General features: G+C 45.7%; 1 protein-coding gene, 2 long non-coding RNA genes and 1 pseudogene across 3 annotated transcripts; 2 read left to right on the plus strand and 2 right to left on the minus strand.

The window, feature by feature from the left end:
- The first annotated feature begins 22,335 nt into the window (after positions 1–22,335).
- On the plus strand, positions 22,336–38,854 carry LOC126541258 (sodium-dependent low-affinity dicarboxylate transporter 1-like). Its single transcript, XM_055075796.2, has 4 exons — positions 22,336–22,691; positions 28,342–28,422; positions 30,147–30,254; positions 38,441–38,854. Exons 1-4 carry the CDS (start codon positions 22,600–22,602, stop codon positions 38,631–38,633), a joined length of 474 nt encoding a protein of 157 aa, XP_054931771.2. The 5' UTR covers positions 22,336–22,599; the 3' UTR covers positions 38,634–38,854.
- LOC126541250 (uncharacterized) lies at positions 35,366–36,059 on the minus strand (annotated as a pseudogene).
- An 18,900-nt stretch (positions 38,855–57,754) lies between the features above and the next one.
- On the plus strand, positions 57,755–71,376 carry LOC129387070 (uncharacterized). Its single transcript, XR_011893034.1, has 3 exons — positions 57,755–57,818; positions 60,424–60,466; positions 69,582–71,376. It is a non-coding gene; the product is annotated as an uncharacterized lncRNA (long non-coding RNA).
- Positions 68,815–69,445, minus strand: LOC140216382 (uncharacterized). The gene is made up of 2 exons (XR_011893033.1): positions 69,092–69,445; positions 68,815–69,054 (listed from the first exon to the last, which is right to left on the minus strand). It is a non-coding gene; the product is annotated as an uncharacterized lncRNA (long non-coding RNA).
- Positions 71,377–72,089: the final 713 nt, after the last annotated feature.

Genomic DNA, 72,089 nt, shown 5'->3' on the forward strand with positions numbered 1-72,089 from the left:
TCATAGTTGGAATGTTAGTTACTTTGTTTTTGTAAAAAGAAAATAACTTAAAGAGAATACACAAGAATAGTTTTTTAGTACACTTGAGCACTTCCGGCACACAGCAAGTGTCGTCTGCTTGTGTTACAACGTGTGCAGTCTTTGACGAGAGCTCCGCCGTCAGTGTCGATCAGTCTTTTCGTGAGCACGATGAATCACCCTTGTTGCGTTGTGGGCTGCAGACGTAGCGACTGGAAAGATGTGAAGTTGCGAAATCGTGTCCCTCTGCAAGGCAGCATACGAGCGAACTGGCTGCTGCGCATCGGACTGCGGCTATCCGATAGGCGCCAGGGTTTGCGCGTTTGTGGCCGTCACTTTACAGCGGAAGATTACTAACGCAATAGCGTTTCGCAAGTCCGGTATTAGGGCAAACACAAGCGCAAGGGGACAGGGTCTGGCCGCTTGACTGTGCCGGAATGAGCCATGAGATGAGCAGAAAGGTAAATGTGAATGGTCTGCACGGTGCAGCCACCTGGTGGCACAGAGCTCAACCATACACAGTAGCAGCAACGAAGTGCATTCTTCTTTGCTGCTGGTGTGTATTTTTCGCAGGAGTGTAATCATCAACACGTTGTTCTTATAAATGTTTAAAATGTTTTACACTTGGTTAGAGCAATATTAGCGCTTCGTTTGACTGGTTAAGCGCTGCGCCAACAAGTGTCTGGACCGTGCAGACCGATCAGGCTGCTCACGTACGTCTACTCTGAAGTTCCTTCATCAGCTTGAGTTTATGCCTCCAGTCATTTGCCGAAATGACCAGCTTGCCTGTGGTTACCGGAATACCGGCCACCTTCGGCGCTACGACAGAATGCTCGCAACGCACGCTGCTTCGATGGCTCTCGGTCGACGGCCAAGCGGCCAGCGGAGAGGTCTCGCGCGGGAGGAGGCGTGCTCCAACAACCGGAAGTGGACGATGTGACGTTGCATCGTGACGCAGGACCAGTGAAGGCGGAGCTTAGCGCCGCTCGCTCGGCGAGCGAGTTGAGGAGGAAAGGCATGGCTAGGGAGGAGGGTAACATCTAATCGCTTGTAACTCTATTAATACGTAACGCTTCACTTAAATTGTGGTGCGAATGTTCTACTTAAGCTGTACCCTATGCGCCTACAAAATTTGTCCGAACCGTTTCAGGGGCCCTTTAAGGTAGCGGAACATGCGGTCCACAATAGACTTTCCCGGTTTTGGGAGAATAATGACATTTACCCCCATAGTATGATATCATTAAGAGCGGGCCTATCCACACAGGATACTGTGAAACTGATTGAGCATCAAATCATAGACAACGACCCTAGCGACACTCGGGCCGTTTTGCGACTTGATCTTGAGAAGGCCTTCGATAACGTTCTACATTCGCATATTCTAGCCTCGATATATCGGCTCAATCTGGGTGAGAGATTTTAGAAGTACGTCACATCGGTCCTTGCGGATAGGGAGGTTAGCCTCCAGGTGGCCGATCTCGAATTAGAACTGCTGTAACTTGGAGAGAAGGGCACGCCACAGGGGGCGGTCATTTCCCCCCATTATTCAATATAGCCATGGTCGGCCTTAGCAGAATGCTTATCGAGATTGAAGGCAACAAACACACCATTTATGCTCAAGATATCCCTATATGCTACAGAGGAGGCAATGATGGTCAGGTTGGGGGAGCCCCACAGGAGGCCATAGACACGATTAAAACCTATCTTGAGCCTACTGGTCTCAGTTGCTCCCCTTTGAAGTCGGAACTCTTCCCATATAGTCCGAAGAAAAGTGGTCCAAGGCCCAAGGGTTGGACGTTGTTACGAGGCAGAGACGTGAACCTATATACTAGAAATGGTTGCCGCATACCCAGAATCGATTCAATCAAAATCTTGGGCCTGATCGTCGAGTCTGATGGTACAAATGGCAAGACTATAGGCAAGGTAATTGCTAAAACTGAAAGTGCCGTTCGTTTAGTTGGGAGGGTATCAAATCGGCATCATGGACCTTGGATAAATTCGTTCGACTAATGCCTGACTTCGTTCTTTGCCACTTTACATACGTGCCTGCTATGCATCGAAGGAAACGGGCAGAGTGGGATAAATTGAATGCACAACTTAGGAACCATACTAGGTGGGTTCTCGGTTTACCCGTATACACCTGTAGAGCGCGCTTAATGCAGCTTAGCATTAACAATACTTGGGAAGAGACTGCAGAGGACCAGGAGCTTGCGCAGCTTACTACAACTAACGCAGGGAGATCTATCTTGAAGGAACTAGGACATCACCCCGATAAAATACTGGAAGAGTTTTCTGACGTTCCTCTGTCGATTCGTGAGAACATTACGGTCGCGCCCATACCTTGGAACATGCACCCCGATAATAATCGCGGTAGAAGGAGGGCAAGGGCGGCCAACAGCTTAGGCAAATACAGTGATCAGCGCCAGGTCAGCTTTGTGGATGCCGCCTCTTGTAAGGGACTTCGGGAGTTCACCATCGTCACTGTCGATAGTCGGCAAGGAATCACCAATGCTGCCTAGGTTCGAACCAGGCGATCGGAATTGCTGAACAAATGGCTATTGTACGAGCCCTGCTTAATAGCTCACGGGATGATATCTATAGAAATTCAAGGTCTGTAGTTAGAGCATTTGAAAAGGCACCGCTTCTAAAGAGGCCATTAGAGTTGCTGGGGGCAAGGAAATCACGCACCACTTCATTTATTGGTTTCTCTTACATGAGAGCCAAATACAGCGTGCTTCTGCCAACCCGGTTCACGGAGCTGCGCTCGAACTCGCCCACCGCGCTACCCCCGACCAGTCAGAAGACGACTCGCCAGAGGACAGGGACATGCCCTCCACCTACAACGAGATTACTAAACAGTAATATTGTTACGTAGGAAGACGTAGACGAAAAGTTATGTACAAGTATATTTACAAGAGAATACGCTGCGCTTGGCCAAGAGGCAAGAGCCCGCGCTAGCTTCTCATCGTCGTCGTCGTCTTCGCACTGCTCGCCTTTTCGTGATCGCACATATTGTTCCGTAGCAATATCTCAGCCGTAGAGCCTGCTTCGTTCCTCATCCACGGCTCAATAGAGCTCAAGCACACGCTCCGTCTACTACAAAGGAATACGTATACCAATCCATCGTTGTTACATACAATCTATCCGGATACTTACACCCATGGCCCTTGCCACGATTGCGGAGAAATGGCCACGTTAGAACACATGCTCTGTCGGGGCGCCCGGTCCCGCTCTATCATCGATAGCAGCTCAGAGAGATGGGAGGCGGTTATCCGGTTATCCTCCGCTGCCCTCTTGTGGCTGACAAACTCTGGGGTGACCAGCAGGCCCAAGATGCGGCCGGGCGGCTTAGGCTTCCGGTTCCCACCTGGGAGCGGCCCGCTTCGTGATGACTCACAATCTGCAGGACCTCAACAAAGCTATACAATACCATGCCATCCGATTCTCGCCCAGTCCCTCCGTAGTGGGTATGACCCACGAGATGGAAAGAAAACGAACGCTCGCGACGTGGCTCGATGCACGTGCGAACCGTCTTCGCTTAGCTCGTGGTTTCGTGGGCGCGACCGTCTCTTCTGTGCGATCGCTTCGACGCAACGTCGTACTCAAGACCAGACACTGCACTGGGTAGACAAATGCTGTCTCTCATGAAGGGAAGTAAGTATCGCTCGAGCTATACGAAAGGTTCGAGTTTCTTCATTTAGTTCCTACGGTGCATTGTTTCTTTTTCTCTTACTACATCCGCCGTGGTGATCAAGTGGTTGTGGCGTTCCAGTGCAAAACGTAAGGTCGCGCGTTGCCGACACGGTGGCCACATTTCGATGACCTACGGGGATGTTAAACAATCCGAAGCTGTAAATAATGTTCAACCTTCCACCCCCTTCCCCTGCGCGCTATGTCGTCCCTCACAGAGAGCGCGACGATTTGGGATGTTGAGTCGCATATTTCAATTAATTTTCGCGCTACTTCGTTTCATTCGTGGAGGTTGTGGGTGGCACGCGACAGTAGAAGACCCACGTGACTCGTAGCGGGGGCTTCGTACCAACAGTTGCGTGCAGGTGTTGTCATCGTTCGTAGAGATAAGTAAACGGTTTGGTAGAAAAAAAATATTGATTTTTTTTTTCTCCCCAGGTTGCATGTGATAACAGTTTTCATGACCACGCAAGCAATGTCACTGCCCTACAGACTCGCTAGGCTACGTCTATCTGAGTCTACAAGATAGCGTGGCTGTATGTACAACATAAAAGAGCGCTCCTGCTGTGACAGCGATTTGCTAACGCAACCTGTTTGCGTTCGAGCTGCAGGCGTAGGCGTGGCAAAATAAAGCCACAACGCAAATAGCGACGCCATATGCTTCTCTGGCGGAGACTCCGTTTCTGCTCCCTCTTGAGGCTGCTAATGCGTACATGAGAGGGGAAAGCATTCAGTGACAGCAGATCATCCGCCTGACTAATTTAGTTTTCCATTTTATATGAATGAACCTTGCCTAACGTATTTTTCGCCTTCATGTATAGCGTTAAAGAAATGCTGCCGGTCAAAGTTACAATCGTTAACGAAAGTTAGGAGACGAACAGTAGGTCGAAAGTTTTTTGTTTCTTTTTCGCAGCATGCGCATGCTGATTAAGTCAAGCGGCACAGCCTAGTGCGCATGTTATAAAAAATGCATGATATAAAAAACAATCTAACGTTGCGGAGCAGAGAATGTTTTGCTGACGCCGGGGTGCCGAAACTTTGTCTCGTGAGCATGGAAGCCTTTCGCCCGAATCCCCGATCCCCGATATAGTACAAAAGCGTGCGAGTTCGCCTCATAGGTTCGCGCTGTGTTATACTTACTTGACAAAATATTTTTTTTTCCTGAAAAACAGAAGCGGAAGAAATTGAGAGAGGGAAAGTGGGGATAAGAACAGAAACGACGGCTGTGAATTTGAGAAAAATGGGGACATTTATTACAGTCGCCTGGTCAGGGTCTAGTCTGTCTTTAGGCGTTGTTTCTTCATCTAGTTGAATGTCTGCTCAAATTTCAGAACACTTAGTCTATATAAGATGTGCGCTGTCGTTCGTACACTACTATAAAGAAAGCTATTCGAAAAAAAAGATATTAATAAAGAAAGAACTCTCTCGGGTCTCTGAACACCTGTCCGATCTCATATTGTATGTTGTGAAAAAATAATATACTCAAACCCGTTCTTCCGAATTTGCGGTAACTCATAGCCGAAGCCCTGCATTGGAATGTTAAACCGAATAAATCAAACCACTCCTTCAATCTGTTCAAAATGTTTATTGAAGCAAATTTATATATCACCCTTATTATAATGATCATTCATGCAAGTATGCGTAATGCTCCAGTCTCTTTTACTTGGGGGGCTCTTTTCTGCGCCATTTTTCGCAGTGCACGCCTTTGTGGCGTCGAGACAGCGATGGTTCAATGGCACGCAGATGCTGGTGGCGTACTTGGCACCTATTTACCTGGCGCCCCTACTCACACGTGGAACCATGGTACGTAACCATGTTAATTGTATTTGTTTTTCCTTTCTATTGAATATGTGCTTACGCGATGTTACTATTAGCTCGAAAACAGCTGCGGCATTTCCAATTTGTTTCACGCTGCCATGGTAACTAGTAGATTGAACATAAAATGTAATAAAACCTGCGCATTGTAGAACGCCACAGGTGTGCGTGAACGGGCCATCTAACGTTTCTACGACAGTAGCTCACCTCACCGTCACGGTCAAATCAGCTATAGTTGGAGCGAGTGCCAAAACACATATTTGACATGGCAGTTTGACGCTATTTTAATACAAAGAAGAAGTAACTGAGCACAGAAACAAAAGGAGACACCTCCCCCCCCCCTTCCTTACCCTTCTCCCTCCCTTTCTTTTTTTTATGCGTCGATGTGCAACACATTCCCAGGCTGCCCTTTATCTGCCTGTTCCATCTGACGCTGTAGAGAAAAAAAAAAACGACCCCCCCCCCCTTTGTTCCCGAAGTGAACCCGTATTTCACGTAAGCGCACTTTCCTTTCTGCCGTCATTGTTTGTGTAATAATTCTCTTATTGTTTATCTTATTGTGCATCTTATTGTTTGTCTAAATATTTATTATTTTTTAGCCCGCTTCAAGAGAGCACAATTACGTACATTATTAACTGACTTGTGTTGCGGTTACGGTACAGGCTAGTGTCCTTGAGATATTCCAACCACGGAATCAGCCCGTTTATGGAAACCCGTGCTTATGGAGCATTCTATGCTTCAAGTATACTTGGATCGCCTTGTCATTTTAAATTAGTTAACTTAGGCCGTTTTTTACGTGCCAAAACCATGAATTATGAGGCAGACTGTAGTGTGGAACTGCGAAATAATTTGGACCACCTGTGGTTGTTTAACCTGCACCTAAATCTAAGCACCCGGGTGTCTTCGCATTTCGTCCCCATCGAAATGCGACCGCCGTGACCGGGATTTCATCCCGCGACCTCATTCTTAGCAGCCCTACACCATAGCCCGGAAGCAACCACGGCGGGTCTTTGTTATTTTTGATGTTGCGGGGAAGAGTCGAAAGCATAGTGTCTGTCTCGACGGGAACGTTCACCACCGGTCTCCTTATACTATGCTGTCGTCAGTTGTACATCAAACCACGTATCTGCATGAAAGAGATCCGCGGGGAAATTAAACTCTCGGCCACCACATTCAACTAGGGCATATGGCTAGGCTTGGGCGTGTAAACGCAGCCTTCATGTTTTCGAGGGAGCCCTTGCACGTGTTGTAAACCACGAAAGTACTCCCGTCGCAGTCGGTGAATCACCGTTCCAACACTTTCACCCAGTCCTCGGAAATTAAACCACGTGGCACTTATGCAACAAGCGGGAACACACGGACCAAGCGGTCGCAGAAGCCATCCTTTCCGCGTCGATCGGCCGGGCTGCCTTTGCCAGTTGGAACTGCGCCAGCTGTGCCGATGACACCATCCACAGCGCCGCCGCTTCCTTTTCTTTATCTGCCTCAACCATCATCCGCCGTGACAACTGCGCCGCTGACCTCATTCTTGGCGCTGTGCCAACTTTTACCGCCGAGCTTCATACACCCACATCGCGAATCTTCACAGTGGGCGTACACGCACACGCGTAATATTATACTGCTTTCAGGCCTACGGAGAGACTGACGTGTAAGAAAATGGGCGCAAGTTGAACTCGTACTCGTTGTAGCTGTGTACGCACTTTTGCACCTACTTTTCTCTGCTATGGATCTCAACCAAGGTGCCCAACAAAATCGTTTCATACTTCTTCGTTAGGATCGTTCCATAAAAAGAAGTGAACAATTGGTGTCGTCACAGAGATACGCGCGGATGCCAAGATATAGTAAAGAAAGAAAACAAATTACGCCACATAAGAGAGCGGTCGTGACCTCTCATCATGGCAACAGTGAGGTCGCGACATGCTTTGGGATTGTCAGTCTTTTCGCAGTTTGACTCTATACAAATTGTAAGCAAACAAAAATTGCACCGGACGCGCTCTGATTGCATTGTCGCAGCTTCAGCCTAATGAGGGCTGACTGATAGAAGGCTGCTTTGTTTTGTCTTGCGTATATTATATTTTGTAGCGTGGATTCTGTGTTGTACTGCTGCAGCGGACGCCTTCTTTGCTTTCGCAATGTATTTTTTCACATTCCGTTCACAGGAAGGTCGCTGTGCCTACTGCATACTTCTCGTGTTCGAGTTCTGGGCGCTGAACGTGATCCCAGCGCCCGTGGCGTCGTCGGTGCCCTGCGTGCTCCTCCCGCTTCTGGGCGTCATGGACCCAGACCTCGTGGCCGCACATTACATGAACGTGAGCAAGTCGCGTTTTCAAAGCAAGCGCGTTTTGTCACTATGCAGTCCAGTGCTGATGGCCGTTAACCGCACAGTCTCGGAACACGGCTTCAAAGCACTACGGGGGCTTCGCTGCAGTCGTTCAGAAAAATCTGCTCCTTTCGGAGATTACCTTCAAGTAGAACATTAATTGTCGTTTATCTAAATGGGTGCACTTCCCTTTCGTTAACGATGCGATTGTAATATATTGGGTCACAAATGGCAAACGTGTATCATTGTGACTCATCGTCTCTTACAGTAAAGCTGCGAGCGGTTAGTGTGAAATAAAGGAGGTGCCCACAAAACTGACAATTTTCGTTGAGGGTTGCAGATCAGACACAAAGTACGTGTATGTCTATTGAAATGAAGGCGAAGAAAAGCTGTGCAGAAGCGGCGGCATTAAGAGCGCATCGCACGCAGCAGGTTCTCAAGATCCGGGTTTGCTCTTGATGAAATGTTTACATGTATAGCTGTCGTCGGTTTCACGTCTATATAAAGGGTGTCAACTATCTTTCACCAAGATTTAAAAAAATATGCAAATGTCACGTAGCTGGACAGAACCAAGGTAAGCTTGTTTGCCGTCGGTTGGAGAAACACAGATTATTTTTGCATTCCGCCTATTGACATAATTAGTTTTATTTATAATTAAACTTATCACATATTTCAGTTAGATCAAAAGTGCCAGTTAGAAAATTGGGGAGCAACATGAAAAACTCCCGATACAGCTTTCTGTTACTCGATACGTGCTACATTACATTGCTTTTGCACGCGTGAAAGAAGCCCGCACATACACGTAAAGTCCCTCGAGCGGCCAGTAGCTCGGCCGTTTTGAATGTCTTCGCGGGCTGCTTTGACGCTCAGAAAACACTCTTATTGAGTTCGTATTGAGCATGAGTAAGCTGTATCGGCAGCTTTTCATGTTGCTCTACAATTTTCTCACTTAAAGGTTTCATCTAATTATAATGGCAGAGAAGTTGATTAATTAAGACCCGTTATCCTAGCAGTTGTTTCGAACCCATTTCCTAGGATAATGGCAGAGAAGTTGATTAATTAAGACCCGTTATCCTAGCAGTTGTTTCGAACCCATTTCCTAGGGTCAGGATTTCGATGCGATTGTGGAACTTGGGGAAGTATCACTGCCTATGCACATCTGAGAGTTTTCGCTCACATTCAGAATCATATTGTATCATTTTTTTGATGCACTTAAACTTATGCAACTCCTACTATGGTGTGGAGCACCTGTTTGTAACACGTGTGTAATCTATGTCGCATAATGCAGTTGAACAAAGAAGCCCGCCACCTATATCGAGCGTTATCTGACACAAATGTTGCCCGCGAAATTGCGTTTAGGGATGTCAACTTGAGAAGTGACCAACCTGGGGCCCTATAACGTAAAACTATTCCAATATGTTTTTATTCCCATCTCCTGACGTCAAATTTGCGTAACCACAGACGCAAGCATCGGGCAGTGACCCGCAGGGTTGCCTGAACAGACCAATCAAATGCTCTCATCTTTTGTAGGAAGTCACTTTTTTTTGCTTTCAAAACGAATAACATTGCCTACAGTGAGCGGCTTGTCTTATCTAATTGGCTGGCAAGAGGCAAGGAGCACGCTCAAGTGGAGAGGGATTCGATGGGGCCAAGTCAGCACACTGAAAGTAGATAACCGGATGAAAAGGGCGGTGCCGGCGTCTGCAATTGGTCCGCTTTCCCTTAGTTAGCTTGCGGTGGCTTGTCGACAATCGCGGCGGCATGCAACGGAAGCTTAAGAATGACGCTAAAACAGATCCTCAGCAAAGAAGAGTGGGCAGAACGAGATCGTAAACGTGCCGAAAGTGCTTGAAAACGTTACACGGCCACGCAAGAAGTTTTATTACACGCAAATAAAGTCATGCTCTCCAGCAGGTGTGAGTAGCCAGGGCCTGAGCGATTGGTGGAAGCCATGTTTTATTCCTTTCGGAACGGGGCAGCCTGCGGCTATTCAGAAGAAAATTCAGTTTTGTTCGGCATATTAAAGCATCTTGAACGCATACGCTGTGAGTTTTTGTGGTTTTGTGACGTCGATTGAGAGGCAGGTGAAGTGGGTACAGCTCGAAAACTTTTGACCAATAGCCGAGGGCTAATGGCGAAAAGGGGTCGAATGAGAAATACTTTCTTTTCTTTTGTTCGGTCAAATCATGCATAATCAGTGTGTGCACGTTGTATCAGATGAGGTGCTATCGCGGTTTTCGTGACGTCGTGTGGCAGACAAGTGAAGTGGGGGTGGTCCAAAAAATTTTTGACCAATTGTGGAGGACTTATTGCAGAATTGGAATAGAAAAGTTTGGAATAGTTTTACGTTATAGCGCCCTTGAATACCATTAACAATGACTCATGGGTAGTAAACACTAATACAATTAGCTTTTCAGCTTACATCCGCCACTTACGCTTTGTATCGTATTTCTAGCCGCTTTTCTCCTACGGTTTATCTAATAAAAAAAAAACGATAGAACTAATCTCACGATGAGTGCCGACGGTTATGCGATCATCATTGAAACAAAGTAGCGACACACCGTATTGCAACACCGAAATGGGTCTGCAGACGGGCTGGTCTCTTTCGCTTCCTACTGCAGACGGTGCATGATCTCGAAACGCCGCTGTAGGAACCGCCCACTGCGCGGGTTCAATTGCGCTGAGCATCGGATAAATTTAAATGATCATTTGGGGGCGATTACCATTGTTAGAGTACGCATTCCTGGATCAATCAATCAATCTATCTATCTATCTATCTATCTATCTATCTATCTATCTATCTATCTATCTATCTATCTATCTATCTATCTATCTATCTATCTATCTATCTATCTATCTATCTATCTATCTATCTATCTATCTATCTATCTATCTATCTATCTATCTATCTATCTATCTATCTATCTATCTATCTATCTATCTATCTATCTATCTATCTATCTATCTATCTATCTATCTATCTATCTATCTATCTATCTATCTATCTATCTATCTATCTATCTATCTATCTATCTATCTATCTATCTATCTATCTATCTATCTATCTATCTATCTATCTATCTATCTATCTATCTATCTATCTATCTATCTATCTATCTATCTATCTATCTATCTATCTATCTATCTATCTATCTATCTATCTATCTATCTATCTATCTATCTATCTATCTATCTATCTATCTATCTATCTATCTATCTATCTATCTATCTATCTATCTATCTATCTATCTATCTATCTATCTATCTATCTATCTATCTATCTATCTATCTATCTATCTATCTATCTATCTATCTATCTATCTATCTATCTATCTATCTATCTATCTATCTATCTATCTATCTATCTATCTATCTATCTATCTATCTATCTATCTATCTATCTATCTATCTATCTATCTATCTATCTATCTATCTATCTATCTATCTATCTATCTATCTATCTATCTATCTATCTATCTATCTATCTATCTATCTATCTATCTATCTATCTATCTATCTATCTATCTATCTATCTATCTATCTATCTATCTATCTATCTATCTATCTATCTATCTATCTATCTATCTATCTATCTATCTATCTATCTATCTATCTATCTATCTATCTATCTATCTATCTATCTATCTATCTATCTATCTATCTATCTATCTATCTATCTATCTATCTATCTATCTATCTATCTATCTATCTATCTATCTATCTATCTATCTATCTATCTATCTATCTATCTATCTATCTATCTATCTATCTATCTATCTATCTATCTATCTATCTATCTATCTATCTATCTATCTATCTATCTATCTATCTATCTATCTATCTATCTATCTATCTATCTATCTATCTATCTATCTATCTATCTATCTATCTATCTATCTATCTATCTATCTATCTATCTATCTATCTATCTATCTATCTATCTATCTATCTATCTATCTATCTATCTATCTATCTATCTATCTATCTATCTATCTATCTATCTATCTATCTATCTATCTATCTATCTATCTATCTATCTATCTATCTATCTATCTATCTATCTATCTATCTATCTATCTATCTATCTATCTATCTATCTATCTATCTATCTATCTATCTATCTATCTATCTATCTATCTATCTATCTATCTATCTATCTATCTATCTATCTATCTATCTATCTATCTATCTATCTATCTATCTATCTATCTATCTATCTATCTATCTATATCTATCTATATCTATCTATATCTATCTATATCTATCTATATCTATCTATCTATCTGTATCTATCTGTATCTATCTATCTATCTATCTATCTATCTATCTATCTATCTATCTATCTATCTATCTATCAATCTATCAATCAATCAATCAATCAATCAATCTTCCCGCAAACCTGGGTCTCTAGGTTGTCCGTGGTCGAATTGGTAGCGTGTCGCGCTGCTGTGATTAAGGAAGAGCACTGGAAACCGCCTGTCACACCACCTTGGGTCCCTCGGTATGTGACACTGTGCATCTATGTGCCGCTATTCAACGAACCTCTTTGACACCGACACGGGTCAATAGAAATGCGGCTCTGCACGGGTATGTGGCATGAGTGTGTATTGCTCTTCAATGAGCAATACACACTCATGCCACATACCCGTCTCTTTCACGCCGACTTGGAGCGCCGTGAATACGCAACTAGGTCTATGTTGCTCTTCCATGAACCTCTTTGACGCCATCTTAAGTCACTGGCTATGTGCCAGTAGGTGTGCGCAGCTCTTGAATGAACGGCTTTGGCGCCAACTCCGGTAACTAGGTAATTGCCACTGGAAATGCGCCGCTCTATAATGGCGAGAAAGATCCTTTTAATTTCTACGATCCTTTGAAATCGAACTGCTGCCGAGTGCAGACATGACACCGGTGCCGATAGATGGCGCAGCGTGTGCTGTGGAAAGCAGCTTGTAGAAGCAGCAATGCAGTGGCAGAGGAACTGGGCAGCATCTCGACCAACGGATCTCGCGATGTACTATTTCGACCAGCAGAATGTACCATTAGAAAACCTTTGAAATGTATTGCGTGCTTAGCAGAATCGAACCTAGTTAACACGGGTTCCTGAAGAACAGCAGTTCGATGCCTTAGCGAGATGCGCCATGAATGCACTGGCTATGTGGCGCTTTTCCATTAACTCACCGTCAATTTATGTCACTGAGTATGTGCCTTTGGCTGTGCAGTGCAAGAGAACTCGCAGCGTTCGCGCGCAGTGGTGCCCCACGCATCTAGGAGGCCACGTACGGACTTCTCAGCAGCGCTACTAGGTGGGGTAGCGTTCCCAGAAATAAGCACGAGGGAGGAGCCCGGCTTCCACATGACGCGTTTTTCAGCGCATGCGCCAGCGCGCCATGCATTTCGGAGGCCACGCGTAGGCTTCGCGGTGGCGTCGCTAGATGTCGCAGAAGGCAAAACCGAGAAGGAGTTCCATTGAGAGGAAGCCCGAGAGAGAGTTGCACAATAGTACACGCCTCATGCATTAGAAGTTTCGACGATGACAATACGTCGTGTCCCTATTGTGTTTGAATGCTAAACGCTTTGCCATCGACAGTCATGCTGGCATGGGTTCTGCCGAAATTTTCTTTTTCATTGTACAGCCGCACATAATCAGTGGCACAAACCTAGTTAGCCAAGTTGCCATCAAAGAGGTTCATTGAAGTGTGGCACATACAGAGTGGATCACATACCCAGAGCGCCATGTCGGTGTCAAATAAGTAAATTGAAGAGCTGTGCATACCCAGTACCAGATATCCAGTATCCCACCCCTAGTCAAACATGTAGGCGTCAAAGATGTTCGTTGAAGAGTGGCACTTAGGTACACAGTGCCGGACACACAATAATTCATTTTGGTCCCACGGTTGGTTTCGAATCCTCATCCCTCAGCGCAACAGCCCGATGCGCTACCCATTCGACCATTGGCTACCCGGGACGCAGTATGGCGGGAAAATGGTTAGAGGCATAGCTGGTGAGTCTCCAAAAAGTGCGATAAGTTCCGAAATAATGCTAATCGGTTAAAAACAAAGGCATGCAAGAACTTCGGTACTGGTCGGTATTGAGGATGGATCCGCGAGGAATGCAACATGATGTTGTATTCGCTCGGCGATCACGGGTTGGGCAAGGAACCATTAATGCTCAGCTTTGGCACGCACCAGCACGCGCACTGGTGCAGTGCTGGGGCTACGTAAAACAAGGGAGACGAGGGGGCCAGAGAGCGGCACGAGAGAGGAGTCCAGCTGCAGTACACGGCCCATGAATGACGCGTTTTTGTGGTCGCTCTTTCAGTTATCGCTATTTACCTTTACATTGAATCACGCGGTAAGAAAATCACAGTTTTACCCAATTATTTACAAATCCGTACAAAATACGTATGTTTTTATATGCTTCGAACCTTAAGATTCTTAGGAATTTCCTCGGAAAAAATGAAAGGGATCATGACACGGTCGTCCAGCAGTTCTCATTTTATATTTGCGACAGAAAGTAGGTGGCCCGATATGATTATGCTTAGAAACTGGGCTCTTATCGGGCATTTTAACAAGAAATTTCAATTTGAAGTTGTTTTCCCTCAATTCCTCCCAGCGACAGTAACCGCCGTTTTGACAAAGATGTGCGTAGTCGGGAACTTAGGTGCCACCTCGGTGTCGTCAGCTTTGGAACAATTCGAGACCGCATCGGACGTCTTTCTCCGCAGATTACAGCACCCAACGACGTAGCAACGCCGTCATTGCTGAACTGTGGCCGCATTTCCTTCACTTGCGCTATAAAAAGCAGTAGCAAACCTCAGAAATGCGTCGAGACCTACATGCAAAAACGAAACGAGACATGACGTTCATGACGTATTTTCAGCTCCTGTGTGTGCAGCAAACAAAAGCATGGCCTTTGAGACAGGCATATGTTACCTAAGGAAGCCGTTTCCGGGGGGGAACCTTCATTTCGTCACCACGCAGTGTCGCCAGACTGCTTTACAGCTCAACTGCTACATTATAAAATTCAGTTACAAATCTTCAACTGCACTGAATGCGCTCAAACTTTGCAAGCTAGCGCTGGGACACGTACGGTTTAACATGCAATGCATCATTGAAGCTCAAAAATTTGTTGCCATGGCTCCTTTAATCTTGTTTCACTACTAATTCCATGTGCCCTCATCGCTCCACATCCAACCACATCCAAAGGTTGGGTTCTGCATGAAACATTGTCGCTATGGCGGTATCCTTACGAAACAGTCACCATACTTATACCTAATTGCAGTCCGACATTACGCCTCGTAGCAAACCAGGCTAATAAAAGAAATTCCATTACGAGCTTTTTGTTTGCGTAGCCTTATTAAATTGCTTCACTCAAAGGGTCTCAAGCAAAGCAGTACGAGGGTAGGTACGGCCAGGGACGGGTACATTTAGGACGCAGAAAAATAAAGGTATGGAAGGTATTTAGGGATTTAGGTATTATGATTTAGGGATTTTAGGATTAGATTTAGGAATTAGCTGGTTACTGTGTTATTAACCGCAGGAGACGATGCTGTTCATCGTGGGCGTGGTCCTCCTCGCGCTGGCCATGGAAGGGACCAACATATACAGCCGCGTGGCGCTCGCCATCCTGGGCGCGTGCGGCGCCGGCGTCAAGGCCGTCTTCACGGCACTCATGGCGCTCGCGTTCTGCGCCACGCTGCTCTTCGAGAACGTCCTCTCGACGCTCATCGTGATGCCCGTCGTCGAGTGCACCATGGTGGAGATCGAGAACGACGCGCTGACCAGCGCCACGCGTCGGCGCATGCTGCGCAGGGCCTCGGTCATGGCACGCCTCACGAACCAGCAGCCCGAGCCGTGCGACCAGCCGCCGCTACAGGCGCTCGCGGCCTCGGCGTCACAGCCCATCGGCCCCGGGCCGATGACCCAGATGTCTCGCCGCAGCAGTCGCGGCAGTCGCGGCAGTCGCGACATCATGTGGACACCCGATTCGGGCATGTCGTCCGCCTACGCCAGGGGAGCGTTGGGTGCGTTGAAACGGCGCGTAGAGAGAGAGAGCGAGGAACATTAAATATATAATATGCTAATGCGCTATACTTTAGAGGCCAACAGCACCGAAATTTTGGACTGTGTAAAAAGCTCAGTTTCATTTGTTGTACACAATTGCGCGATTTTCCCATTCGAAGTACGAGTGAATGGTTAACGAAACTCTCGCAAAAAATAAATCAAGAAGTAGATGAAAAGACCGCCATAACCCCACACCGAAAGTGGCCCTGTGCCTATAACGTTGAGGATCAGCGCGTGTCCTCGGCATCGCTTCGGACGTAGTACATACTAAACTCAATAATGACATATTTTGGTAGCGTAATTTGGGAAACGTGTTGCTGGGGAAGCCAGAGACCAGGTTAAAGAAAGACAAAGTTTGATGCGTTGGCGGTGGCGACGATCATAGTTGCTGCACAGTCGGTTTCCACGCAACGCGTACACGTGCTCGCTTCATGACATAGCCACTGTGGCGTAAAGGTGTCGAGGCAACGTAGCTAGAAGATCGTCTGTAGCATTCGTGATCTGTACTTTTGTTCTCGTAACAGACTCACTGAGCGAGGAAGCCGCAACCTTCGCAGGCATCAATTATAACGTTTCTGGTAGGTACCAGTGGAGAGACTGGTGCTACTGCGCTTTTGTACGTATGGGAATATACTATGCTTTGGATTGACATCTTTCTCGGACAGCCAGCACACTTTGAAGACGCGTCAGGCGAACAGCGCTCCCTCTGTCACAATGCTAAGCTCTCTGCTCTGACAACGTATGCGGTGCTGTTTCTTTCTTTTCTTTTCTATGTAATACGCAAGAACGCGTGCTTCGTTTCACAGTTATATTGGACGTCAACAGCGCGGGTGAACCGCCATGGAAAGTCGGAATAAACACTACAAGTTGCGCGCTCGCAGTGTGCCAGATTTAGTCGTTTGCTTTTTTTTTATTCTTCGCTTAGTTACCGTATACTGTTATATAGCTAACTATATGGGGAGATCTTGAACGAGTGAGTCAAAATGTCTCATCACGACTTAATTTTAGGGAAAGTGGTATTTGTGCAGCTATATAGATTTTAGGCCAATCCACGTTCAGGATAAGCCTCGAACATTCACATCCCGGCATATCTATGAAGAAATGCACAAAGCCCGTTTCGAAAACGCGTAATTTAGGTGCCGTATCTAATTCTTGACAATAATTTAAGAAGCTCTATGCATTAACCGCGACCTCCTAGGTCGCAACGGTGGGCCGGTGCGATATGAGAGGCCAGCGAAATTGGCGGTAACCGGTGATAATCTTCTATATGGTGGCTATGAGATGACCACGAGCTCTTAAAGGGGTTCTGAACCACCCTCCCCGAGGTTGGTGAAAACAATTTTGGTAGACGCTTAAGCCTCGCCTTTAAGAGTGGAACGCGACAGCATTCAAAACTCCCCGATTGCTGCTCGCGCTTGCCGGCAACTGCAGCTTATGGAACCGCAATGTTTACCGGGAAACCCTAGCGGGGAGCGCTATAAGGTGGTTTCTTCCAAATTTTCATGATTCAAAGCTTCTCAAAGATAATCCAATGGCCCACGATAAAGACAATGTAAATTAGCCTAAAGAGGTGCCATCTGCTGCCCGGCCTCCCCGCATGGTAGGGCTATCCGGTTCAGTCAGCTCAACTGGCCAGGATCGGGTAACATCGCCACGAACTAGCGGCGGTGAAAATTGTGAATTAGCTCCGAAGCGCAGGCCGTAAGATAGTGCATGTCGCCTCTCTAGCACGGCCGTGGGCTTTTTTGACTTTTCCCACGTGTTTAGCCTAGGGGCCTCCTATAGGAATGTGGCGGAGGTAAACGATTACGTAAATTCAGACAATCACACGCATTGCGTCTATTTTTGCATAGCATTTATTCGGAAAAATTAAAAGAATGTTCGCGTAACGCAGACTCTAAGAAGAAAGCTGGCTCTGCCATGATCTCTTGCGTTGCCGTTGCCTGCAGGTTGCCGCAAAAGGAGCAGCGTTATAAGCCTGGAATTCGCCGCCAAGTTCGAGCAGGAGGCCCAGTGAGTGGCTTATTGCAGCGTGCGTTGTGTGCGAGGAAACCGGCAGGATTACTACACATGTGCGGCGTGTTCGCTACTTCGCTCCTACTTTCCGCGGCGGTCGCCTGTAGTGTGAACGGGCTTGTTACACATGAAACCGACGTGAGGGTGGTCGGAAGTCGGGCCGAGATCGCATTCTACAACTTTTACGCATTGTTCTTTTGTTGGCTACGATAAAGTCACTGGGACCTGGAAAGTGGCGAGAACCTTTTAAGAATGGAATGCGTTTAGCTCCCGCTGTCGGCGGCCTTCAAGGGACCTTGAGCCAAAGGCCAAGGCTGTTATTCGGTCACTCAGACGATAACATCCCCATGTTCACAATATCCCTCAAGCTGTAACTTCTAGTACGTTAAAGCTTTATTTTTTCATTTCCAATATCAACGTTCAAAAGGAAGATACAGTGCACCATGCAATTTATTTTCATCTTTTGGCGATGGGACTGGGTTGCCTGGGCTCTTTTCAACGCCAGTGGTCCGTGAGTTCAACGGCGCATGTTTTGCGCCACCTGCTTCGATAGATGGCGGCGCGCTACGTCACTAGGCCGGCAGCGTCAGGTGCGTTGCGGATGGTTTTGAGTAATGGTCGTAATTCCTTCACCCAACATGCTTTGCCCGTAGCCATTTCATGCATACATCTACTCTCGATTACGGGAGTGCCCGCAATTTTTATTTTAATGCAATACCGCGTGTCGCGAAAAATCCGATGTCGGCGTTGCATGTCGTCTGGCACAAAATCATTCCGAACCACAAGCACGCAGGCCCTCCGCGTGGCGCAGAGGTGTTACTGAACTAATTAAATTCCTTATAATGGGATGCATCAGAACAATTGTAAATCTCAACCTAACCACAACGTACACATATGATAGCGTGTATATAGCGTATGAATATACCAAAAAACATAATTCTGTTAAGTGGAAACTGATACATATACCCCGTTTGCAGCGTTATGAGCATTCATAGAGCACTGAATTGCTTGCAACAAAACCATCAAGATGGCACTCTCCTCCGCGGCCCAGGCAAGAGGCCGCGTTTCTACGAGAAAGATCGCCTGCTCTCCTTCGTGCATAGCGCTCACCGCTAGCGTTTCCCACTAAACATTACGTTTACAGAAGCTGCAGTTGCCGGGAAGCGTGAGTAGTAGTCAGGGATTTTTGAATGCTATAGGCGTTCCAGTTTTAATTAGCGCCCTCCAAATTTTTTTCGCCACATCGCCGCTAGTTGGCCTGTCATCATCATGTCATCGATTCGCGCCATATAGGTCCACGACCCGACATGGCGGACGAGCAGACGATGCGATTGCTCGCAAGCGCCGCGCCACGTTTGCCAGCGAGGAGATGTTTTGTATATTGTGTCGTTTGTGGCATCGAAACATTTTTTTTACAATTCGAAATGGCTAAATGAAATGCCCGAGGGCTGGGCTTTCGGGTTGAAAGGAACTAAGCGAAAGAAATAGTCACGGAAAAGATTGAGCTTTGTGGACGGGGAAAAAAAAATGAGAAAGGCTTGTAGAATCCTAACCAAATTTTCAGTGAAGATGCTTTCTCTGAATATTTGTAGTTATACTGCACTAACTTCACTTTTTTTCAAATTCGCGCTCAGTGTCATGTTTTGTTTCTGCAGGACATTGAGAAACATTGCGTATATTGGCTTCATAACGCTCTGCAGCACTGCCATAACTACTTTACTGCAAACGCCACTTTTGAACCACACAATTTAAACATTGCATACGCACTACCTGTAACATAACAGTATTACCACTGTATATAAACAAGTTCCGGATAGTTCACCGACGACACCGGCGAAAAGTGCTAGAAGCCTTTTATCACCCATGGTATCAGGCAGAAATTGCGAGTTCAGTAACTACCTGCAAAACTCATAATTAACCGAGAAACTTTACGAACACACGTTACTCTAACTGTGTCACCCATTTCAAGCACCTGAGAAATCTGTGCCAGCTGCAGCTTTCCTAGGACACTGAGAAACAATTGATATAACGCATTCGAGCATTCTGTGCATAGCAAACTTGAACTCAGTGGCGCCTTGAATTCCTTGTGAACGCTTGGTCAACTTTCTACGCCAATCTCAAAACAAGCTTTTGACGCGGTACGCGGCCGTCCTCTATCCCCATAACACACGATTCTAGTCAAAATTAAATATGGGTGCCCCGTTTCGCTGTCCCGTTACTAGGCAATGTACCTCAGATAAGGAACCTAAATAGGGAGAAAACGACCATTTATTAAGCTTTTACAAACCTCTAGTCGAATAGCACGCTTAGAACGTTCAGTGCACATCACACATGACGCGGCCCACACGCTGTCCAGTTAAAATCTTAGGCATATTCAACGCTCTCTTGGAATCCGTGTGGAGCGAAGCTTTCGTGTAACGAATAATCGAGTGCTTTCAATTTGCCCATTTCATTCTCGCGTCGTGTGCTCTTGCGCACTCGTGCTACAAAGGAAATGGGGCTTACGTGGCGATCAGCTCAAAGCTAGTTTGCGCTGGCACAACAGTAGTGTACGCGCGATGATGACCCAATGGTTATAGCATTTCGCTGCCGAGCTGGGGGACCGCAGTTCGATCGGACACGTAATTCAATTTTTTCTTTAAGCATCAGCGATACGGCAAGACAGTAGCCACGATCAGAAGAGTTCGGGAGGTGTGCCAAAAGAAAGCTTAGCTTTAATATTACAGTCAGATTTAGTCCTGGAAGGTGAGTTTGTCCTCATTCCATGTAACGTCTCTTAACAGGCGGAGAACGAGCATTAAGCAATCTTAATTTCGCCTCATAATTAACCCACACACTCCCCACTTACATATGCCCACACTACGATCAATGCGCAACGATTTACCACATGGTATGGGCTTGTGCAAGCACACCACACCTCGCACCCATAGCACACCCCATCACGCGGAAATGGTGAAGCAGCGCTGTCCATCTCCAACTCGACGGACCCCCTCAACCTGGTCAACCAAGCGAGAAGGGCAGCTAAGGCCCCTGCACTGAGGGCACCACCCACTGCACAGCGGAGGAGCATCCTACGATCGTGTGTTCTTTTGCATAAAGTTTATTTTCTCTCTCTCCCTCAATCTTTTCCCACCCATCACCCCAAATATGCGTCTCCCTCTTTTCCCATGCTAATTTAATAGAACACTGAAGAGGAACATCAGGGCAGTTTAGACCGAGGATGTATTCTTTGAAAACTCTATCGTTATATTAACGATAACAGGTTGTATATTAGAATACAAAATAAAGGTCGTAGTTCCATTTTATTTAGACTGCACCGGCACTCCAATGTCTTTACGTCAGTGTGACTTCACTGATACGAAAGTATTATTTCATATGTGGGCCCCGCTTGCTCGCCAAGAGTTCGCGAAACTTGCCATGTTCCGCCCTTAGCACCTTTAGACCGCCTTTAGTTAATTTTTACCGTTAAGTAATTAACTAGGCCCTAGCAGATTCCGTCAAAAGCTATGACGTCATTGCGACCTGGTGCGGAAACTTCAAGGCGGCCTCGCCATTCGTCTTCCCTTTTTGCGGCTTATCTGGCTCCAAGCGTCTTCTCACGTTAAGCTTGATTATTTCGTATTGCAGAAGGATAATTTACACTAATACAGGAGAAATCATATTTCTCTTTGGTGTCCCTTTACATTTCGTGTATACGTTCTTAAGCTGACACTGAGAGAACACAGAAAACGTTTTCGAGCTTTTTTGAATGCCTTAACATCCTCGCAGTAGAAGGGCCATTAAGGTTCGTTCGATATTAACAGGAAGACGGGTAAGCGGGAAATGTGAAGAGATCGATGAAACAACGAAAAAAAATAGTTCCATTGCTGCGTTTACTTGTTCCCTTGTATTTGAAAAATTGCACCATAGGGAACACATCATGGTTTTTTCTTATAGACAAACGGCCACCATAGTCACGCGGAGTTTCAGGCGCCGGTACACACCCATTATAACCGCAGGAAGTACCTGCTGATCCGGCGAGTCCTGCTCCTGTCCGTCGCCTACTCCGCAACTCTTGGCGCCGTCGGCTCGGTCTTTGGCAACCCGGCGTCTCGGGTCCTGCGCATGGTGCTTGAAGAGTAAGAGATCGGCGCCCACGGCTGGCACTTTGTATTAGTTAATTTTTTTTTCTCGTTTGTACTATATTGGCTAACGTAACACAAAGACAGGAATGAGTAAAGAAAAACGAAATGCTGAGAAAGTAAAAAAAAAAGGATATGCAGGTTTCTTTATTTCAATTACATCCTATTATAATTATTTGATTGTTTAGTTTCCGTGCCCCCAAGAAAGAACAAACTTAACTGTGGAGTATGCTCTTGTGTAAAGCACTGAAATATATTTACCCCCCCTCCCCCCCTGCCCGGGGGGGGGGGGGGGGCTCGTTTAACGTGAACAGAAAGAACGCCATAGCTAACACCTGTTAGGAGCTTAGTACGTTCTAGTCTACGAACACTGGCTTTGATGAGACTCTGCGGTGAAATAACGGCACCAGAGAGCCCTCTTCTCTGGGGTTATTGCGGCCTAGAAAAAAAAAAAAAATAGAATCAAACGTCATCTCATGCCTAAAAAAAATGCGCCCAATGCCTGTTCCAGCTTTTTCTTTCTTTCGTTGGCAGGCGGTACTCGTACGACCGGCTTACCATGATGTCATGGCTCGTCATCTGCCTGCCTATCTCGGCCGCCGGCATCCTGGCCTGCTGGATGGTCGTGTTTGTGGTCTTCCTCAAGGAATAGTGAGGGCGTTTGGTTTTATTTTAGTAACAACTGTACTCGCTGAAAACCTACAAATGCAGTACAAGGGCCGCTTTGGAAGGATCGCTACATTTGTTGTTCATGTATGGATCTACGTTCTAAGTCGTATAGTTCCCGAGAACCAGCTATATGAAAGGCGTTCGCCACCAAAGTGACGTGAAATCATGCGAGCTCAATTAGCTGGAACATTTATACCAGTTGCCGGAGTTGGACAGCGGTGTATTTCATTGCATCCTTCGCTTTCACCGATTAAATAGTTGCTCGTAAGGGTGCAAGAAAGCCTACATACAAGGGTTCCCGATTAATTTCTCGTTTAATTTGCGCATACTGCACGGAAGTGTAGACAAACTTGAGATCACCACGTTACAAGGATGCTGATGTGCTCTCCACACTTAGAGCATAGGAAAAAGAAAAAAAAAAGAAAAGGAAGCCGGCAGCAAAAACTAAAGATGATGGTGAAAATCAGCGGAGCTTTTTAATTAAACCTGCTTTATTTCTCAAATGGAGAGGACGCATGCGGCCTTCCGCGCTCCTTCCTCGCATTTCTGCACCTCCTACCTACTTGACCTCGTCGTCTGCGCCCCTCAATGATACGTTTTGTTCTCTCGTCTTTCTCCTCTTCTTACTTGAGAGAGATATATAGAGATATTCTTAGACACAGAAAGTAAAAGCCTGGGATGACCGCACCGCAACTGTCTAGCGCGTGGCAGCCACCTGAACGCAGCCTCCTACAACTGAGAGGAAAGAGCAGGATGGATTGAAAGAGGACAGAGATAGGAAGGAAGATAGTGTTCGGAGCTGATAGCTCTGCTGGCATAAGATGCTCTGCGAACGCTAGACGCGCCCCGAACACGTGGTTCCCTCTCCGCCATTTAGTCTTCTCGTTCTCGTTACATCTTACTGTGTTAGATCGCTATACGCCAACCTGGAGAGCTCGTAGTAGCTTTAATAAAAAAAAAAAAAAAAAAAAAAAACATCGCTTTAACAAACGCAGTGCGCACTGGTGAACACAGGGGACGTATTCTCGAACGGTCACTGTCGGAGATACCATTTTCAGTATGCACTGCTTGGCTAGTTTAGCAAAACCGGTTGAGCTGATTCGCTGGTCAAGCAATAACGCTCGAGTCATCCAACGTACCGTGTAGTACGTCACGCGAACGTGATAGCTACACCGAAAGTTATCGCCCGAGAATATACCCCTGTGCTATGTAGACCACGGGCGTTCTAACGTAAAGCCATTGCAAACTTTTCTATTACAATTCTGCAATCAGCCCTCCGGGATCGGTCAAAAACTTTTTTTTTGGACCACCCCCACTTCGCCTTTCTGTCACGCAACGCCACGAAAACCGCGATAGCTCCCCATCTGATATGACGGGTACACACTGAGTATGCATGATTGGACCGAAGAAACGAAAAATAGTTATTTCTGATTCGACGCCTTAATCGTCATTAGCCCTCGGCTATTGATCAAAAGTTCTCGCGCTACACGCACTTCACCTGCCTGTCACGCGACGTCACAAAACCGCGAAAGCTCACCGCGTGAAAGTGACGTGTACGCGTAAAAGAGGCATTAATATTCCGAACAAAACTGAATTTCCTTCTGAATAGCCGCATGCCGCCATGTTCCTAAAGGAATAAAAGATGGCTACCGCTGATCGCTCAGGCACTGGCTGCTCGCACCTGCAGGAGCGCTTGGGTTTATTTGCATACAATAAAGCTTTTTGCGTGGCAGTGTAATGTTATTGATCCATTTTATCGCGATTCTTAATCCTTCTCTTGCATGCCGCCACGATTTTCGGCCTGTAATTGAAAGCTAAGTAAGGGAAAGCGGACCAGTCGGAGACGCCGGGAACACCCTCTTCATCCGGTTATCGATATTCAGTGCACTGGCTCGGCCCCATCGAATCCCTCTCCACTTGAGCGTGCTCCTCGCCTCTTGTCAGCCAGTTACATAAGACAAGCCGCTCATTGTAGGCAATATTATTCGCTTTTAAAGGAAACAAGAGTTACCTCCTATAAACGAGGAGAGCGTTTGATTGGACTGTCCAGACTACCGTGTGGGCCACCGCCCTATGCTTGCGTCCACGGTTACGCAAATCTGACGTCAGGAGAGTGGAATAAGAACACATTGGAATAGTTTTACGTTACAGCGCCGCAGGGGCGCGAAAGAAGTAACGCTATATTCCAATCTGTTTCTTTTCCGCTTTTGCCACTAGCCCTTCACGATTGGTGAACATATTTTCAGGCTACCCCTACACTTCACCTGTCAGTCGAGCCATGCCACGAAAACTGCGATGACTGATATCATCTGATACAACGTGTGCACAATGATTATGCATGATTAGGCCGAAGAAAAGAAAACAAATCTTTACACGATTCCCTACGCTTTTTTCGCCACGAGCCCTCCATGCACTACTGGTCAAAAATTTTCGGGCTGCGCCTTCTTCACCTCTCTGTCAGCGCTGCCACAATACCGAGAAAACTCACTTCAAGGGTACAAGTGCCCACTGAAGATGTATTAATATGCAAAACAGAACTGATTTTTTTTATGGAATAGCCAGAAACTTTCTCATTCTGAAAAAAAAAATGAATAAACGGCTGCCAATCCATCGCATCACTTTGACATTGGTTACTCGAAGCTGCCGGTGAGAATAGATTTCTTTGTACATAATATATTTTCTTTGGTGGCAGTACAACGCTGTCGAGCCATTTCGGCACATATTCAACAGCGCTATGACAACTCTTCTTCGCTGAGGATGCGTTTTGCATTGTTTCTTCCTTCCGTTGCACGCCGCTGCAATTTTCGACAATGGGAAGCGGACCAATCGCCGACGCCGGCACCGCTCTCCTCATCCTGTTATCTACTTTCACTGTGCTAGGTCGGACCAAACCTGTTTCACTTGAGCGGGCTCTTCGCTTGTTGTCAGCCAATTAGATAAGAAAAACCTTTCAGGGTCGGCAACGCTGTTTGCTTTCAAAGCAAAAAAAAGGGACCTCCTATAAAGGAGGAGAACGTTTGATTGGGCTGTTCCAACAACGCGGCGGGTAATCGCCCGACGTTGCGTCCGGTGTACCGTAAATGCGACGTCAGGATGTTGGATTAATGTCAGAATGGAATAGGTTTAATTACACGAGCCCAGCGTAGACGCTATTCCGATGGCCGTTTTGAAGCGGAGGTCCATCCGGTCATACACCTCTGGGCTTTGGCAAGAGTACATGTCTCGCCGAATAGACAACTTGTATAGTACACTGAATGTTGATCGAGAAAATAGTACCGGTAAGCGCATTTCTGCTTTTTTAATCAAATAATATACCCGCCGCAGTTGCTCAGTGGCTATGGTGTTGGGCTGCTGAGCACCAGGTCCCGGGATCGAATCCCGGCCACGGTGGCCTCATTTAGATGGGGGCGATATGCGAAAACACCCTGACCCCAGGTGGTTAAAATTTTCGGAGTCCTCCACTATGGCGTGCCTCATAATCAGGAAGCGGTTTGGGGACGTAAAACCTCATAATTATTAATTCAAACAATACTTCACGAATTAAAATCTGCCCACGTAATGTCAGCTGATGAGTACCTCGGAAAATACACGGACCTCTCGGCGGAATGCGTACTGTAACCAAAGCCTTCTTTGATCTCTTTTTCATTAAAAAAATAATTTGGTTACTGCATTCTCAGCAAAACACGTATGCGCCAATGTATGACTTGGCTTATGTAGCCTGCAATTTTGGCATACAAAGTAGTGGCGGTCAGCTTACCTCTGTTTTGCGGAAAAACTGACGACATACGTTCTTTACATATAATGGCATCTTATAGCTGTTTGAAGATGGCGTAGGTCTCGTCCTTAAAAAGTGCGTAATGTTCAACGGTTTCTTTTCTGAAGTGCTACTTAAGTATTAGGGCACTGGATATGTTACGATTGGTGAATCCTCCGGAATGGTATGTACCACTGTGACCCGAAGTGCTTATATCGGGTGTCCCATGTAATACTACACCAAGTATTCTTTCTAAAAAAAAAGAGTAAAAACGGAGGCCTTTTATACGGATGGAACTAATTGCATGTCGTTAGCAGCAACCTGAAGAAGCATCTCGTATTCTTTGTGCGATTTTTTATTAATTTGTAAAGACTAATAACTAACGTATTCATTACTATATTTACGACAGACATATCAACATTAGGCGCTGCAGCAACTTCTAAAGCACCAATTTCAATCGTTTACAACACGCTATATTTTGCGCGGCTCTTTTTTCCGTGTGATAAAGACAGCCAACTAAACATAACAACATACCACGTGACAAGCTCTACACTCGGAAGAAAGAGCCTTCTGTTGTTTCATCGAAATAGAACGCTGCCGTTTTTTCTATTTTTTTTTTACTACTTGGTGCATGCTATCTGGGACACATGGCAAGGAAACATTCCCTAAGTATATTGAGGAGCATGTCGTAGAGCTCGTACATATATGTGCCCGTAAACCCCTCATAGCAATTCTTCCCGCGCTGAGCATGATTGATCATCTTCGTCCTGGTAAAATGTCTGAATCGATGTCTGACACTGCATCTGCCCGATATGGAGTTCGATTTTTGGAGTAGCTTGTAATCAGTGCACGGCGTAAACACAAATATTGCATGATATGGTGCGGTGCATTATACATAAACATTGTATCAGATTACGCGCTTCACAATATGAAGAACATACAGTTATACAGATCGCATTTAGTTGCACGATTTATTTAGGCAATACTAGGAGAGTGATCGCAAACTTCAAAAAAGAAAAAAATCGAGAAGCGGACATGGACAAAGGAAGGTGGCTGGAGTCCAGCCACCTTCCTGTTGTTTTGTCTAGATCTGCCTCTCGATTTTTTCCCTTTTTCAAGTTTGCTGTCATTCTCCTAATATAACCATGTACCAAGCAGCCCAACAAGCCACTCTTATGAATTTATTTAGGCACTTCAAGAAAGCTTCACTTCACATAGATTCGAACCGGGGCGGGGGTTCTGCAATATTTGTTTTATGCTCCTTTATAAAGATACCTCTGCAATACTTATCTGCGTGTTTGCTGCGTAACTAGCATAGATGCTTCACATGGCTAGTTGGAAAGCGCGAATGCTGACTTGAGTGCGAACAAAAAAAGCAGTTTGAGTTGGACGCATAAAGTCTAATTTTCCGGAAGAGTAACTCTTAATTGTATCAGCAAATGCGCCCGGTCAAGACGCGTTTGCCTCTTGTCGCCGTTACGGAATGCAGCCACCGCGCCAGAGATTCAAGCCTGTGATCTCGCGCTGAATATAAGAGCAGTAGAAGGATATACATAGATAGTCCTCACAGAAAGGTTCATTATGGCCATACAACGCAGGCGACGGGACAACTGAAAAATGGACAGGACAGTCAGTCCTGCAAAGCATTCGTCTCACAGTGCAGTACTTATTGGAATGATGATGATGACGAGCTGACTCTTGCTATTGTGACAAAACGGCTGAAGCAATGACGTTGAGTTTTCACAGAATGCCAAGTTGGCCTTACGGCTGCCTTCGCCAGGCTTATGAGGAAATCATTCCTACCACGATTTAGTTACTTTAGATAGATGTTTATGAGGAAATCTCGCTGTCCACGCTTTTATTTTTCTTTTCCCGCAGCGACTGCGAAGAGGACGACGAGACGAAGGAAAGCATAGCGAAGATCCTGGAAGAAAAATACCACGCTCTCGGGAGATTCAGGTAAAAAACGCGGTGCGGCACCTGTGTTGCAAAACAATGTCGTTTTGAAGCTTTGTGACTCTGCACTACCAGGCAGTGAAGTTAAACTGCGGAGGTCGACCTGACCACGTTTTCGATTAGGAATAGCCGAGTGCGTGTTTCGCAGGGTCCATTTTCGACGAACTTCCTCTACGCCTGACGTGCCACAGCCTCAAAAATCCTGCCACCGTCAAAACATGTATTCGATCGAGACATCACATAGAAGGCGTCACGTTAGTTCTGCGGTAGGCGCGTGACATTTTCCCGCAGGGATACGTCGTCAGAATATGCCTTCTCTAGGCACATTTAGTGTCGGTGTTCATACATGGCAGACAGTCCCGAGTACATGACTGGGAGCTTGCCGCTCTCGTTGAAACAAAAAGTGTACAATAATAGCTTTCTGGTTGTCAAAGTCGATCATTTTAGCACACACCAAAGAGGATGAAGGTGAAAGCCTGCGCTCTCAGGAGACATTGATTCCATTACTTTACATATTTATTCTTATGGGTTGTTACTACCTATTACTTGATTTCTGCCACCGAAGGTCGCGGGTTTGAGTGCCTTAATTGCTGCTACCTTAATTAAAGCGTATCTTAATCAGCTTAACCATAATTAACTCCGAAGGTGTCGGGTTCAACTCCAAATAAAGATTGTGGGCACGAGTGCCCTAATTAACTTTATCTTAATTAACTATACCTTAGTAACCTTGCCTTAATTAACAGCACAGGTCGTGGGTTCTACTCGCAACACAGGTCGCGGATTACAGTGCCATAAGTAAATATATGATAATTAGCTGTCCGGTAATTATCGTCGCCTCATTTAGCACAACATGTCGTGGGTTCGACTTCCATCAAAGGGTGTGGGTTCGACTTCCTTAATTAACTATATCTTAAGGAAATGTACCTTAATTCTCTTTGCCGTAATTAACACCCAACGTCGTGGGTTCGACTCCCACAGAAAGTCTAGGGTTCTACCGCCAATTTTGGTGCCATTGAATTTTCTGCCGCAACGACGGATGGTGAATTTTCCTCCCGCGAGCCGTCTTAGGCTGTCGCCTTAACAGCATATGAGGCAGGGGCACGAAGGATAAAAAAAACCGAAAGCTTGAGAAGCAGTTAACGATCCTAGTGATGCAAGGACAAATCACAGGAGTATCGGTATTTGATAGGAATAATTTGAAAAGTTCAAAAGTAAGACGAGAGGGACAAGCAAGACAAGACTATTTGGATGTAGATTCGTCCAGCAGTTTACATTCAATGCGACGATGGCGGTGACGATGTTTAATTGGTCAGCGAAATCTGAGCGTGCTCCCAGCGCAGCTCACTCTAGGATCCAGATAGCTCCTCCGGAGGGAAGAGCGTGATCGGCCACGTGACTCGTTTTTATCCACAGGTTCCTGTACGAGAACGCATCTGGCCAACCACGAACCACATGATACAACGCGCTATGGCGACAACAAGTTCAAATCAGTTCCTACACTAATACGAGGCCCAAGACAAGCGTGCCTCCTTCAACCATTTAACTCACTGGCAATAACAAGAGCGCAGACATAAGCTCACTAATTTTAAGTTAGGTTAGGTTGCAAGTTAGGTTAGACAAACCGCAGGTTGGAGTAGGCTTACGTGGCGATGGTTTTAGACGAGTCAAATTAAGCGTATTGGAGCGCAGTACTGCATCTCGATCCATGCACCGTTTGTTCTGTGCAGTAAGCTGGAGTACTTCGTCATGGCCTGCATTCTTGGGCTTTTCCTCGTGCTTCTGCTCCGCTCCGAGTTTGCCACTCCGTTCGCGGTGCCAGAAGAATTTGGACTGTTGTAAGTTCAGTTATTTTTTTTCTAAACTATAGCTGGGTAAATAATTAGTCCGGGTATACATGGTTCTTTAGTCTTAATAGTTATTTGTTGGAGGTAATGTACTTCTGTAAAATTTGTCGAATAACACTTTTCGACACAGTATGATATATTCGATAAAAGTACGACCTCCCGTTCCATCCTGTCCCGTGCTGGCAGCTTATAAAGGGTTCTCCAACAATCAAGCACTTTTTAAAGAAAAGGATGCTTTCTGCTCGAACTGTAAGGAACCTTGTGTTGTTATCAGCAACATGAACAGTTTTTTGTTGCTCCTAATCGATAGGTTCGTCAAAATTGTTTGCTTGCTTTTTTTTAGTTATCACACGTACCACAGTTCCACGCTGTCTCAAGACATATGCGAAAATACCAATTTAAATTAGTTTCGGGCACACTATTTCTTGCGTGGCTCCTTTTTTTTTACGTTCAAAAGAAAGCCCCCCCCCCCCTTCCCTCCCCCTCTTAAAGAAAAAAGTCGAGACGCCCTTTTGATTTGCTACAGCAGCAGTGCTCCTCTGAAATCCGCGGCGAACGAACTCATTCCACCTTTACAAAATGCACTATTTTGGTCGTAGGCATAACACTTTCGGTTTCTTGGACGCGGTGGCTACCTTCATCCTGATATTGGGGTTGGCCTTACGGAGCAAAGTGATGGCTTGCTCAACGATTTTTTATTACTTTGCATTGGCAGTCTAATTACCGTTGGCACCAGCGGTCGCTCGCTGAAACACAAGCCTCATCACTATGGCAGGCCATAACAGAATAAATTCTCCCTCTAAACGGTGCAGCCGCATAGCCAGGCATGTCGTCCAAATAGTTCCTTTGTAGCGAGCAGAGAAATAAGTGAGAAAAAGACGGCGCTTAGAATATTGAATGGAATGCAGAATGCATCTAAGGTAAGGAAATAAGGCGATAGAAAAAAACAATAAAGATCTGACTACAGTTCGCGAGAGCCCTGCATCCTGTTTGCAGGTGCGTTCAACCAGGTAAAGTAAGATAAACCAGCGGCGTTGAAGCGCGGCCTTCCTTGTCAAAGTGCCAGAAACACCATGGAACCAGATGCACGTATAGAGCGGCTTCATGTTAATGTTACGCTAGGTTGGGGGTTTGTATTTTGTTAAAAACTCTATGTGACAACATCATAAATCTTGTTATAGTACCAGAAACATAGTGATCTGCACCAATACTTATAATGACGAGCATTCATCAAGAAAATAACCACACAGAAAGGTAAAAATACGGAGACTGCTTTTGTGATGGCCGTAAGCTATCACTTTTTTTCACTGATGCTTGTAAACTTAGTAGGCGCAAATTCTGCACGCTACGATGTCTTCGGCGTCAGATAATCTTGGAGTAAAATATATTTTGCTGAAACAGGTGACTGGTCCCTCGAAGCGGCTGCTTGAAAGCCTCAAGAGGAATTCTGGCTGTCTAGAATATGGTAGTACTATATATTTCACCACGGAAGAATCTAAAAAAAAGTGGTTGGCGAATGCCAAATTCAAGAGAGACGTATTCTAGTAGTGATGAAAACATTAAAATTGCAAACCCGCACCATGGCCATTTTAGAGTTACCCTATAAATTCCAGCCGACAGCACCTGTGCAAGAGAGTCACAACTGCACGGTAATCCTATAATTTTCCTTAGCTTGTGGGCAGCACATGATGGTAAATACCGAGGAATCAAATTTTGCACTCTTGTCCAGGATGCTTCATTTAAATAATAATAATAATAACAATAATAATAACTTTATTTGCATCCGAAATACACGATACCGGAGGCCTACAGAAGACGCTGTCGCATTGCAGCTTTGCAAGGCCGCAGGCCCCCGCACTGGCAACTTCACGTAGCAGTCAGCAAATTATAAAATATATGTGAGTTATAATCAGCCCTCACTGAAATCCATACATACAAAAAGATAAAACTCATTCCATATTCAGACGTCGTTATACAAATTATGTTATGCAATTAATACAATTACAATACAATTAATACAAGTAATACAATACAATTTGAAGTTATACAATTATGAAATGCAAACGTTCAGCTTTCAAGACACCGTTTATTTATACAAGAACGCCACCAGAGACCAGCGCACACAAAATGAACCGCAGAAAGCGCAGATAACTCCGCAGTAAAAGTGCAGCAACATTATACACTAACTATACCATTCTTTTTTCCCTTTTTGTTTTCTTCTACGCACTAAAGTATTTTCGAAGGTCCGCAAAAGTAATTTTGTCAGGCTCTATATTTTGTTTCTGTAGCGTATTCAACAACCTTGGCAGCCGGTTTTTTAACATTTGTAAGCCATATGTTGTCCTACAAGTATCTATTGCCCATGTTTCAGAATTTCGCGTATTATATGTAGTAGAGTAATATTTCAACTTCGCTAACTGACGCAAGAAACAAGTATTTTTTATCTCTTGTTTATATCGCTTGTACAGACAATAATCATAAATATTTGTTACTGGCATTATGTTGTAGCTGCGAAATAAGGGCTCAGATGGATAGTACCTGGGTACATCCGCAATAACTCGAAGAAACTTTTTTTGCAAAACATGGATTTTTTGCAGATTGGTTTGCGTCGTAGAGGCCCAAACTATGTGACAATAACTAAGTCTGGAACAAAATAAAGTATTGTAAATTAGCATCATTACACTGCGTGGTAGTATGCTTGCGTTCCGATATATGAGGCCGATTACTTGGGAGAGTTTTGTTGTTAACTGATCTATGTGCTCGTCCCAAGACAAAGTATTGTGGAAGACAACACCCAGTGTTTTAATAGAAGGCACTATTTCAATTGGAGTTGAGTTAAGCAGAACCCTTTGATTTAATGTTATCTTCTTGCTTCTAGCGTGAAACAAAACTGCATTTGTTTTCTGTACATTTATTTTTAAGGCATTTTCTTCTGTCCACTTTTCAAGTCTACCCAGGATTTCGTTGGCGTTGCGAACTATTTGGTTGGTTTCTTTTGCTGACAAAAATATACTAGTATCATCTGCATAAATGACGAATTATACTTCTGGACATATACTTACAATGTCATTAAGATAGAGATTGAAAAGAAATGGTCCCAAGATGCCGCCTTGGGGCACACCGCAAGAAACTGCTAATGGACCCGAGTGAAAGCCTTCTATGTCTACAATTTGTTGCCTATTTCCTAAATATGAATAGATTAGAAAAGCAGCAACACCTCGCATACCGTATCGTTCTAGCTTCCTAATGAGCAGTTCATGATTAATAAGGTCAAAGGCCCTTGAAAAATCTATAAAAATGCCCAGTATTACATTTTCTTTTTCGATTTGATCTAGTATATACTCTTTTTGTGCAAGAAGTGCCGATCCAGTGCTCAAACCTTCACGGAAACCATACTGGCGGTCAATCAAGATGTTGTGTTTCTGTTCGAATTTTTTCAGTCTCTTGAGGATTACCTTTTCAAAGGCCTTTGAAAACACGGGAAATATAGAAACAGGCCGGTAATTGCCCATATCGTTCATGTCACCCTTCTTATAGAGTACCTTAACACGAGCAACTTGCATTTGGGGTGGAAATATCACTTGCTCGAGGCATAGGCTAAATATGTACCGTATGCATGGAGCAAGCAAAGAGGCAGCATGCTTCAAAGGCTTCGCCTGCACCCCGTCAACATCCAACGCACTGCTGTTATTTAGGCTTATTACCTCTGTCACTTCAGCTTCAGTGACAGGGTCAAGGAACACTGAACTGTTATTGTAGTAAACATTTTTTAAATCACTCATTGCTGCCATTTGACCCGTGGTGTTCACAATATGCTCATTGAAAGCATTGGCTAACGCCTTCCCTGACAACTCGTTGCCATTGTATTTTATTTCACGAACTGATTGGTTTTTAACATTATATTGTAACACTGAGTTCAACTTCCTCCAGAGAGCATTTGAGCAGCCAGAAAGGGAAGTAAATAAATTAATAAAATGATGTTTTCTTGCTCTTTTTAACTCTTTGTTTAAACTGTTACGGAAAGTTTTAAACTTCTTCAGTGCGTCTGGATCTCTGTTCTTACTAAATTTGCTAGACATTGTATTTTTCTCCCGAATTTTTGCTGCCAGGTCAGAGGTTATCCAGGGCTTACGAATTTTTCTCTTTTGTTTTAAGCGTACAAAAGGAAAGTTCTCTGTATATATAGATTTAAGGATTTTAAGGAATTCTTCGTAAGCTGCGCAAGCATCTGTAATATTATACACAGTGTCCCACGGTACCAACGAAAGTTTGTCTACAAATGAGGAAATATTTTGCGGCGTAATACGCTGTATTAATTTTGCAGGCGAATTTTCTTTCATGTTCCCCTTTTTACTACAGCATAAAAAAATAGGCAAATGATCACTCAACTCAGCCACGATAACTCCATCTCTGATTCTCTCCGGCATTACATTTGTAACAAAAATATCAATAAATGTAGACGTATTCAGTGTCACCCTTGTTGGAAGATTAATAACATTTGTAAGGCCATTGGATTTTAATAGAACGTCCAGCTTAACCTTTGACGGACCACTGCTCAACATGTTAATATTCACATCACCACCAAAAATGAGATCGAAATGGTAATCATTTACAAATGCAAAAAAACCTTCTAGGTATTCTAAAAATCGTGTCATCATTCCGTTCGGAGGTCGATAGACAACAGCGATTACAATCCTTTGCAATTTCAACGAAATAAAGTCATAGTCACTTGTGCTTACGCAGAACGTCTGAAGTAACTCACACGAGAAAGTATTCTTTACCAAGATGCATACACCACCACCGCGACCACTGGTCCGGTTAGCATAGAAAGTTTGATAAGAAGGAAGACGGAACACAGTTGAGTCATCTGTGCTCCATGTTTCTGTCAGCATTATCACGTGAAACACGTGATCAAGCTGCTGGAAAAAAAGAGTAAGTTCGGGTACTTTATGCTTTACTGATCGTATGTTAGATGAAAACACTTCAGTGATTTCATATATACTGGTCCCAGGTGCCTTTCAAAGCCATGCGGCAGTACGTAACGTTCCGCGTCGACGTTATCCATGATTATCATTTAGTCATCTCAGAAACTGCCGTGTTCCTTATCTTAGTTTACTCAAGCCGCAAGAACTTGAAATGGCCACCGCATTTCCGCCGTCAGTTCTGCGCACGAGGACTCGTCCATTGTGATGCCAGACGTACTTGAAACCGTTTGTCTTTGCCCAGTTTTTCACCTCAAAAAGAAGTGCACGAGTTCGTTTGGTTAAGTTTTGTTGCAAAAACAACTTATTTACACTGCTCAGCTTCTTCCGGTTTTGCCACCATTCATCTCGCTTCATTTGTTTGGCAAAGCGACAAATAACACCTGGCGTTTTTCCTTTTTTTAGCGGGCAGTCGATGGATCACCACAATATCATGTTGCGAAAGTTGTGGGAGCTCTGCCTTTCCTGCTAGCGCATTTATTTCTTCCAATAAATTCTCATTGTAAGTTTGCGGAATTCCGTGGAATTCCAGGTTTAGTTTACGGCTTTGCCATTCCAAGTAGTCAACCACGGCCTTAAGCTGTGTGACCTCCTCCCGTTCTTCAAGCTTTAGTAACCTTCCTTTGATATCCGCGACATCGCGTTCATTTTTTTCCGTGCGTGTTAGAAGCTGATCGTACTGCTCGCTCATGAAGTGAACAGCATCTTCCAAGCTCTCGACAGATTCTTTTAGGGGTAGCAATTGGTCCAGCTTGTCATTAATAGTCTTCAACCACACGCGTACATCATCTTGCGCGTCTGGTTGTTTGACCATCTTTTCTGCCAGCTGTGAACGCGACGTGGAGCGTCGGCATGTTGTGCATCGCCATGCTCTGCGATACGCTTCACCCTTCGATTTTACTGTGGTGTCCGATACGCCAGCACACTTTCCGGTATGGTACGAGCAATCACATTCACTGCATGTCATTGATTTCTCTGAATCATCGCACTCTTCTTCACATACTTTGCACTGCCCTCCCGGAGACATATTTCACTGTTTCAGCAGCAGCAGCAGTAATATCAAAAGTAAGCTTAGTAAAAGCTACGCAAAAATAATAATGCAGTTACTAACCTGCAAAAGTACAGACGTTCGGGCTTAGAGCGCTGAGATGCACACTGCTGCTACTGCTGCCAATGTGATGGGCGTGCTTTCGGGGATCAGCCTTATAGCCTTCTGGTAGATGACAGCGCCAGCAGCGGCTGATACGGCGAACATTCTCTGCAGATAGGCGCTCCGTGATCTTTCTTGTTGGATACTTGGAAGATCCCAGCGTAGAACTGTCGACGTCACACCTGAGTGCAGTCTGCAAAAGTACAGACGTTCGGGCTTAGAGCGCTGAGATGCACACTGCTGCTACTGCTGCCAATGTGATGGGCGTGCTTTCGGGGATCAGTCTTATAGCCTTCTGGTAGATGACAGCGCCAGCAGCGGCTGATACGGCGAAGATTCTCTGCAGATAGGCGCTCCGTGATCTTTCTTGTTGGATACTTGGAAGATCCCAGCGTAGAACTGTCGACGTCACACCTGAGTGCAGTCAAAGGTAAATATACCTGGTAGCAAAGCTTCCATAGGAGCCCATACGTTCAAAACATGGCGGTCCATCGGCGGTCCATGGGGCTTAGCGCCATCTGTATGTGGTGGGAACACTTCCGGCGGAAGGAAAAATAATGTGACGCCATGTCCGTTAAAAGCAGAAGTGACGTCATTTTGTTTTGGAAGGCGCGAAATTTGTTTTGTTGTTCTTCCTTTGGAGCTATATATTCAAATGCCTTGCCATTCGACTTGATGGGCGTTTCGAGCTTTCAGCGTGGAAAGCGATGCAGGAAAAGGCCAGCCGTACGGTTGTCGAAATCGCATCCCTGCACAGAACATACTTTCTTTGGAGGCCGACGAAAGCTTTAGGTGTAGAGTGCTGATCCTATTGTTGGATGCCAAGCCCGTCGGCCAGCGCAGTCGCACGAAAACAACTACACAATTATCTGGCTGTCGTAACTCACTACTTTTGACTGAACAGATTAAGAAGCAACGAAGCTACCCGCGTCACCAAATTCAGACAAACTTCGACAAGCAAGAAAGCACAAACTGTGAGGGGGGCGTATTTCAACAGGTGATACGAGTGCGCCTTTCTGCCCATTTCAAGACGTGCATTGCATTGCGAGTGATAGTGGCGTCAACGCCCCCTGTAGCGATGGGCGCTGAAAAGAAATGCATTTATTAATAATAATAAAATTAAACTTGTATTTTCTTAACTCGTCACGAATATACAAAATTGACTAGGAATTTTATTTTCGTTGAATGAATCTAACTGTGTCTCGTTTGAATTAAAAAACGCGTTTTTCTTTCCCAGTGTTTGTTCCCTCCAAACCTAGTCGCGCTTCAATCGCTGCTCCCATAACCCCCCATGCTGATGTCGGTGACAATCTTTACTGAACCGCTTTTCGCCCGAAGCTTCGCGACCTATTTGAATCGACCTTGTGCAGTCTGCAAAAGTACAGACGTTCGGGCTTAGAGCGCTGAGATGCACACTGCTGCTACTGCTGCCAGTGTGATGGGCGTGCTTTCGGGGATCAGTCTTATAGCCTTCTGGTAGATGACAGCGCCAGCAGCGGCTGATATGGCGAAGATTCTCTGCAGATAGGCGCTCCGTGATCTTTCTTGTTGGATACTTGGAAGATCCCAGCGTAGAACTGTCGACGTCACACCTGAGTGCAGTCTGCAAAAGTACAGACGTTCGGGCTTAGAGCGCTGAGATGCACACTGCTGCTACTGCTGCCAATGTCACCATCGGCTGCTATTTACGTCTCACTAACACGTGTGTCCCTTTTCTGCGAGCAATTTCTTGGCATTATTCTAGGAAGGGGATCGAGCTTCCTACACGCTTCTTTTCGCCCCCACTAAGCTTGGCTCTAAGCGTGCCGCTTTCATATTGAATACACCGACAACACGAAACACATTCAATAAACCTTAATTCCTTTATTTTCTGTAAGCGTAACGAACTATAGAAGCCCTGCTAGGAGGGCCTAAAAAAATGGTGCGAACATTAGGACCTAGCGCACAACGAAAATTGACGACGGCCAGGGAATGAAGAGAGGCTCCACAGCGGCTGCATCGTCCCAGCACGACCGCAGAACAAGATTGCCTCGTATGCGCTGCAGGAGCCTCAGAGACACGACGTTGGTGTTCGTGCTGGTGCTGGTGTTCTTCGCGACGCCGCAACAGCCGTGCGACCACCTGTTCAGCGAATACCTGCTCGAATGGAGCCTGGTGCAGCGGAAGGTGCCGTGGAGCGCGTTCATCACCTACGGGGGAGGGCTGTGCGTGGCAGGCGCTATAAAGGTGCGTGCCTAAGTACGAGGCGAGCTCTTCCTTGCGCATGTTTTTTTTTTTCTTTCTGAAGGTGGTCCCATGAAGCTGTCCTTCCTGTCGCGTAACTTTTGCTGAGCGGCATATGTGCACACCTAGGGAACCCGTAGTACCACGCACAAGACGTACTCTAATACCTGCTGACAAGTTCTGAGAAGCTGTCTTCAACTCAGTTAGTCTGAACATGTCGAACCCTACGCGGTGCCGTATCTATGTCTATCTTGCGTACATTCGTATGCTCGTCGATCGACTGGATAAGTAGGGTGTTATAAACATGAAACATGAATATAAACAAGAAAGTAAACATGAACGTTCCTATTGCGATAAACCGCTTTTTTGAAAGACATCTGGGTGTTCGATAGTACAAAACCGGTCATAAACAACATTGCTGGCTCCAATACCACCCCTTGTGCGCCAGAGGTGTCGTTCTGACAGGCCCAGCCTCTAAACTCGAAGCGTTTGTATGACTGTGAGCGCAGTGATCTTGCGCGTGAGGACGTTGTGTACGTACTAGCGAGTTATCATCGGTCGGGCCAAGTAAATAAAGACATATTCTTCGAGCCAACAGGACGATATCGTAATATGGATACTGTAGTCGACTGTGTAGATGATGCCAGAAAAACGATAACGTCTAAGTCATAGTGGTCCTGTAATCTTTGTCATAATGAACAGCACGTTGGCGTGATGTCATGCTAGGTACAAGCTTACGAAGCACTCGTTGGCAGTTTGTCGCTGCCACAAGCAACTGCCACAAGTCTCGTCACCGCAATAATATATAAACTGAGAAGGATACGAATGGCATGGTTGTAATGTTGACATTTAACGTAAGGGCACATGCTAAAAGCAAATTCAGAATGGTTTAATGACCATTCTGCACTGTCCGTATCATTAATTAGAATTAGTGTCCTACAATGCTTACAGAGGCTAAATCCCTGTCACAGACGCCTCACGAGGCAATGAGATATTTCTGACAATGGGCCTTGTCCGGCACATTCGCGATGGCCCAAAGCTTAATAAATATAACCTAAACTTCATTCACTACGAGTACCGTTAAATGTTCAGAAATGGCTTTGTTGACTGCCTCCGTCACTTTCGTTTCGCCGTCGTCTTGATGGTATTGTAGTGTCGGGCTCCAAAATGTGTCTGGCTGAAAATAAAGAATAAAATAAAAAAGGTATTCGCTTTAAAACAAAATTTCATTCGGAGGCCACAGGAGCGGCTAACTTATAGCGATGAAGGCGACGTTGTTTCCATCACAAATAAGGTGTTCTGCAGAAAAGTCCAGTGTGCGCAAAGAACCTGCTGCTGGCAGGGGAAAACATAAAAATCGCGGTCGTCTCCTCATACCTCTTTTTTCTCAACCTGTGACTACAGTATGTGATTTCGAAATGGGATTTGCCCCAGACACTATATTGTCTTCCTTCCATACAGTCTGTGGAGGCAATGGCCGATTGCAGGAGGTTTCAATAACGTCGAGAGCATATAATTGTGCGGTGCCGGGCGAGTGCTACAGTGAGTTCAGAACCGCAGGTGTCGCCCAAGTCTGCGTACATTTTTATTCTGATGGCAATTATAACGACGCTCAATGAGAATTAGTCCCTACGGCGTCTCCATGAAGTTCCATATAATGTCAAAGTGGGATAAAATCATATCGAGCTTGCGCGCCTATGCTGTGGGTGCGAGGAAAAGCGTTTCAGGGTTAGGAGAGAAGCACGGTGGCATAAGGGACAGAAAACCGATTTAAAGGAACCAGTTTTGTTGCGATATCAATTATGTGGACACTCCAGGCGCATTCCTGCCGTGGGCGTCGCCTTCGCCGTGGGGTTCCGTATAAAATCCAAGGGCGCTAAAATAGTCGCCGAACGCCGTACGCTGTATGTGCGAGTGAAAGCGTGCGATAGTGAGACGACGAACTCTGCTCAATCTCGCGTGCGCCAGCGAGCAAGGTGGGGCGGGAACGAGCCCTTTTCTGTCACACGCGAGGGACGGGGATGAAGCAAGGGAGGGCGGGGGGAGTTCTTTACCGGTGACTGCTGCTTACGGCGTGGCCCTGCGGGCGCTGTATATTGAAGGCGATCTGCGACCTTGCCTAAGTGCGCGCCCGCGCAGGCGTCATCTTCAAAGTGATCTGCGAGATTTGCTGACAGCGCGTAGTGCCAGTGGCTTCGTACGGGTGGTGCTTTCGACGTTTTCTTCGCGTTGAAGCGAGCGATGCACGAAGGTCAATTCCCCTCGTTGCTACTGCCACGATTCCTCACTCCAGCGTTTTCACAGCGAGTTTCTGCGGTAATCGAGCGAGATGTCTCCATGTTTACCTGTGCGCGCGTGACACCAGGCTTGTTAATTTAGTTAGTAAGCGAATGTTTACAACGTTATACGGCAGATAAAACTACTATCCTCACTTCGTGTAGCTATCTACTAATTTGCTATCGCAATCGATGCTTCGCCTTTCGGTCGAAACTGCAACTTTTTCATTGCGGAGGGAAAAGCTCATCCTCTTAACTGCTTATACTTGCAAGGATTACATCCGGAAGTCTGTGCAAATTTTTAAGCATAATTGTTCGTCCTGAGCAATCTAAAAAATTCGGCGTCTCGACGCCAGCAACACAGAAAAGTAAGCGCGACACCGATAGCTCTGCTCTAGCCCACCTCGCAAATTAGGAAAGCACAACCATAGGCGGCTTTCGGAGGAGTGCGTTAAACTTTAGTTAACCATGAGCAATTTGAGCGTTCCAGCCGTTTCTGAAATTAAAATTCTGAAGCTGCTACACTACTGAGCGGTGAAAATCCTAATCTGTGGGTGGACGGGTGGGTGGATGGATGGATGGAGGGATGGGTGGGTGTGTGGGTGGGTGCTATGAGCGTCCCCTTTGAAGCGGGACTACTGCTAGTGGTAACGTGGTTCCCTCTCTTGACTGCTGGCGCTAGTTTTCGCAGCGCCACTCTCCCCTCGGAGATTGGGCTACAGCATGCGCCACCCGATTTCTGAGGCCGACGTGCCATTTCCTACTCGTATAACATTTCAAACATCTTCCTGCGCATTGGAAGATATAGAACACACTTATAAAAAAAGATGTGTAGCATCTAAATATTTGAAAAGGTTCCAGCAGCCACATGCACTAATTGAGGATCACGTGATAAGCCGTCCTATTTGTTTCCTTGTTTGTACCGCGTCAGGGCTCCAGTAGTCATATATTGCGGATTATGAAGAACTAAAAATTTTGATGCTTTTTTACTAAGGAAAACCGTGCTCATTGCAGCCGATATGAGACAAGATATTTCCATCAGCTGGGCTATCGCAATTCATGTTCAAACGGATTTTTGTCCCTTTAATGCATGCCATCTTCACACGCGCCCAATATCGGTTGTCACGTGATGAAGCTCTCGCAAGGCGGGGGTAGGCAGGCGAGCGTGCGTTACCTCCTCCTCTAACCCGGCTGTGGCCACGCATGGCGCGGCGGCGCTCATGCTCTGTCCGCGCACGCTATTTTAGAGGTAATCTCTGGTGAAGGTAATCTCCATATGTCTGGTGGCTTCATGTGCGCGGTCTTTCTAGTTCTAGAGGTAGCGTAGTCTCAAGTTTTGAAGACGCCTTGAAGCGAGAGGATGGAAGTATTTTGAGCGAGGATAAACGACTTATATCTCAGCAACTTTCGGTTTTCAGATGACGTCGTGCTGTTCAGCAATACTGGGGACGATTCACAACAAATGATTGAGGACCTTAACTGAGAAAGTGTAAGAGGGTGATTGAAGGTTCATATGCAGAAGACAAAGATAATGAGCAAAAGCACGGCAAGGGAACAAGAAGAGTTCAGGATCGCCAGTCAGGGTATAGAGTCTGTAAAGGAGTACGTTCATCTAAGTCACTTACTCGCAGGGGACCCTGATCATGAAAAGGAAATGTACAGAAGAATAAAAATGGGTTGGACTGAATATCAGATTCTGACTGGGTGCTTAACACTAAGAAGAAAGTTGTACAATCGCTGCCTTCTACTGGTGCTAACATATGGGGCAGAAACTTGGAGGTTGACAAAGAAGCTCGAGAACAAGGTAAGGACCGCGCAAAAAGCGATGAAACGAAAAACGTTAGGCGTAACGGTAAGAAACACTAAGAGACCAGTGTGCATCAAAGAGCAAATGGGAATAGCCGACATTCTAAATGACATTAACAGAAAATAATGGAGCTTGGCAGACCATGTAATGCGTAGGATGGGTAACAGGTGTTGCATTAGGGTTACAGAAAGGGTGCCAAAAGGAAGCGCCATTGAAGACGGCAGAAAAATAGATGGGGTGATGAAATAAGGAAATTTGCAGGCACAAGGTGGAACCAGTTGGCGCGGAACAGAGGTAATTGGAGATTGCAGGGAGAGTCCTGCAGTGGACATAAGAATGCGCTGATGGTGGTGATGATGATTAAGCGGGAGGCCGCACGAAGTGTTAACTTTCGTCTGTTAGCGTTCGCTACCACTTCAGCATTGTGACAGTGTGCGTTCGTGGACATGAGCAAGATTTTTTCATTCTTTTTTGTGCGCGCGTTGTGGCATGTTTGTTACTTTATTTGCAAGAAAATATATACGCCCGTTAAAACTATAAACCTAATTTTGTTAGTTGTCTGATATTTTGCTACTGTTATCAGTTCGCCTTTCGGACGAAACTAAACTAAGCACAGTGAAATGAATTTTTCCGAATACAACGAAGTTAGCGGTAATAATTGCATACCTGTAAATCAGGAGTTGTATTCGACTTACTTTCGGTTCGTTGTCGAAGTGAACTTTGCACCCTCCCCACTCCCCACCGCCAGCTGCCCTCACTAATCGTTATATCTTATTACCTAAACGCTTATACCTATACTTTTCTTGCCTGAAATATCTTACTAGAGACCGACTTTGCCGTATTTATTTAGTGAACCAGATGCAAATGCACAAGCTGCTAGCAGATACTACGTGCTGTTTGAAAATACATTGACCAGCTGGTGTAAACGCTGCTCCTGCAGGAGTCTGGACTACTGGCATGGCTGTCCAGCGTGCTGATGATGATGAGCCAATGGCACCCAGTGTTCGTGCAGCTCGTGCTCATGCTGATCACCACACTGCTGACGGAGGTCAACAATGACACCGCAGCGGCCACGGTGCTCATACCCCTCGCCTGCGACCTCGTGAGTCTACCCCAAGTCTCGTGACCGTGTCGCGAACAAGCGCCCTTCCCTGTGTAGAACCCCCTGTGGTGGGCCACGCATATCGCAACAACCCCGCGTCATCGCCTATGTTGAATTTTCATTTTCTGGCAGAATGTCAAATTCACAACTGCACTGACAGAACAGCCACCTCCTCATAAGATAGACAAACCGCACAGTGCTATGGTGCCTTCCTGTGCTCTCTATAATCAGCTACTACGGTCATAAAGCCGGTATTACTTCTACACAGCCCTAATTGGGCGCGCTAAACCTTTGGAAATTTCCTTATTCGGGACAAAACAACAGATCACAGACGCAGCATTGATTGCGAAAGCAAATAATTTGACAGCTATACGCAGTACGGTATATAGTTTTATCACCTTTGTGAACTGTTGTAAATATTCGCATACTATACCTATATTAACAAGCGCGGTGTGACGTGCGCACACTCAAAGGTGATCCAGGCACCGCAGACACTCGCTGTCACAACGCAGGTCTGATCAATAGGGGCAACCGCATTGAGGGAAGTCTCCTGCGTGCTGTCTCTAGCTTTAACGCGAACGAGGCGTGCGAGAGCACAGCGTACACGAAGCAATCAGCTATTTCGAGTTGACTAGCCGTCAAGCCCACCGCAGATTACCTCCAAGACAGGACGCGCGCCGCCGCACTGAGCCGCGCCATCCGCAACCGCGGCCGGAGTAGAAGCGTGGAAGCGCGCTGCCCTGTCTTTCTCCACACTCCGAACGCGCCCACATCTCCAAGCTCCCCCTTGAGCGCACGAGAAGACGCCGCCCCACCAAGCCACCTTGTCTTCTCACGCTCGCGTGCTTTCCTCGCACCTACAGCATCCGACGCACGGCCGCGATCTCGTCGCACTTGGACTTTATGCAAGAACCTCACGGCGACGCCGATGGCGACGACGACAGCGGAAACTCGCTTGGAGTGTCCATCTAATTTGTATCGTCATAGGAGAAACTCCCTGTTTTCCTTTCAGTCACACTTTCGACTCAGCTATATAGATGCCTGGGCATCCATCGCGCTTTTCATCACTGACTCCATGTAATCCTCCTGTTAAATTTGTTTTATTGTTATTAATTCCGTCAGCAATTTTTGTGTTCTTCAGACATCAGGGTTCTATTTATGTATGTATGTATGTATGTATGTATGTATGTATGTATGTATGTATGTATGTATGTATGTATGTATGTATGTATGTATGTATGTATGTATGTATGTATGTATGTATGTATGTGTGTGTGTAACCGTTTCCCGCCTACATGGGTCATCGGGTAGTGCTCGAGCGAACCGGTAGCGCATTAGGCTGCTGTGCTGAGGGAATAGGGTTTGAAACCAACCATCGGACGAACTTTGGGTCACTGGGTATGTGGAAATATGTACATACATGTCGCTCTGGCCTCTGTCACCGCCTCGACCCTGTCTCTCTTCTCTATTCTTTATATCACGCCTCCCCTTTCCCAAACCGCTGATTTGTGCTGCCTAAAGGGTTGGAAAACGTAGCGCCTCCCTCTCTCTTGACAATCTCTCTCTCTCTCTCTCTTTACGAACCTATTTCACGCCGACATCGATCTCTGTACATGCGGGACTTGTTACATACCGCTGTTCCGAGAAACTCTTTGACGCCTACTTGTAGCGCTGGGAATGTTGCGCGTGGTGAGTGCTGGCCTTCAACTAACCTTTTTGATGTCTTCTTTGGTCACTGGGTATGTGTCACTGAGAATGTAACCCTCTACAATGACGATAAAATTCTCTTAAATTTCTTTGATGCTGAGCAGAATCGAATCCTCTTCACAAGGGTTCCTCTAGTACAGCAGCCCGACGCATTAGCAGGCTGCGCTTTAAGTGTATCGGGTGTGTGGAACTTCCCATAGGTAGTTTTAACATGTTCAATATTTGGGCAAATACAAGCAGACCGCGCGTTTATTATAGGCGTTCTACGGTTTTACCGGATCAGAGGAGGCGCGAAGGTGAACGCTCTGCACGATGCAGCCACCTGGTGGCGCAGAGCACAATCAGACAACCCCAGAGCTAATATTGCAGTAACCAAGTGTATTTTACTTCGCTGCTAGCATAAATTTTCCACAGCGGCGTAACCGTGTTCCTTCAAAAATTTCCACCAGCAGCAAAGTTAAATGCACTCATTTATTGCGATACTAGCTGTGTTAGCCTGGCTGAGTTCTGCGCCACGAGGTATCTATCTGCTCGTACAGGCCGTTCACAATTGCGCCTCCGCTCATCCGGTAAAATTTGCAGTCCACTTGCGCTTATCAGAATGCCGGACACGCTAAAGCTCTTTTTGAACACCTTTCACGCCAATGATTGAGCTACCTACGCCATTAATGCGTAGGCTATTGCTGCTGTTCAATGAACTCCTAGCCAACTTGGTTCACGGAGTATGTGCTACTGAGTGTGCGGCAAACAAGGGAACAATTCTCCGCGTTCGCTATCACCGACGTGCCGCGCTTATCGTCTCGAAGGCTACGCGCAGACTTCTCGGCAGTGCCCTTAGATGGCGCAGCAAGTCAAGAAAGAAGGGCGAGAGAGGAAGCCGGCAGCCGCTTGGCGCGTTTCTCAGCGTTCGCACGCACCGGCTTCCGAAGCATAGCATACTACCAAGCGTACAACGCTGCCTCGTCATAGCATCTCTGGTAGCCGTCGTTCGCCCTTATTGATTCGCCAGCATTCAATCAAATGGAGTTATATCAATGCCAGTAATGTTGGCTGTCATAATATTTAGTCCCGTCTCTCGTTGTAACACTCCAGTTAGGTTTGTGTTAATTTTGTGACTAGCTCAACGGTTCATAATTGCCGCTCCTTGACGTCGGATGCCCGTGCTATCAATTCCCTAAAGCACCATCACGTCTTCAACCACCCCGCAGGCCGAGTCCACGCTGGTCAATCCGCTGTACTACGGAGTGCCGGTGACCGTCGCCTGCTCGACGGGCCTGCTGCTCCCGGTGTGCTCGCTGCCCATGGCGCTCGTGCACGCCAACCTACTTGAGTACCGGCTCAGCAGCGTGGTACGTGGAATGTTCTGCCATTGAATCGCAGTTGCTGGAGCATTGACAGCGTCGCGATGGCGCCACTTATAGGTTGTTAACATCGATGGAGTGGCTCTATATAATGGATGAGGCAGCTTGTTCTCCATGAAAAACTTGAAATCGACGCTACGAACGCACCACGATATGAGGATGAGAAAAAATCACAGGAGTCAACTAGTTGGCGTATTTATACAATGAAACACCGCAAGCAAAGATTGAAATCGCATTTTTTTTTCTGCGGTATTAAGCCACTTTACGTAGAGTGCGCGTGTTTAATTTAAACTTCGGTTCCATGAAGGTCGGTGACATATATATCTATCTGAATCGGTAGGCGTATGATAGGAACACGAGCATTCAGGGTCATCGCCAACGCTACGCACAGAATATACGCTCCAGCTCGGGGGAGTGTTGCGTAGTGACCGCCAAACTTTATTGATATTTGTCATTCCGATATCTGAATGTGACCGACATTGAAACCGAAAATCTACGCGATCTCCAGCGCATTCGCTGTCACTTGACTATATTTTTGCATGAATCCTAAGGGTCTTCCCCCTCAATGTAAATATTGATGTGAGTCTGTGCTTTTGCGTGTGTCGCACTTATTGGACATTCCCGCAATGCAACAACTAAGAAGAACTTCGATTTTCTGATGTAGCGTCGTGTTTTCAAATCTCCAAGTAATATTACAGGCGCGTTCTGCCTTTCACAAGTGGTTGAGACTTACATGCCCACGTGCAATACTTATCAGCAGCAGAACCCAGAGGTTCTTCTCCGGAGGCGTAGCGGGTAGAAAAAGCAAGAAATACATGCCACGACTACGCTCTGTAACTAAACATGAGAAAAACACTTGAATATACACGAAAAGAGATCATGCATTCGTCTCCCTTTTGGTCTTCTGTGGAGTCGTTGAAGGACCCTTTGCACCTTTGAAATCAGCCGCTCACTCGAAGCGCAAGTGTATAGGGATGTTGTATAAAAGTTACAAACAGTGATAAGGTGCCTCAGAAAGCCTGGCCAACGTTTCGATAGGGGGACTTATTTTCATCAAAGGCGGCCTTGTCTTCCTCGGCAGTTTGGATTTAACAGGTTAGCAGAGTGACGTCACGCGTGGTCGTTGTCAGCGGCGACTAGCTGTAAAAGAATAGACTAAAAAGAAAATAGATTGTGGCGTGCTACATTGAAAAACCACGATCTGATTAAGAGGCACGCCGTAGTGGGGAACTCCGGAAATCTGGACCACCTGGGGTTCTTTATCGTGCGCCTAAATCTAAGTACACGGGTGTTTTCGCATTTCGCCCCCATCGAAATGCAGCCGTCATGGCCGCGATTCGATCCCGCGACTATGCGACTATCGCGCTTAGGAGCCCAACACCACTGCCACTGAGCAAGCTTGGTGGGTTAATGACATCTGTAGTAGCGACCTACATTCACTTGCAGAACCAGGCGGCCTGTTAAACGCGCGATTACATGACACCTAGCGCTGCTGTTTGTGGGCCTCTATAAAATTTACATTGTAGTCACTGTTTGAATAAAGGCGCTCATACTACCACGACCAATATCTGTGAACCTAAGGCCTCAGATTTCTTTATGTCTCATAATAGCGTTATTCAGGACGAGGTTCCGCTATTAGAACATTACACTAACGTTATTCGAGGCCAATAATGCCACTCCTACTTACCAAAGTTTGAAAATTTGCGCCTCCATAAAAGGTACTGTGCTTAATGTTTAGCGGCGAGTGTACAGAAAATTTCGCAAGCTCATTTTTTTTTTTTATATCGCATTTCGCTGTAGTGTGAGAAAAACGTGTACAAGGAGCCGTTATTTTTGCGCAGCTGTCGTCGGTCATCTTCATGAAGGGGGTCACCATCCTGGCCATTTTCGTCTCGGTCCACACTACCGGAAACTACTACTTCAGCTTCAACACGTTTCCGCAGTGGGCCAACAAAACGCTGATGGTGCTCAACAACGCAACGTTCTAGCATTGGAAGAAAATTTGAATGGAATATATAGCGATTTAACGAAGCTGATTGACCGGCGGTTTATCGCTCAGATAAATACGCGTATAATCACAGGAGCATAGTTTAAAATTTCTTTCATTGCATCCAGTGCGCTGTCATGGTCGCTAAGGGGCTTGATTGTCATGGTCGTTAAGGGGCTTGAGTAGAGAAGAACTATGTATGGGGCTTGATTCCCTGACGTGGCTGTCACATACCGAGGAGGGTGGAATGCGAAAACGCTTGTGCACTAGATTATCGCGTTGGCAGCGCGTTGGAACACAGATGCTCTTAATTCTGATCCCATCACTACAGCCTTCTTGATAGTCGAGCTATGGGTTTTGGAAGGCGGTTTATCGCTCAGATAAATACGCGTATAATCACAGGAGCATAGTTTAAAATTTCTTTCATTGCATCCAGTGCGCTGTCATGGTCGCTAAGGGGCTTGATTGTCATGGTCGTTAAGGGGCTTGAGTAGAGAAGAACTATGTATGGGGCTTGATTCCCTGACGTGGCTGTCACATACCGAGGAGGGTGGAATGCGAAAACGCTTGTGCACTAGATTATCGCGTTGGCAGCGCGTTGGAACACAGATGCTCTTAATTCTGATCCCATCACTACAGCCTTCTTGATAGTCGAGCTATGGGTTTTGGAAGGTTCAACCCACTATAGGAGGTGGTTGATCCGTCGGTATAACGTAGCCAGTCTGTCACAATGGCAGAACAACGGTTGCTTCGCCTCGGCAATGACGGGACTACGGTGAAACTTGGCTATCAGCAGAGAAATGTGGGGGAAAGGAACGGTGATGTTGACAAACTCTGCAAATGACTGGTGCGACTCAAGCCATGCTACGAACAAAAGCGTTGAACTTGGCCTTGAGTTAGGATGCCGATTTTAACAATTACCATTATACCTGACGCGCGATAACGTAGTTTTCCTGACAACATCTTCATTCATTGACTCTGTATCGTACAAAAATTTTCCTGTGTACTTCCCTAAAACTGTCAGTGAGGAAAGATGCATGCCAGCTCTGACTTTGCAATTCATAAACGCCTCTTCTTGGTTGAGGAAGATATTAAATTCTTAATTAAACCAGAGAGGTTTCTGTCAGTATGTTTAGCTTGCTGTTCTGTTGTATTAGATATGTACGCAAAACTACAGATTACTGTGTTAACCTCTATTCTTAATTACATTTTCGTCTGTTCATCTTAGCTTTGATTCCCCAAAATATTAATTCAAGCGTTCCTCTATCTCTGCGTTTCTTATACCTCACAGGCTTGTGCGTCAGTGCTGTTCTGGCTGGTGAATTACATGCTCTTCTTAGTATGTAGCATTTATAATTTTGCATGTTGTTTCTCCTCTTATAGTAAAGAATTGTATGACGTTTCCTCACGCGGCACGTTTGGCGTATCCTTCGCTTTGGGTACAGGGCCATAGCCAAATATATTAATCATAATAGTGGGATTGGCGAATGGTTTCTAGTGGAACGAGCACTGCGCAGCCTTCCTGATCACCGCTCTTCGCTTACATTAAATTTGAGCCTGTAGCGTAATCGGCATCGAGGTCCTATGCGGCACTGCTGACGAGTTGGGCTATGCTGACCGTCCTCGGCAAGTGACCTTTCTTCTGGTCCTAGCGACTCGTCCCTAAGCCTGGCTCTAGGGATCACCATACTATTCTACGTAGAGGTGGACGACCACGACCAGGCCAATCAGCAACAAACGTTCACAAGGGGCCCGAGGCCACGACCTTGTGCGGAGCGGGCATTCACATAGAAGTGAAAGGCAAAGTCTGCCGGAGGAAGCCCCCCGTCTAAGGCCAGATGGTCTCAGCCAGGAATGACCATGCTGTTTGCCGCCACTACTTCTGCAAAACAATATACACCTAAACAATTATGGGGTTTTACGTGCCAAAAGCACAATCTATGCGGCACGCTGTAGTGGAGTACTCCGGAATAGTTTGGACCACCTGGGGTTCTTTAACAGTCACCTAAATGTAAGTACATGGATGTTTTCGCATTTCGCCCCCATCTAAATGTGGCCGCCGTGGCCGGGATTCGATGCCATGGCGTCGTGTTTTGCAGCCCAACACTAGAGTGCTTCGATCTTCTTCACGCACGCCACTCCGCGTACGGAGCAGCGGTCGAGTACTACATCAAGGCACCCTACCAAATACCATAGCCACTATGCAACCACGGCAGATGATATACGTCTAAGATTCACCGACATCTGACAAGGATGTGGATAACTCGTCGACGAGCAAAGGCCTTCAGTAGAACGCCCTGAAGCCGATGTGGATGAAGGCATCGATTAGTTTGTCCCCGAGCACGGTCCCATATAGCGCGACCACGTCTCCAAAGCATCAGCTTCGCTCAAGGAAACAGTCTTTTGGCAGCAGCTCATTGGAAGAGTTGCGGACTACCGCAGGTCTCCGCATTCGCCAAGAAGCAGCCGTTGTGAGAGCAAGCGCAAAGGCAGCGCAGTGGTGGGTCAATCAGCCCACCGGAAAGCAGCTGAGGATGAAAGAGGAGCCGGTGCATCAGTCGCCGAAACCACTTAAGCACAGCCTCCTTGGCAAACAGCGCAACCGGCAAGCGTGGCAGGTAACTGTCATTGCCTCGCGTCGATGAACGCATAGGAAAGTGCTTCAAGGTGATGAAGGATCGAAGAAGCTCGCTCTCGGCGTGTGGACGAGGCTAGAGGGCGTGAACCGTCAAGACTGCCATAAATAAGGGAATGTTTTAACGACTGGAAGGCATTTAAGGACAGAGAAGATAGGCACGAAGTAGCAGTGCAGAGTAGAATTGTGGAATATTGTGGTGTACCTTGCGATGTATTGATGTAAAAGAGAATATATCTGACATGTGATATGGACGTGATATAGCGAAGTAACTTGCAAATTTCTGCTCCGCAGCACTCAATAAAGCGGCCTTCGTTGAAACGAAGCAAATTTTACGCAGTGTTTATTTCCTGCAATGATGACATCTTCAATGGAAGACAATTCACGCTCATTCTGTAGACCTTGAAGCCAAAATTCCTTGTGCTAAAGACAAATCTTAATCATGGAGCTGTATTGTTAACGCTAGAGAGCAGACTGAATCATCGCTCAAGAAGGTGTGATGTACTACAATGCAAAATGTCATCGAAGCACTGAGAGCAAAAAAAAAGAAGAAAAATAAGACAACAGACTCATGTGAGCTTGCAGCATCTAAACCCAATTTTCAGTGTAGCTATTTCTTTCTAGCCCTAACAAGTATTTCAGCTGCCTCTAATTAAATAAAAAACATGGCCCTTTCGATACCTTGCCAGCATTTAGCGCTTTGGAGCAGTTAAGAAATTTCTCTAAAAAGGCGGTAATTCACCCACAGACACCTTCGTGAGATCATTGATCAAGTTATCGGGCCGCATAAAGCCTTGTAAGTTTGTGGCATGGCACACGCACACGCTGGTCTTGGGTTTTCTCCGGCAATCCCGATGGTCGCGACTGGAGATGCACATTGGGAAACACCGAGACCACCTGGAGTACTTATTTTTTCACGTTTTTTAATCCGTGAAAATTATTCCTGCACGTATTCGCAGTATGTTCTGGCTGTAGCGAAGAAATTCCAATCTTTAGCTCTGCCACAATCTTTTCCAAGCATTGAACATGAGAAGCTGCACAACGAATATCAGTTTTGTCTTCATGGAAGCTTCATGTTAGTGCTTCAGAACATGCAACGGTGTTCGATGGCGTCCCGAAATTGATAAACGTTGCCGTAAGGTAAGGTGTTGCCGTAGGGTGTTCCGGGCAGTTAATAACTGTGACAATAATAGCGGCGAAGATGTCGCGAACTACGCCAGTAAATGATGCCCGGCTATCTAGGAAGCACTAGATGCGAAAGATCGATGTCGACATGCACGGCTCGTTCTTCTAATGTCTATTGGTGGTTTTTTTTCTCAATGCGAGGCATTGTAGCGGATGCTGACAGGAAAGTGGCGCAAAGTCTTTAAATTTTGCATTCACCTAAAAAAACTTTAACCACAACCTCAACTACACCTAATAATGTTGATAGTATTAAAATCATGACGATATATGCAGTATTAAAAGAATGATTTGACGAGTGTGAAGCGGTGAACTAACTAATGAGTTTGAAGATAGCCAATCTGTATTATCTATGTAGCAAGGGTTCAATTATGGTGAGTCGCATGACCATACAATAATTTGATGGTCCTGAGGCTTCTGGACACTAAGGTCACATCGGCCGCAACTGAGTCCGAAGCGCCGCCCCTTCCAAGATAATTATCAGTCAATTGAACGAATTCCTCTACGTCCTGGGCTACGTTTCACTCATAAATTACGTACATGACTACAGAAAGTTTCCTCGGGAGACAATTTTGCAGAAATAACGTCGACAGAGCTTGCCGACATGGTTAGGTTATTACCGGCGTCTGTCCCAGGCCCCGATAGAATTACGACAGAAGTATTAAAATTTTCGTTTGATTATCCACATGAGGATCTAATATATATGGTAAAGGTTTCTATTAAAGATTACTGGGTTTCTAGAGAGTGGAGGGTAGCTAAAGTTATACCACTGTTGAAGAAAGAAAGCAGCTGCATTTGACCTAGACAACATAAGACCAATTTCTCTTACTTAAGATGTAAAATAAATAGAAAGGATTCTTCGTGGCCACGTAACAAATTTTATGAGGATGAAACACTCCTCAGTCCATTCCAGATGTATTTCGTCTCGGACGTTCTATATGATGCGTCCATGTAGACCTCGAGAGCCGCATTAAACTTCGCTAGAATAGCAGCTTCGGCTTGTTGGTTTTCCATCCTGGTGTTAACAGCGCAAAGCGTAGACGGGACACGAGACGAGAAGACGACACCACAAGGTTGTTGAAAGTCAGCGCTTGTGGTGTCGTCTTCTCGTCTCGTGTCCTGTCTACGTCTTGCGCTGTTAACACTACGGGCACATTAAACTTGCTCGCCGCAAACGAGTGTAGGCAGTTTTTGTGGCGCTAGATGTAGCAATAGCGTACAACTCTGTATAAAATCTAATTATGTTCAATAAGCTCCAGTCTACGAACTTCCAAAAGTAAAAACGATTTGGATATGGGAATTTATCAACGTGGTTTTTCGAGGTTTCAATATAAGCAGACTTATATAACTTAACTACGATCTGGCGGTGTACCTTTGACTTTTATCTCACATGTCATTTCTTGTATCTCACCCATGCTTTTTTCAGACTTTCTTTTATAACGTGGTTTTTCGTGTTTGATTGTAAATGACATGTCTAACGATGTATTTGATCTGTAGTTGTTGTTTATAATACGCTAATTTGCTGACTATTGATATCACCATCAATGTTGTTATTATTAACCGAGGGTCCCACTACAGTTCTTTCACTTTGGGACCCTCGTCTGTATATTTGTGATGTAATTACTTCTGTTTTTGAAACCAATAAATCTGAATCTGAATCTGAAGAGGTGCACCACAGGTTGCCGTTCTTTCTCCTATTCTTATTCCGTGTGGTGGTTCGAAACCCAAGACCGAATGACCAGTTATGGCGAAGTTAATAAGTGTTACCGCTTAGCTCGACGTACAATGCCGCCTCCCCACGCGGCACTCAGTCGGGAGGACGCCGTCATCCTAAGGCAGATCCATACCGGATCACTCTTCGCCCCGGCAGTACTACACGTGCTTCACCCAAAACTCTACCCGAGTGGTATATGCAGTGTTTGTGCAGTGGGTCCGGCGGACCAATGGCACATCATGTGGGAGTGTGCCAGGTTCCCGACCGAAGCTACCTCCAGGACATACCCGCCCGATCTTCAAAGGGCAGCGCAGTCTATAGACAAGGACACTCAACTGTGGGCCCCCCAGCAGGTCAAGTTCGCACTCGAAGCCCCACAAGCCCCACGACCCACGACAAACGGGCCGAACTGGGGTAGTGCAGAATAGGGCATAACGTCGGGTCAACGGTTGGCCAACGTCACGACGCGTTATACCGTTGGTTGCCGCCATTTTAAAAAGTTATTCCTATCATATCCTCCTTAACACTTTGCTAAGTACAATTCCCTTGGCTTGGGTAGACCTTTCACTGGTCGACCTGGAGCGGCCGCCGAAATCCTCGAGTGAGCGCTCGGGTTTCACAAATCCGAATCGGCCAGCGGAGCGCAAGAACGTTCCGCGAGGGATCACACAGGAAGTCTGCACACACTTGAAAACCCGTTCCGGAAACCATGCCCGACTTCCGCCCTGTACGTTTCAACGGCAACCAAAGTCGCCGTCCCCCTTGCGTAATGTGACCGCGGCAGTCGCAGAGTCCGTCATTTCCATGTCGCGCCCGCATGGACAACGTGCATAGAAGGCTTCGTACAGCACCTGAGTCACGTCGTAATCGCTGTCGTCTGAGCTCTCATCGCCAAACGCGAGCTCTGCAGCAGCACCGAACGCAGCCATCTTGCGAAGTTGTGGGCACCGACAGGGTACCGATTTCGCTTGAAGACGGAAGTGACGGGAGCTATTTGCGCCCGAATCCGTGCCTCGGTGGTGGAGCAAGTGAGAGCGATCTGGCGCGGAGCGAGTTGATCCGAAACGACCAGCGGAAAGCGCGAACCCGCTCAAGATCGACCAGTGAAAAACGCCAATAGAGAGGCTTGAGATTGGATGAGTTATGCATGTCGTTAAATGTTATTAAAAGTGCTGTACTAGTCTTTCCATTGACTGCACAGGTGCATATGTCCCTACAACACGGCCAGGAAATCATTCCTCAAGCTGGCCCCCCTGGCGCAGTAAGATTGAGTATATTACAGCCACAAAGGCTGAGTGTGCCATAGCTATGATCCGCTGCTATGTAACCGCCACTCTGGACTGCTCAGGAACACTTTACTGATGATATATAAGATGTACGTTCGGCCCATATTAACGCGACAGCGTTAAGGAGCCCCTGCCGCAGAAAGTCCGGCGACGGCGTCCCGAGTCGGCGTCCGGAACCAGACGTCGTCTTAACTACGGCTACGGTTAAGACGAAAATATTTTCGAACCACATATACCTAGGCCTTCGATGTAATGCAAGAACATGGCTAAACTCATTGAATTTTTCAAAATAAAATACGCGGAGAAGTTGTAAATTACGACCTGCACGCTACCTACAGACATAACTCTCGGAATGTAATTTTAATAAACAAGAAAACATAATTCTGTTACGCTAAAACTCAAGGAAACCCCTTCAAACACACAAACCGCCCGCCGCGTTCACAGAGCGTCCGCGGCATGCGTCATTTTGCGCTCGTCGGCGCGATGGGTGTCTTGGGGGCCACGGAGCGGCGCACCCGGTTCCTTCTTAAAGCTACAGCTGGCACCCGCCTACGCCGCATCGCGACCCACGCAAAAGATCGTGCTTCTACCACAAAGCTCGCATTCGTGCATGGCGTTCGCGGACAGCGTTTCCCGGCAAACATTACGGTCACATACTCCCCAGTTTTCGGGAAGCGTAAGAAGCAGTCGGGGTTTTTAATGCTATCTGCTCCACTCTTAAAGGCGAAGCTTAAGCGTCCTTCAAATTATTATAATTCGGCTGCGTATTATATTGCAGTGGTCCCTGCTATAAAACTAAACCATTCATTTTCTTAGAAAAAGAAGGTCCACGCTTATGGCTCGGGCTACGTAGATTCATTGCCAGCAGTGTGTTATGCCAGGAAGCTCATATACCTTCCCCAGATTATATTCCGCGTGATGACGGTTCAGACATCTTTAACAATTTATTATTTTCAAGGAGACGTGCACAATATATCTTTATCACTGAACCGTCTCTCTTTTTTGATGAATTGTTGTCACAAGTACACATCCCTAAGCTAAAATTTGTGCAAGCACAGTTACACCAACTGAATGTGTCCATACGCCGAAATTTTCAATCGTATGATGCATTACCAGATCTCAACATTATTGTCGGGGACATACTTCGAAATCTCGCAAAAGGTTGCCTAGCAGACATTTCATTAATATACTACAAGACCAGCTAAGCCATCAAGCTAGTGACAATGTAACAGGTACTGGCGCTTATCTGTGCAATTATCTGTGTGAAGGCAAGAGTGTGGATCGTCTCTGTACGTCAAGTTTACTCGCTCTGATACCGGGACATCGTGAGTTGCATTTGAATGATCTGGCTGATCCACTCGCACGAGGATCCCTCAATGGTCCTGTCATATGTTATGACGACATTAGCTTATGTAACCGCGGCTATGTACAGAAATTTGTCTAGGTCGCAAAATTCCGCAAAATTCATTCCAACATCGTCTTTTGAATTCCACCCCATTTGCCTCCCGTGTAATGATAATTGGGGTCCTTCAGGACATATGGAAGTTTCAGTTACGAAATTGAGATGCCGTATTCCACCTCTAAATTTTTACTGACATAGGTCTGGCCTCCCTGTGTTCCGGCCTCCCTGTGTTCTGGCCTATGTGTTATTTTTGCAATACACCTGAATCTATGGAGAATTTTGCTCTCGTTCCACCGATTTTTAAGAGAACGAAAACCCCTAGACATTTGTTTTCGATAACTTGCGCTATCACTAACCTCGCCAACCATTCTTTTCCTTGGGCCGTCTTCACTGCTATTTAGCCACAGGGGTGCTTTTCTCACAGTTCACAATTTTATGAAAGACACAAAAAAAGTTCCTTCCTGAATTTCAAAAAAATTATCAGTTATTCTTACCTCACATCTTTATGGTAAGTTATTTTATCTAAAGATACTTAACAGTATTTTTTTATTTCTAAATTATATTTCTTCAACCCATGCTCTGATGTGCAAATTTAGTTTTTGTTTTACTTATAATAAACACACTTGAAACCTCCTGCTTCTTGATCAGTTCCCCGTAGTGGGTATGAGCCAGTATTTGGAGAAACGACAAGAAGAGACCACAACAGCAACAGCAGCAGCAGCAGCAGCAATTCCGCTAATGGTAAGTGGCACTAATTCCCTGTTCGGAAGGGTTGGTCTGGCGTGCTCACCGCATGGTTCACAGTGTGAACAAGCAAGAATGACTGATCATTCATCTCATTAAATGAGTAAGCATTTCTATCCCTACCCGATGAGAAATTTCTCCGCCACGTAAGACAATGGATGGCTCATACCCCGTAAGCGAGCAAAAAATGCAATGGCTCGTATCCACGAAAGGCAAAATCTACAAGCGCCCAGCGGAGTGAAGCGAACAGTGCATACATTACATGAAATGACCCATACAATACACAGAACGCGTATAATACAAGCCATTGCCAACATACCTGTATTAAGGTCTATGGCACGTCATTTTCATCGCTTTACCATATAGCTTGTGTTTTCAATGCGTAGACCAAACCGGATTGCCCTTCCGCGCTAGACTATCGAGGGTACAGCAACAGCAACACAACAGTGCTTGACCAAAACTGAAAAGCTTGTCCGGCATGAACGCTACAGGAAACGACCCGTGCGCAGCCTCAAGGAGACACTACGGCTCTTGTTCACAAGACTACTTAATGCACTGTTCGCGCAGTGGAGGAGGAGGAAAAACATTTATTGAAAAAGAAAGGACAAGCAGGAGTCTTTCTGCTTGTGCTGGAGGCGCCCTTAGTCCAGGGCTCCTGCGGCTCTTGCTGTCTCCCGGGCCTGCCGCACCAGTTGCTGCTGGTTACGAGGGTCCGAACTAGTTAGCACGGCCTCCCACTACTCGGGTGTGGGGTTGGGTATTTGCGGGGCCACCTTGACGTTGGGGCACGCCCGTGTTGTGTGATATAGGGAGGCGTTGTCGTAGCAAAGGGGTCATTTGTATGAGTATAGTGTAGGGTGTAATGCGTGTAGGTCTGCTTAAATGGGGGTGTGTATTGGTTTGTAATTGTCGCCATGTTACGGCGTCTTCACGTGAGAGGGTCGTGGGTTCATCTTCGTAAGCTGCCGCAAGATGTCAATGACGGTGCACATTTCCCTGTAAGGAACAAATACATCAGCGCTCGATGCACTGGCGTGCTTCTCGGAAATTCAGACATCGAACGCTTCCATGAAGTATTAGAACAGATATGTTCTGGCATGCTCCGTAAAATAATCCAGGGTTACTCTCCTTTTGTGCATTTAATAGCATGCCTACTCCTCCAGGGTTTGTACCGGCTTGCCGGTAGATTTTTCGCCGAGTAAATTTGGCTCATACCGGATGTGGCGTAACATTAAAATGAACCTTTCCTAGACATCATGTACTCAGAAATGTGGGGGCTACACTGATTACAGTCTGTAATCAAAGGTGGTGACAGGGGGGCGGGGGATCCATATGCCAGTACATGACATCTGCCCTCGCAAAGCATTTACAGTGGTTTGTAATGCGAGCTGATTTTGCCGACATTTCAGAACTGATAATTGGCGTAATTCTAACGCATTATGGTCGACCAGGCGTGACTTGTGGACATAGCTTCTTTGAGTTTTTCCACAGGGTTTGGCGCCTCCCGAAGTCGCGTAGCGGGAGTTCTTCCACACAGCTCTAGAATGAAGAAAGAACACACGAACATTTGCAGAACAAAGAAAATTTACAAAGGACAACTCGGCGTATAGACTCAGTGGGAGCACTGAGCTGTCGCGTAGGGGACATTGTTGGGACGATTGATTGATCACGTGTTTGTTAGCGGTATTGAAGAGCTGAATAGGAATTGCTGTGGTTGGCCATACGTTTTCACATTTCTTTGCACATACCCGCCTTCTTACAACGCTTTCTTCATCCTCAAAGAACATCGCACTAGATTGCAAGTCATCGCTGCATCCATTCCGTATTTATATTTGCATTTCAGCAGAAGGTGTAACAAATTCATGAATTATCAAAAAAATACAACCTCGCGCATCATGTGTCGCTTCGCAGATCATTTAATTAAAGTGATTGTGGAAAGCTTCGCTTAACGTGGGTTACAAGAAGTCCGTTGGAATTGTAGTGATCTTTCTTTAGATTTCAATGCAAGGATCACGTATGTTTAAATGGAAGTCTACAGGGGAACTACTATATATTTTAAATTTTAAGCTCTAATTGTACAGGCGATTAACGGTTCAGCACTGGAATAGTCTATTTTAGTTGAACATTTACTACATTTAAAAGTGAGAAGTTCGTCGTATAAATTCTTCTATAAGCTCTTGGTTGGCTTTCTTTCAATATTCGTCCTAAAACAATCTTAATTTCAGAGACGGTCGAAGTTTCGGAGAAATATAACATGTCTATGACCTAATCGACGCCTCTAAATTTTGCCTTCATTAAAAATTTATCTCTGTTATTCCGCAGTAATATTATTTCGCACAAAGAACATTTCAAACTTTAGCAGGCCGCAGACCACAAGTTTAGTCTAAAGTTCTTCCCCTCTCGCGTTCAGTTTATTTCCACATGCAACACGAACAAACTAGTTCTGTACCAATGAATGATGAGGTTCTTAGCCCTTAATAGAGCGCAACAATTCTCCCTAACCACTCTGACTGTATAAGTAGCTTGGAATTCATAAACCAGATTATCGCATTTAAAGTCGAAAGCCATCCCGCAAAATAAACATTGTGCTTTATTTTTGCAGGCTTCCGTGGTCCTTCGATTTGTTCGCTTTATCGTCAGCACATGTAAGTACAACATCGGCGCTCTTTGTGCCCTCACTAGTAATTACGATAAGCACATCCCTGGTAAACTATTCTTAAGTTAGGACTCTATTTCTAACCACTAAGCATCCTTAGACATGCAGCCATCAATGCCCGCTATCACAAAAACGTTCTTGCACAAAACTGTTCGCAAGCGGAAATACGAGCCAAGTGTGATGGCGGACGTGGTACTAGCGAAGGTGACAGGCCAAAGAGGAAGCGAACTTACGATCGAGAGGTTTTGTGAATTCGGTGTCGCTCGGCTTAAACCAACATTTTTTTCATGTACCTATGAACGCGTCGGTATGTGGCGGCACAGACGTGAAAATTTTTGAGTAGAGTTTTAGCAACGCGGTCAGAAACATGGGGAGCAATATTTTGTAGAGTAACTTTTATTACGTCTAGAGGCGCTCGAGGGAGACAGAAAAAGAAACACGTTTCGTTCAAAAGAAGAGGAGTTAGATTTGCCGGGCTCTTGGCATGCTACCCAAGGCCGTAATTGGGGATAACGGTTCAACTAAAGTAAGCGAACCCGTGTGCTCGCAAACACAGGCGAACGAAATCCACTTGGCCACGAATAGTTTTTATACATAAGCTCATCGAGTCCTACTTCCAGTTAGATTAGAGCAAGCACCTTAGTAAAGCGCTAAGTGGCACGAGGACAGCTGTTGCCAAGCAGTTTAGGTATTCAGATAAAAGAGGGAGGACGGGGGGAGAAGTACGTTTGTTTGTTTCATTTCTGCACGAAATATTTGGGAGATAACTGTGTAGACTCAATTATTACATTTTGGGCTTTAGTCACCTTGTGTACTGGTGTGAAAAAAGCATTTCTTCAGAACCATAAACTTGTAACATTAAGAAATATTTCAGTTCATTTCGTAATTTCCGACGCTTAAAAAGCTTGAGATATATTTCACGGCGTCACTAGTTCATATGTAGGCAGTAATGTGTCTCGTCTAAAGACTTGCTTTCACTTCAAGATGTGTATCATTGGTAACATATTAAAAAAATACCATAAATTTATGACTTAATATTGCTATTTCAGTGCAACACATTTAACATGCCAAGATATATTAGAAATTTCAATGTAAGGAGACAACAAAGCTTTTAAAGGCAGCATCCCGAGGTTTAGAATAATTAATGTACTATAGGCAAGTATTCTAATAGTGATCCCCCGCTGACTAAGGCGCCATGCCGGCGGCTTCCGTTAACGCTCACGCCGGATTCCAAATATTAGTTAAGAATTGTACGAGGCTCGGTTCTCTCAGGAACAGAGCAGCGCCCACAAAATCGCGGTGCATAGCGCAGCGATGCGGTTTATTCGCAGATCTTGTCTCCTGAGAACTCGTGACTGTCCACGCTATCAGGCGAGGTACAATTGTGTTTGCAAGACTGGTTAAATGAAAGTTGTCGCTGGGCGAGTTGGTTCATGACGCTTAGGAAAAATAAAATGCGCAACGCAGACCAAGATGTGAGGTTGAAAGATGACCCGGACTAGCGCTAGTCTGTGTCCCTAGACCTCTCGTGCTTGTCTGCGTTGAGCATTCTATCTTTCCTGTGCAATACTGACACGTTGTGGTGGGCCCTAGTGAAATAGATTTCTAGGCAAACTCGTGGCTAGAGTAGCCACACTCTGTAGTATATATAGTTAATGCAAATATAACTGAAAAGAACAAAAACACAAAACAACAAAACAACAATCAATGGCAGAGATATGTTTTTACTGGGATAGAAAAACTAGTCCATGTAATGTTAAGTCAAATTTCAGACCTGAGTACTCTTCGCCAATTAATGTTCGTTCGCTTTCTTTTTTATCTATCTACTTGTACGCGCACGAATCTTATGTGAACGAGCCAATTAATCTTAATTGCTAGAAGCGTTCCAGCAGCTCATCGGGCGAGTAATGCCGGCAAGAACATGGCTATGTACACTGGTAGATTTGATGCAAGAATTTTCCGCGTAGTGCCGGATGTGTAGTCGCGTCTGGTATGTTGTGTGTAAAACCGTAGCACAGCATTTAAGTTTGTGACATTCTCACAATTGCAGTAAATGGAAATGGAAAGCTTACTGTAAGAAAGCTATCAACTATGTAGCGCTTTTTTTCTGTAAAGTGATTGGAAATGGGATTTGCAGAAAATTTTACCGAAACTGCGGCAAAGTAGAAACAAAACGCAGAAGAGAACAGAAAAAGTGTGCTGTTGAAATGGCCCTACTTACGCGCATTTTCGAGAAAAATATATTACGGTGTAGAGAGCGAGGTCACTGTTATTGCAGTGCTTGGTGTCTATGTTCGCAACAGGGGCCAGCACGAACTTGGATCGCTGCCTGTATGCAGCTACAAGCATGCCGCTTGGCCCCCGTGGCACCTCTAATTTTTTGCTTTTCGTGGCCCGTACCAAGGTCTCTCATACCTATGCGGCATTCTAGATATTTATATCCTTTTCAATTGGGGGTTGTAGAGCAGCGTATGGGCTCTGAAATGAACAAAGGGGCGTCAAATCAACACGTGCGTTATACAAGCAGTGCAGCAGCGTGCTCCTGAAATTTTGGCCAATTGTTGTATAGTCTTCTATAACATGAGCCTTCAGTTTCGTGGCCTCCCTGAGCGTCTTGCGCGTAACATCTAGAGTTGCAGGGCGTTGCCACTGGAGGTGGTGTCTGGCTACTCGGGCTCAGGAGCCGGGGCCCTATCATTGAATAATACTATTTCATTCTGATGTCATTGCGAGCTTCTGAAGTCAACCTTACGTAACCGCCGACGCAAGCATCGGGCGGTGATCCGCATCGTCCTTTGAAAGACCTACTGAAATACTGTCATCACTTATAAGTCACTTTTGTTTGCCTTCAAAGCGAATAACATTGCTTTCCTGACAAGTTTTTTTAATGAAATACTGTCATCATGTATAAGTCACTTTTGTTTGCCTTCAAAGCGAATAACATTGCTTTCCTGATAAGTTTTTTTTTAAATGGAATTCACTGACGACAGGTGATGAGGGGCCCGCTGAAGTAGGGAGTGTTCCGGTGAGGCCTAGGTAGCGTAGTGAATGTTGGTAACCGAGGGAGCGTAGTCGTGCCGGCTTCTACGATTGGAGGGCTTCCTTTCGCTCAGCAGGCGATGGCTCGTCGCAAACCGATGTGATGCGTAACCAGAAGATTAGAAACGCCGCTAAAACGAATGATCATCAAAGTGTCGGCAGAGCGATGTCGTATACGTGCCGAAAGGGTTCGACAGTGCTATGCTGCGACCGCAAAAATTGTGTAATATATTCAATGAAAAAAAAAAAAAATACCAGCCGGTATTTACCTCCGAATAGTCAGTGCCAGATATATCGGTGGGCAACCGCCTTCTGTTTCTTTTGGAAAGAGGAAATTTCAGCAAAAAATTCACAGACGATAACGATACTCCCGAATGCGAAAGTTGAGCTGAGCTGTATACGCGTCTTCATTTTGCCATATATTGGTTAGCTCGGACAATCTTTCTCGTGCGCCTTGTTGCAAACGGAGCGAAGTGTGGCGCGACTGCCTCGCTAATCGGGAGATCGCCAGAGATAACGCATGGGTGACGCATGGGCGCGATTTATAGCAGCCGCCGCATACGCACTTCCGCTCATGCAGCGCTTTGTTTCCATATGTGGTATCGGCAGACGCGCTCGCCGCTTGATTCATCGATGAATGAAGTGCCGCGCGCTATTCAGGCGCCATCTCGCAGCTATTGTCGCCGCAGAACACGTCTTGCACTGCCCTACCCTTTTCCTCCCCCGCTTTCCTCCTCGCGCTGTCTTCGCTAACACCATCTTTCACCGCCCGCTTCGCTACTCGTTCGCTCTTTTATCCTCCGCTGTGCTCGTTCGGTCGGTTGCGTTGAGGGACGCCGCCGCCGGCGCTCAACGCAGGAACGGGCGCCTATAAGAGCTGCGCTCTAAAATGTCAAATATTTTTTTCGGCGTAATGATGCGTATTTACTGCATTCAAGTAACTTTGGCTTGGTGAGCTTTCTCGGTTTTGTCACGTCGCGTGACCGACAAAAGAAGTCGGCACAGCCCGAAACATTTTGACCCGTAGTGGAGGGCTAAGAGCAAAAAATGGCGTGAAAGTGGAAATAATTGTTTATGTGAAAGCACTACATACCCCATTACACGAAATCCCGGTGTTGTAATCGGCGGCGTGACCGAAAGATGGTAGCAAAAATGGCCGACGGGAAAGAATAAAAACACTCAAAACAAATACTTGGATTGACGTCGACTTTCTCAGGGATGTTTCTAGATTCAAAGTAAATAATGCCTATGAAAATAATATTAGAGAACTTCGGTCTGGTTAGGAATCCAACGCGGACCTGCGGGGTGCTAGACGAGCACAATTCTCCGAAGCGACGGTGGCTCCACTGTTCTGGCTGTCTAAACGTTTGGTCCAGTGGGTGCGTCATTGGAAACGTGGCGGCGCAGCCAATGGGTAGGAGGTGGCGCCATGTCATGAGTGTATAAAATGAAAAGCATTAATGTGCAATTGAACATGGCTGAGGGGTTCTTCGAATTATTTTGGCCTTACCGAGGCTTAAAACGTAAGCGAGACCGCGCGCAGAGAAGAAACGCGGATAAAACAACATTTCACCAAAGGAATTATAATGCTTTCACATTCCCACACGTAAGCATTTCAAGTTTCTTCGCTGAATTTTTATTTTTCCTTTGTCCCTCCTAATTTATCCATCAACAGTGTGCACAGGGGCGCTATAACGTAAAACTGTTCCAAACCTTTGTATTCCAGTTCTTCAATCAGGCTTACGCGATTGCTTAAAAGCTTTTTTGGACCACCCCCACTTCGCCTGGCTGACACGGGACGTCACGAAAACCGCGATAGCTCCCCATCTGATACTACATGTGCACACTGATTATGCATGATTTGATCGAACAAAAGCCAAATAGTTATTTGTGATTCGACGCCTTTTCGCCATTAGCCCTCGGCTATTGACCAAAGGCTTTCGGGCTGCACTCACTTCACCTGCCTGTCACGCGACGTCACAAAATCGCGAAAGCTAACCGCGTCAAAGTGACGTGTACGCGTAAAAGATGCCTTAATATGCCGAACAAAACTGAATTTCCTTCTGAATAGCCGCAGGCTGCCATGTTTCGAAAGGAATAAAAGGTGGCTGCCGCTGATTGCTCAGGCACTGACTGCTCGCACCTGCAGGAGAGCTTGGGTTTATTTACGTACAATAAAGCTTTTTGCGTGGCAGTGTAATGTTTTTGAGCACTTTCGACACATACCTCGCTCTGCTAACTCTTCTTTGCGGGGGATCCATTTTAGCGTCATTCTTAAGCTTCCGTTGTATTCCGCCGCGATTTTCGACCAGCCACCACGAGTTAAATCAGGAGAAGCGGACCAATCGCAGACGCCGGCTCCACCCTCTTCGTCCGGTGATCGATTTTCAGTGCAGTGGCTCGGCCTCATCAAATACCTCTACACTTGAGCGTGCTCCTCGCCTCTTGTGAGCCAATTAAATAAGACAAGCCACTCAGTGTAGGCAGCTCCTCGCCTCTTGTGAGCCAATTAAATAAGACAAGCCACTCAGTGTAGGCAATGTTATTCGTTTTTGATGCAAACAAAAGTGGCCTCCTATGAACGAGGACAGCTTTTGATTGGTTTGTTCAGGCAAACCTGCGGGTGACCGCCCGATGCTTGCGTCGGCGGTTACGCAAACTTGACGTCAGGAGATTGGAATGAAAACATTTTAGAATAGTTTTAGGTTATACGGCCCCAGTTCATATCAAATGGGCAGTTTTTGTAGTTTTCGTAACGCCCCTTGGCAGACAGGCGAAATGGGCGTGGCGCGAAAATTTTTGACATATAGAGGGCACCTAGTGACAGAAAAGAAATAGGACCCGATTTTAATAGTTTGACACTATAGCGCCTCTGGGCACTTAGGGCACGTTCTAGGGTCGGCAATTGTGGACCCTTAGGCCGAGCTGAAAGCAGTTGTCTGAGGCAACAAAGCCACCAAAAACAAACTTCATCCAACGAGTAAAACTTACAAAGCCCTATTTCCGTACCACGGTGATGCGGAACTTCAGCGAATGAGCGTATGGCCGTGTCGTGCTACTCCCACTGTTATATTCTTCCATACTTTCTGCACTGTGGTATAAAGTTTGTAAACAGGGATGAAGTGCCTCAGACAGGCTGGCCAACGTTTCGATAGGAGGACCTATCTTCGTCAAAGGCGGCCTCGTCATCCTCGGCGTGTTAGTTTTAAAGGGTTAGTGCAGTGACGTCACGTGCGGGTGTTGTCGCTGGCGGCTGGTTTTAAAGAGAGAGATTACAAGAGGAAACAAGCGCTGTCGTCCGACGTCTGTGAGCTTCATTCTCAAGACGAGGGGACAAGAGCGTGAGAGTGGGCACGCGGGGCGAAAAGAAAAGGAATAGAAACAGAAAAAAAGGGAAAAAAAAAGAAAAAAAGGGGGGGGGGGGGGTGTGGGGAAAGCCAGGGCGGCACCAAGACAGACAAAAAAGGGGGGGAGTGAAAGAAAAAGAAGGAGAAAAGTGAAATCTAAGAAATACGGGGGCTTGGGAGCGTGTTGGGGATGCGAAAGGTTAGGAGGTATTCAGGGGGAGTCGTTGGCGGCATGTGTTTGAGGCATTAAAACGGTCGGTCAAGCGGTCAGCGCGCGAGTAACACAAAAGAAAAAGAAAAGAGAAAGGAGAAAACCCAGACACACACACACAAAAAAAAACATGAGTTGAAAGTGACTTGAGTAGCATAGTAGTAATACGTCGACTAATTTTGAAATAGTTAAGGTGGCGACGAGGAGTCTGCGGTGCAATGTATGGGGTGACTGAAAGGCAGCGGCATGGTCTTTCAAGGGGCACTGCCCCACGCGCTTAACGTAGGTGTCGTTACGGCGGCATCCAGAGATGTCGATACTCTGGGTTGAGGCGCCGAAAAAGGCATATTGACTTCGGAATGTGTTGTCGAGGGGATTTCAAGAAAAAAAAAAAGGATTAAAAAAAAAAGGGGGGGGGAGGGGAGAGGGGGAGGAGGGCCGGAACCGGTATAACAAACAGGAGGGTGACGCGCGCAGAAGGGGGCAAGTGTACATGGAAGAAGGGGATCGTACAGTTGGTATAGACGTAAAAACCTGAAAGAGTACATTAAATTGAATAGTAGGCAGGAAAAATTTTTTTCGAAATGGAAGAGTAGGTGAGGTTAAGAATTAAAGTTGGCTGGTGGCCTAATGTGTTTTGTGTATTGGTTGATGATATGAGAGTTTCAGATTTAAGTTACAGCTTTTAAAGATTCTAAGTTGCCGCGTGCCAAATTAATTCCTGTCGGGTGTAGGCAATTAAACTTGTGTATGAGGTATGATTCCGTATACTTCCTTTCGCGAGGGGAACGGAAATTTGTTTGTAGTATATAGAGCCTTGCTTTGTCAAACATATGTCCATGTTCATTAAAGTGGCTGGCTACTGCTTTGGGTAAATTGTGTTTTGTGTCCGCGCGGTGACCGTTGAGTCTTGTATTAATTTGTTGTCCAGTCTCACCTATGTATTGTTTGCTACAAGCGGCGCATTCTAGACAGTAGACTACGTTGCTTGATGTGCAGGTGAAAGCCGAAGTTACCTTGTGTGTGTAATTCGACGCTGTACTTTTTACTGTAGTAGTAGATTGAATGTGTTTGCATGTAGAGCACCTGGGGCGGCCACAGGGATTGGTTCCCAACTTCTTCTTTTTCTGTAGTTTGGCGTGCACAAGAACATCTTTAAAATTAGTGTTGCGTCTGTAGGCCACTCTGGGAGGGTCGGGAAAAATCTTTTTAAGTTTCTGGTTGCTGGTGAGAATCGGGTAGTATTTACTTAGGATGTTATTTACGCACTCCCTTCTGCGCGCGTCACCCTCCTGTTTGTTATACCGGTTCCGGCCCCCCTCCCCCTCTCCCCTCCCCCCCTTTTTTTTTTAATCCTTTTTTTTTTCTTCTTGAAATCCCCTCGACAACACATTCCGAAGTCAATATGCCTTTTTCGGCGCCTCAACCCAGAGTATCGACATCTCTGGATGTCGCCGTAACGACACCTACGTTAAGCGCGTGGGGCAGTGCCCCTTGAAAGACCATGCCGCTGCCTTTCAGTCACCCCATACATTGCACCGCAGACTCCTCGTCGCCACCTTAACTATTTCAAAATTAGTCGACGTATTACTACTATGCTTCTCAAGTCACTTTCAACTCATGTTTTTTTTTTGTGTGTGTGTCTGGGTTTTCTCCTTTCTCTTTTCTTTTTCTTTTGTGTTACTCGCGCGCTGACCGCTTGACCGACCGTTTTAATGCCTCAAAAACATGCCGCCAACGACTCCCCCTGAATACCTCCTAACCTTTCGCATCCCCAACACGCTCCCAAGCCCCCGTATTTCTTAGATTTCACTTTTCTCCTTCTTTTTCTTTCACTCCCCCCCTTTTTTGTCTGTCTTGGTGCCGCCCTGGCTTTCCCCACACCCCCCCCCCCTTTTTTTTTTTCTTTTTTTTCCCCTTTTTTTCTGCTTCTATTCCTTTTCTTTTCGCCCCGCGTGCCCACTCTCACGCTCTTGTCCCCTCGTCTTGAGAATGAAGCTCACAGACGTCAGACGACAGCGCTTGTTTCCTCTTGTAATCTCTCTCTTTAAAACCAGCCGCCAGCGACAACACCCGCACGTGACGTCACTGCACTAACCCTTTAAAACTAACACGCCGAGGATGACGAGGCCGCCTTTGACGAAGATAGGTCCTCCTATCGAAACGTTGGCCAGCCTGTCTGAGGCACTTCATCCCTGTTTACAAACTTCATACCACAGTGTGCTATTCCATCTGTCAGCCCCTTTCTTGTTTTTGGAATACTTTCTGCACGTAATGTTGCGCTCTCTACTGCTGTCAAACTTCCTGACGTTGGGCGAAATTACGCCATTTTGTTTTACTCTACCAACATCAAAGGCACTGATGCATTAAATTATTTGCCAATCAACGTGGGTGCCTAAGTTGTGTATTTTTTACGCTTGGTTCATCATTTTAATTTTCCAAGATACAGCAAAATATCAGTGCGACACACCGGTGGTTTTTTACACTTTTGTTTACTTTATTCCCAGACGCCGAAGAGAGCGCCGTTCATCAGGCGCGGCTGTTGCTGAACCACCTGGGGTTCGACCCAATTGGGATCAGGGATGGATCCGTAGCGGCGGGGATCCAGGCCCACTACCCGGAACGGGTCGCAAAAGGCAGCATGTTTAGCATGCTTCATCGGTGGGGCCGAAACGGCATGCCTTTCTGGGCGGAGATGGTGATAATGTCGACGACCGCGGTAGTCGTCGGGGCCCTTTTGCGCATCACAGTGGGAATTTTTGGCGCTGATCCGACGACCATCGCATAGAACGCACCGACGGCCACCAACCACCGGTGACCAGGAAGCCACACCGCGTCTTTATTCTTCTGCCCACCCCGCCGGCAACAGCTCGAAATGAGCAGATCAACTGGACTTGCCATGCAGTGGTCTACTGGAGCAGGTCTCGAAAATTTCCACGCGTAGGGTTGAGAGGATGACCAGCTCTCGGAGACACTGCATTTAATTCCTTTGCTGTGATAAAATGTCGCTTCCCTACCATAAAGGCCATTCTCTCTTTTTGGATTCAAATCGGCAACATCAGTCCTTCAAGAAAACTGCGAAGATAAGGGGGCAGAACAGGCCTTAATTCAGTTCGTTTGCAACCAGTAGTGAAGGGCGAGTCGATAAGCGCAAAGTTACAATGCGTATTAAACGTATGTTCAGAGCATTAGCAGTTGCTATAGCGCCAAAGAATCTCTAAGGCACACGAGTAGTTTACCTATGTACGACTGAAAACGTCGGAATAAAAATGTAGTGCGTCCTATTGTTCTCGCCAATATATATCTAAACGAAAAATATTGTAAAACAATATTAGAACACCTTCTTTAGCAATCAAGAGAATGTTATAACGGCAAGTTGAGTCTCGCTACGCCCAGTTGATTGAAGGGTGTAGGTTTTTGGGCACAAAAAGGCAAGACGATTCACTTGATATACGAAACTAAAAGGCGTCTTCTGAGAACCATACATTGCGCCATGTGATGGAATACCCACATTGAAATTGTCATTTCCAAAGCTTTTAAAACACTATGGTACCTGCGACGCACTATGCACAGTTCTACTCCGGATGTAAAGTGCCTCGCTTACAAAACCCTAGTCAGACCGATAATCGAATATGCTAAAGTAATATGGGATCCTCACACAGCAACTAATCGTCACAAGCTTGATAGGATTCAGTGACTCGCTGTAAGGTTTATCTTTAATAAATACCGCCGAAACCATTCTTCAACAGAACTCTGCCAACAAGCCCAACTACCTATGCTAGAAACCAGAACCAGATATGAAAGACTAAAAACTCTTTACCTCATTATCAATAATCATCTTAAAATAAATAAATCAGATTACTTTGAGATCAAAACTAATGAAACATCAAGGCATCGTCATAGTAAGTTTATCCCATTACCGACTATAAAAAATAATTGTTTCAAGTTTAGTTATTTTCCCCGAACTTGTAGAGACTGGAACTCTCTTCCAGATTCTGCTGTTCGGTCGACATCATTGGCTGAATTCCTACGCCACTTAGATAATTTCATCTATGGCACTAGCATAGGGCGATGAGATCAGATTGCTGCTGTATAAGAATGCTGTTTTGATTTCTGAGTGATGCGTTTTTGTTTATGTGTGCATTCCACGAGATGATCTTTCTTTCCTTTAACTAATGTATAACTACGGTTTTCAATATGTTCTGTACTATTTATTTTGCTGTTCAGTTCCGTTTTTTCCACTTCTGTTATAGCCCCTCAATGAGGCTGACAGTACTAATAAATCAAATGAAATGAAATGTGTGAGCACGCGTGCTTGTGTAATTTCATATAAGGCCCAGATCTGCTTCTGCGAATCGGTAGACCAAACGTATGAGCCAATGCTCGGGCACAAAAAAAAAAAAAAAATATTTAGTTGGAACCGTCAACGTCATATTCTGCCTCTGAGATCACCGGCAATAATTGAGAAAGACAAGCACAGAGCCACTTGAAAAATGAGCGCGACGAATAGGAAATGCATGTCTGATAAGTATAGATTTGGTTAGCGCATTGGTTCGTGCCTTACGGTTGAAAAATATGCACATCTAACGCATATGTTGGAATGCGCTTGAAAAACTATCAGCAGAAAAATAGGGCTGCGCCTATTTCAGCTGACTTCAACATTATTTTTTTTATTGGACGACAACTATACAGGGTCTTGATCATTTGCTTCATGCGTTTGTTTTCGAAGTATTTTAAGAGCCCATACCGGATGTTGAACGGAAAATGCCAAAAAGAAAGCTTTATTGTAATTCGGAATAAGGTGCATTAAAATCGGGAAATAAAGTGAGAGCCACAGTAGGTAGTTTTAAAAATTGCACAAGCTAGTTCTTTCATGTCTCCGATAAAGCTGCAAATTGCAAGGATATAGAAGCGAAGCTGCCTGAGCGGAGAGAATGACTGTCCAAGTTGGTGACAAACCAAGTTGGCCAAAAGGAAAGGAAAAATAGAAAAATTAGTTCTTGATTCACGCACAT

The sequence above is a fragment of the Dermacentor andersoni genome, chromosome 3 (assembly GCF_023375885.2).
Source record: "Dermacentor andersoni chromosome 3, qqDerAnde1_hic_scaffold, whole genome shotgun sequence".
Taxonomy (NCBI): Eukaryota; Metazoa; Arthropoda; class Arachnida; order Ixodida; family Ixodidae; genus Dermacentor; species Dermacentor andersoni.

What these genes read in the sequence shown, in the direction of transcription:
- LOC126541258 (XM_055075796.2), top strand. Translation starts at nt 22,600, where the DNA reads ATGATGTCATGGCTCGTCATCTGCCTGCCTATCTCGGCCGCCGGCATC. An exon ending in CACGCTCTCGGGAGATTCAG is followed by an intron (nt 28,423 to 30,146) that starts GTAAAAAACGCG and finishes TGTTCTGTGCAG; the next exon opens with TAAGCTGGAGTACTTCGTCA. An exon ending in CCAGAAGAATTTGGACTGTT is followed by an intron (nt 30,255 to 38,440) that starts GTAAGTTCAGTT and finishes TATGCGCTGCAG; the next exon opens with GAGCCTCAGAGACACGACGT.